At 36.0% G+C, this 51,188-nt stretch overlaps 1 protein-coding gene across 1 annotated transcript; it reads right to left on the bottom strand.

Moving 5' to 3' along the window:
- Positions 1-2,054: 2,054 nt before the first annotated feature.
- Positions 2,055-19,683, bottom strand: pnp4b (purine nucleoside phosphorylase 4b). Its single transcript, XM_051718851.1, has 6 exons — positions 19,597-19,683; positions 18,432-18,604; positions 12,813-12,916; positions 5,990-6,165; positions 5,377-5,567; positions 2,055-3,331 (listed from the first exon to the last, which is right to left on the bottom strand). Exons 1-6 carry the CDS (start codon positions 19,617-19,619, stop codon positions 3,087-3,089), a joined length of 912 nt encoding a protein of 303 aa, XP_051574811.1. The 5' UTR covers positions 19,620-19,683; the 3' UTR covers positions 2,055-3,086.
- Between the last annotated feature and the right edge of the window lie 31,505 nt (positions 19,684-51,188).

Below are 51,188 nucleotides of genomic sequence, written 5' to 3'. Positions count from 1 at the left end.
AGCCACTCTCATGCAATTAGAATCCTCCCTGGTAGTCTGGCAGAGTGAGTAAAATGAGCTTAAATTAGACGACATGGTGCTATGGTGTATCCAGATGTTTACACAATACAAAATTGAGGTTTTGGAGAGATGTTCTGTTAGGTCCAGAACCTAAAACAGTTGTGATTCAAATGCCAGAACCAATAAGGGGTTAATACTGTATAAAAAAGAATTCCTAATCAACCTACTGTTGTGAATATTATGCAATTTCTTGTTAATTATTGAAATGTCTAAATTGGCGCTTCAGTGGCTGGCATGCATTTATTGCCCTTCACTTTTTAATATATTGATGTGTAATTATTAGCGGCATGAGTCACTAAAACAAATGCTTGTGGTGGTGGACACTGTTTGCTGCATGGACACAGGTGAGTTGGCTGAAAGTTGTATTGTGAGCTCAGGCCTTTATGAAACACCCCTGCTGAGTATTGTTGTGAGAAGCTTACATCACACCTTAACCAGAAAACAGCAGCACCTGCACATGTAAACAACTTATCTTTAGCTCAGATGCTGAAATACACACCTTACCCACAATCAGACTGTTTATTTTCATTGGAAACTTTAGAAGTCTTTGATAAACCATCCAGTATGCTTGCTGGATTCAGATAAGAGCTGAACTTTCATTCCAACCTGCTAATCTGATAGAAGAATAGTATGACTCATATTTAAAATTTAAAATTGTGTCAGGCTTTTACTTAATTTTTTATTAACAACAGGTTAACATGTTGCCACCTTCCAGACCACTGGCTATAGTTGTGTACAACATTTTCTGGTATTTCCATACTGAACTTCAAAAGTAATTTTCTTACCAATTTTTGATTATCTCTACTGTTTCCCAAACAATAAGGTTTTGCAAGGTTCCTGGTAGTTTCTAGAAGCAGCCATACAGTTTTGTGGAGCACATAACTATGCATACTTGATCTTAGTTGGGGCACATCTTGAATAATCACAAAAATATGCCTCAGTGTTTTTCATGGAACAACAATTTATCCATTAAGCAGATCACTGTTGAGCAACCAAATGGGAACCATCTTTGAGTTGTTATTTTTTGTTTATCTTGATCACTATACACTTATTTTAAATTTTATTTTCCATATGTTCATTAGTGTAAGTTTTTCATAACATAGATGTCTACACTGAAATTAAATTTGATCTGCAAAATTCTTGCATTATTATTTTCTATAATATGTACCTTACTCAGCCATTTACAGATAATTTCAGACTTGCTCCCAAATTAATTAGCTTCTATTTTTAGTAATGTCTGTTTTTTTTAAGGAAGTCTGATAGTAACCAGTCTCTGCCTGAATGTATAATTTAATGAAAGTACATTTTTACCCATCAAATCCTGAAGATCCATCAAGCACTGCATTGTCAAATCTATGACAGCCAAGTTGCATCACCAACCACAGGCATTTAGTTTAAGGTATTTTGGATCATCTCGTAACTGAGGTGGCACTTGGGAGCAAGCAGCAAGCCTGGGTTTCTCAGCTTATGCCATAATAAGCAGTTTTTTTCCCCCTTGCTAATGTATGTCTGAGCTTAAATGGTCAAAGTTCAACCTTATGTTCAGGGAAGGATTTAACAGAAAAAGAGCTTTAGATCCACCTGCTCATGAACACAACTCTGTATACACACCATACATATGATCCCCACAATCAGATTGTTTGTTTTAATTGGAAACTGATTTAAACAATGTTTGTTAACCTGCACTGTATGCTTACTGTTAAAAGGCTAATAAATTGAAAACTGAATGCATCATTTCAACATGCTAATCTGACTATACAGTAGAAGGTTATAATCATTTAGATTTAAATTCACATCTGTTACTTTACTTCTGATTAAAGTTAGGTCTCTGTTCATTCCAAAGAATCCACCAAACACAGACAGATTGATATTATGTTTTTGTTGCTGTTGTTGTTGTTTTTCCACAAAAAACTGACAGTTTCTTTCTAAAGGCTAAGTTTACCATAATGCAGTGACAGCTGAATTGCACATTTTCCAACACACCAACACAGTGGTTCTTCTGTTTGCAATTTATTTATGGAGTCCCAAAAATGACAAAAATCTACAAGCTGGCGTAAATTTGATTTGTCGGGAATTCTCTATATATCTCTATATATTTATGGCATTCTTTATATATTTATTATAGTATGTTATATAATTACCTCAGACCATGTAAAGGAAGAACAAATTATTCACAGATATATTGAGGGTCTTACAGTTCTGACAAACTGCAGGCTACATATACAGTAGCTATGTTTGGTTTTGGCACATTGGTCCATAATTACATAAAAACCTCACAGAGGGTATCACCTTTGCCAATCTTGTCACATGTGCACAGTATATCACTACTTTGAGTGCTGCATTTCACAGTGCTCTTAGATTAAGAATACTAACATGGAAAAAATCATCCATCTATTTTTTAATATCCTCTAATCATTGTTTCAAGAGTGGGAGATGTATTTTCATGCCTCTAATAGAGGTTTTTCCTCTATTAAGAAAAGTTCGGAAAATAATATATTGTAACAACCCTGCTGGAAAAAAAGTTTAAACCTGCCTAAAGTCATTAATCTGGTTTAATCTGGTCTCCCTGCTGGTTTTGCTGATTTAATCTGGTCTCCCAACTTGGTCAAGCTTGTATGCTAGCCAGTGAAGCTGGTGTTGTTTCAGCTGGTTGTCCAGCTTTTCTCCCATCCTGAGCATTTGACAAGTGCCCAAAACCCCACTAAAACCATCAAAACAGACCTTGGCCAGAGCTTGACCAGACATGGAGACCAGCTAAACTAGCTTGGCCAGACATGGAGACCAGCTAAACACCTTATGCTGGTTTAAGATGTTTTATTTTTCAGCAGGTTATATAACAATCACATTTTGGAGATAATATACATTTACTCCAGTTGCACAGTGAGATCTGCCATTGGATCTACTGGAGACTTCAACCAACCACACATGCTGCAAATAAATGCAGGCTGAACAAAATATGGAGCCTTTAAGATCTATACAATAACATGGCATCCACATTGCCCTTGATTCAGTTGGCCCGATTGACCCTACACAGCATTTGTGTAGATGCAGTTGTTGTTGATGGTCTCCACTTGGTGCGAGCGAGCGATGAAGGTTATAAGTACGTTTTGAAGCATCTCAGCTCTCATCTTACTGATCTGCAGAACTTCCTCATGATTGACCTTCTCCTCACGACTGTAGTCTAGAGAAACCTTGTTTGTGATGAGCGAGAGGCCCAGGACCCTCAATCCGCAATGCTTAGCTACCGTCACCTCAGGGACCGTACTCATACCTGCAAGAACAGCAGGAGGGAAAAAAAGAGAGAAAGAGAGAGACTCTTAATTAAATGGCAGTTATCTCTGTTGTAGCGCAGTAGGAGCTTGTGCTGCGTCATTAAAAAAAAGAGAACAGGTCTGGGTCTCACTTAATACTTAATGAGGACATTTGGGGTCCTGTTGGATACACAGGAAGAAGGACTCGCACAGGTATCAAAATGGGCCAGTCACTGACCGGGCTTGCCAGGGGAGCCCTCTTATGGCACTTTTCCACTGCACGTTACAGTTCGACTCGACTCGACTCTGCTCGCTTTACATTTCTGAGCTTGCTTTTCCACTGCAGTTTAGTGCCGCCTCAACGTGGGTGGGATTATAGGCTGATTGTCATAGTTGCACCGCCTCTACTGCCGTGACATCATCTTAAACGCGACACAAACATTACTGACCATAAACAATAACACAGCCATTAGCTGTTAGCTACTAGCTTATTGTGCTGCATAAAGCAGTTGTTGCATGGTGATTTTGCACAAGTGTAACAATTAAATTGGCCTGGTTGTTTTAGAAGCAAGCTTTCCAGTAGCTGGTCAACTAAATAAAGTGAAGCTTTCAAGCAGAATATAGAGTTAACGTAACAAAATGTACCATCCTCCATCGTGGACTCCAACAACGCCGAGTCCAGTGCACTCTCTCTCCCATTGCTCACTGGTCTATTGCCATAGATAGCGTCCATTTGGTTGAACCACTTCCACTTTCTTCTGTTTGAACCACTCCGGCTGTTGTGGTCCTTGATGGTTCTGTAGTCACTTTTAAGTTTTTTTTAACTTTTCCCTACACTGTTGTTAGGTCCGGTGGTAGCCGTGTGTGGAGTCACCTCCTGAAAGACTTTCTCGTTTCGCATCGTTTCGTTCGTCGCTAACGGGAGGAACGTCTGCACCTCGTTTGCGCACAGCCATTTCTTTTTACAAGTCGAAAGTCGCGTGAACAAATGATATTGCTGTCAATGTTGCTAACTTTAAAACTAGCGGGTTGATGTCCCGTGTTGCAAATCCAGTGATGCTGGTAGTGACGATTCTCTCTGACCAATCAGTGATCTGCAGGGTTTTGACATCACATTTAGTATCGGCTCGGCTCACTTGGAACCTCGACCGAGGTGGTACTAAAAAAGGTATCAGGTACCAGGTACTATCCACAGTGGAAAACCCCCAAAAAGCGAGCAGAGTCGAGTCGAGTTGAGCTGTACCTTGCAGTGGAAAAGCCCCATTAGTGTGTACCCCATGGTGCTGCCGTTTGGTAATCTGAGACCACTTATCTAACACATCCTTCAGCTCATCAGTGGACCAGCGGTGAGAACAGTTTATCCCAATCATATCGTCAAAATAGCTATTCAGATTATTGATTAATCAAATCACATTGATTAAAGAGGTCTATTGTGGCCCCCTTTGGGTGGGCCTAATCTCTTTTAGGTAACATAGCAGTTCTCCTGTGCCTGCTTCAATATGGAACCTCGTTTATTAATGAGCTATAATTTTCACGATGGACAAATTAAAGAAGAGGTACTACACTCAAAAGGAAAACACCAAGCTAAGCCAATCAAATTCCTGAGAAAAAAATATATCTAGTTCAGCATACAGGAAATCCTATCTGCCTAGAGTCGAGGTCTGATCATTGTGTGCATATATGTGTATGGTTTTGCCATTCTTGTGGGGAGTAAGTGTTTGAAAAACCTGGGTTTGACCTCATTGTAAAACCTGACAAACGTGCTGTACCATATGGGGACATTTCCATGAGGAAAATATCTTCATATAGGGACAAAATAATGTCTTATTTCACAAACAACAATACTATGTTATACCGCAATTACAATACCAAGTTGCATTTTAAGGTAAGATAGACAAACAGACAGACAGAGGTTAGGCATAACACTAAGTTGAGTGTAGAGTTAAGGGTTAAGGGTTAGGTTTAGGAGATAGAACTAGAGGTTAGGGTCAAATGATGTAAAAAAAAATGACAGGAATACACACAAATGTGTGTACAAAGGCTTGTGTGTAGTAGGTGTCCATACCCACGGAGTCACTCCCTAAGATTTGCAGCATGCGCGCTTCAGCGATGGTCTCAAAGTTGGGTCCACTAACCATACAGTAAACCCCCTCCCGCACAAAATTGGAGTAGCCCAGCTCAGCAGTGATGTCAAGAGTGAGCTTCCTCAGGTCTTTGCTGTAAGCATCAGACATGCAAGGAAACCGTATGCCAAACCTGAAGAAAAGATGAGAGAACATGTAATGTAGATTGTTAAGATTCACCCAAAAATAACTCACCCTATGTTATTGCAAACCAGACTTTCTTTAATGGGACAAAAAAGATGTTTCGAGGAGTGTTAACCTCAGTAACCATTCTTTCATTGTAAGGAAAAAAGATGCAACAAAAAAATGATGACTGAGGCTAACATTCTGCTTAACATCTCCATTCATGCAGTACAGAAGAAAGTCATATGGGTTTTGAACAACACAAGAGTGAGTAAATGACAGATGTTTCAATTTTTGGTGAACAATCCCTTTGCAATGGAAATGGAAAGCAGCATAGAAAACATCAAATACTGTACCTCCTTCCTCTCTTTCCCCCTACCTACATCAATCTCCCTCTTTCTCTCCCTTCTTCACTCCCCCTTATGTGCGTACCGTTCATCATTTGGTCCACACAGTGGGTGCTGTCCAGCAAACCCCGGCAAGTTAATATGGTCCTTAATGACCATGATGTCTCCCACTTTGAAATCCTGACAAAGACCTCCAGAGGCATTTGTTACGATAATGGTCTCCACACCCATCAGCTTGAAGATCCGCACAGGGAATGTGACCTGGAAAAAAAGGCCAACACACAGGAAACAAGCAGTTACTCAGCAGTTACTCAGACAAACATTTAATTTTCACTCACTATTTAAGTGTACACATAAAGAAATTAAATGTATTTCTGAAAAAGTTTGATTGCATGGGTGACAAAGATACATGTAAATAGACCATATATACAGTATATATTGTATACAGATTTAAATATAATAATAATTAATAATAATTCCTTATATTTATATAGCGCTTTTCTATGCACTCAAAGCACTTTACATAGTATAGGGAGAATCTCCTCAACCACCACCAGTGTGCAGCATCCACCTGGATGATTCAACGGCAGCCATAGTGTGGCAGTACACTCACCACACACCAGCTATTGGTGGAGAGGAGAGAATAGAGTTATAGAGCCAATAAATGGATAGAGATTATTAGGAGGCCATGATAGATAAAGGCCAATGGGGGGAATTTGGCCAGGACACTGGGGTTACACCCCTACTCTTTTTTAATGACCACAGAGAGTCAGGACCTCGGTTTAACGTCTCATCCGAAAGATGGATAAATATACAGATATACTGTATGTGTATACAGAAAATTGCTTTGATCATCCAATTCAGATTTATTTTCTATCCTTTTAAAATTAGTTAAAAATGTAAACATAGAACATGGTTATGACACCAAATGGTTATGGTATTCCAAAGTGGCCAGCCTCAATTTTGGACAGGTATTAAATAAGCTTTAGTGTTCCTAAATTAAACAAATATAGGATTGTAGAGAAGAGAGCCATTAAGGGAGGTGTCAGTGCGAGCAGGAGATGAATAATGATCTTGCAGGCTCAGTATAGCACATCTCAATAGGGATGTCACCACCTGTCAGCCTTCTCTCCAGCTGATGAACCAGGGTGGACATGTGCGGCGGCCACAAGCAGCACGCCCATTACAGCTGTACACAGACGGGTCATGGAGGTGGACTGGCATTCTAAGTAAATACGCCCCCAAATCGGTACCCTCTAAATTAAAGACGACATCTTCGCGGGGTGTAAAGTCTCCGAGATCAGACCACTTCATATCTGAGTGTCAACACTCCTGAGAGAATTGGTCTAGGTGCTGCATTTCTATATAACGTAGATGCTCCGTTGATTACATGTCAGTGGCAGTATGATTAATGTGCACTATTATGCAGTAACGAGAATATGTCTATAATATAATTTTGTATTGCTTGGCAGTACTGTACCATGAATTGGCATATATTTCAATTTAATATTGACAAGAAATTATGTTTTTAAGGTCTAATATTGTGGGGGAGACCTGGGCAATTCTAACACTTTTTACTACTCACAGGCTGATCTTCCTGGCATTTTTTGGTATAAACATGAAAATGTACCAACAGTAATAGTACCACTATTTACACTGATTATTGATTATGATATTGAATTGAATACAAGTTTAATAACTGCCACGTTAGATATGCTTTTTTACTAAAATATGTAGATCAACTGATGAGTCAAGAACAGTCTTTAACTAGATACATCAATGAAATGTTCACTATATATAAGGTTTGATCTTTCAATTCAGTGAATTATTTCATATTTGCAGCCAGCCTCACAGCCAAGATAAAACCTTGTACGGTAGCTACAACATAATCTCATGACAACTCATAAAAACTGTAGGAGGTGGCGAAAACGTAAGATATCGTATGACTTGACTCATAAGGAAAGGTACGACTTTTATTCCCATAATGACCAACCAATCACCAAACAGAATTTCATGTCGATGCAATACACTCATCAAATTTTAAGCTTGCCTCCATTGGTAACACTTTACAATAAGGTTCCATTCGTTAACATTAGTTAATGCATTCTGTATCATGAACTAACAATGAACAATATATTTTTTTACAACATTTATTAATCTTTGTTTATGTTAGTTAGCCTAGTCAAGTCATTTTTATTTGTATATCGCCTTTCACAACACACATCGTTTCAAAGCAGCTTTACAGAAAATCATACATTAACAGAAAATGAAACTGTAATATCTATAAATACAATTATGAAGTGTGTATAAAAATAAGTAATTAAATTATAATTGTATTTGAAATTAATACAAATACAATACAGTTAATACAAATACAATTGTTCATTGTTAGTTCATGTTAGATCAAAGTGCATTAACTAATGTTAACATATACAGTATAACTTTAGATTTTTAAAATGTATTAGTATATGTTGAAATTAATGCTATAAAAGTATTGTTCATTGTTAGTTCATGTTAACTAATGTAGGTAACTAATGTTAACAAATGGAACTTTATTGTAAAGTGTTACTCCTCCATTCTAACACTTTATTTTAAGAAAGCAAACATCATTGAACAAAATGACAGCTCATAACATATTTATTAATGCAATACAAATGGCTGTTGTATGTCAATAACCTGTAATACGCTTCCCTCATCTCGTTACAAAACCGAATGTTTTGCTTTTAAAAACATGGTTAGGTTTAAGGTTTGGGTAAGTGGTAATGGGTTAGACTTTAAGATTATTTTTCTCGATGGGAGTACGTTTTTGTTCAAACCAACTACCTAAATTTTTTATGATTTCACTATCTTGTACTAATTATTACAACTTGTCATGATGGGTCAAGCAACAGTATTAGCAAGTCATTCATGTTAACTTTTAACCAATAATCTAGAGGAAAGAAATACTTATTTTTTAGAATTTGTAGGCATCGAAGCTTCAGAAGGAAAATGCAGAAAATGTATCAATATTTTTTTTATATACATTTTTGCAGAAAATTTCTCACCAATTGATGGTCCCACTATATTTTTTTAGAACTCTACTGAGAATTTGCATTAAATCTAGCTTGTTTGTGAAATTTAGAATAATTTAGTGTGTAACACGCTAAAATAAAACTTCACGTGTTACAATTGTATCCTGTTACATTTGCCCCCAGTTCACCCTCCAAAAAAAAAAAAAAAAAAAAAAAAAAAAAGTGAAAATATCTAAGAAGATTTTAATAGGTGTGTGTGAACAGTAGGGAAACTTCCATATAAAATGCATTTCATTTTGGAATAAACAACTCGTTGACACCCATATTATAAGATCACATAATACTGACCCACTGAGATTGTTTTTTGGCTTTATTACTACCACTCTGTCTCTCTCTGAAAGACTTGGAATTAAGAGAAATCCTCACAGACTCTAAATGAATCTGAACACTATTAAGATGTTCTGCTTGATGAGATGGGATAACCAAGCACAAGCTATCCAGTTATACTTCACAGCACATCTATTCACAACAAAGAGATCACATAAAGAACCCCAAATACTCTGTATGTGTGTTTTACCAAGAGCAAACACGAAAGCTTTATATCCTAAACTATAAATGAAATGAGTTGGTTATTAGTGCTTTTACTTAGGATACAGTAGGTTAGCACAGATTTGCACATATATGAGTCATCCAAAGGGTATTGAACAGTAGGCTGGTCATTCATTCACAAAAGCAGAGCTGAATTGAACTCAGCTTGACAAAAGATGTAGTAACCTGATTGGTTTAACATCTAATTATGTGTGTAGCTTACAATCAACTTGAAACGGCACCCAGAATCCATTTTACTTCAGTAATGTGACATGTTTCCGAATACAAAAGGACACTCAATGAGTAAAAAAAAAATAGTAGGAAATTGATTTTATACATCAGAAAATTACTGGATCTTGAAAAGTGGTCTATAGGTTGGGGAGGGGTTGAAAAATAAGAGGGCTTGTTGACGTCAGATAAAAAGGAAAGTCGATTCAGTGGCAGAGAACGTTGATGAAAGTTCATCTTGATACCACAGACGAGTCGATAACACTTTACAATAAGGCTGTGTTCATTAACATTAGTCAATGCAATAGAGTTATCATGGACTAACAATGAGCAATACTTTTAAACGGAGGCGTAGCCAGAAACGTTAACGTTAACTATTCGTTACCGTTTCGTTAATTATTTTTCAGCTCTGTGTTGCGTTATAATGACGTGACGTAGGCCTATTTTAAATTCTTTTAAAAATGAAAACCGCTTTTGTCAATGGAGTAGGTAGGCCTGTTAATATCCTGATATTAGGCTTATATTTTGTCATAAAAGTTGAAATCTGTGACAAATCGATTAGACTATTTTGAATTTATAATTATTTTTCATAAATGACACAAAATGTACATGGAGAGTCAATTTGTACATTTTGGATGAGAAATTAATGTGTGCTGCATTGTGGAGAACAGAAGAACTGCAGTTAGAAGATTTAACGATGTACAATGTACATTTACATTAATACATGAAAAGTATACTGTGCATTAGGATTAGTTAATGCAATATAATGTTTGTAAAACTGAAAACACTGAAAGAGAACTTTGTAAACTACTCTTCTCCTGTTGGAGTTTTGGGCAACATTAGCAGAGAAAGCATGCACAAATGCCCTACTTGAAAATCCACCAGAAATATTATACTGTCTTCTACCTTTGACATACTATTTTCAACATACGATGATTTAGGATGTACTCATTTTAATCTCATGTATCCTATTTAGGAGCTCAGTGTGTTTCCATGGCACAGGGAAAAGAGCCATTAAAACATTATAGGAATTTTTTATTTTTTTTATTTTAGTTCGATAATACAGGGGAGGGGACTGATGGATTTAATGCCCTGGCAGCACATAAAGTGTGAAAGGCTCTTGCCTGGCTGTATAGGGCATGGTGGCCATGACAACTGATTGTAATGCATTGTGTCATGTTGTCAGGGCTGCAATTACTCTGACAGTCCCACCCCAGGGCAAGGGGTTGTAGATTCCTCTGTAAATTCGTAAAAAGTGGCTCTCTGGCCCTGTGTGCAACAGATAAATTAGTCCCCTGGACAGACATGTGTAAATTTGACTTATCCCCCCTCTGACTGAGATGGAGAGGTAGCCAAGAGCTCAGACAATTCATGCTGTCTTTAGTTAAACTCAGTCAATAGGGGTAAATTAACTTGAGAAACTTGTAAATTAACTTTATCTAGATGAGATTAACCAAAATCGTTTTCGCTACTGAGAATAAAGCTCATAGGCACAATATTATCTGACCCTTTTTCTTCTTTAATTAATTAAGGCTGACTGTGAATAGTACATTCTACAATACATTGGCAGCAGTAACCGAATACTATTGCTTTTCCATGATGCTGCGTCCATGTAAAAAATTATAATGCACCTTTTATCATTTTACATGTAGCATGCTTACAGCAGATTACAACTGCAAGTTGGATATTCACAGTTAACTGATTTGATATGAGATTGACAGGAACAGTGAACTGTTTGTTTCTTTTGTGCACCTGCATACTCAGCATTCAGCCTGTATATTCATGCAGTGTGGTTCCTGATTGTGACAGATAAAGTAAATGGCCCATATAGGAGGTAACAGCTCCTCTCTGTTTCTGGAAAATAGGAGCTGCTGTTTTCAAAAAGTTTACTTGTCCTTGAGGTTATGGTAAGTGGAACCAAGGCCATTGCACAATTCTTTATGAGACATTGATGGTATAAAGTTAATAAAAATGTAGGTTTGTGATATTGGCCTTACTTCAAGCCACTATGTAAGTAAGTATTATAAATGGATGCATCTAAGAACAATCTATCAAAAGTCAGTATAACAGTAGAAGCATGCAATATAGGGGGTGAAAAGAACAGGGTAGGGTTGTACCAGCTGTGCGTAAGGTCTCACTTAAGTTGGGATGTAAAGTTCACTCTAAGGGCTTAGTAACTACTAGTTAGTTTGTCAGTGCTTAATTTGGTTGCACCACCTGTTCTTAAGGCAAGACTTAACTAGTAGGTCGTAAGCTCTCCGTAAAGTAATGTGTAGTCGCATAACATGACGTTTACCTGTATTGATCCAATAAACAGCCTTCAAATTTGTACACAGAAGTGTTAAACAGCTGTGAACTTCAATTTGATCTTGTTACGGTTGATGTTCAAACCTTGTCTGCACATGTAACTGTCCGCTGTAATAAATTATATCCCCATTAAAATACGATACATCATAAAAGTAGATTTGATAAATAGTATATTTGCCCTGTGTAAATAATATATAGGAACTGTATCTAAAATAAATAAGGGGTGATAAATAAATACTAATACAACAGACTGTACAAATAGACATTTATTCATTTTAATATCCTATATATATTTTGAATGTGTTGAAACTGAAAACGGCACCGTTTGAACGGTTTCATGCTGAAGAGCCATTTTCTCTCTCGTAAATGTAAATGAGTGTAAATGTCAACATCATACTGTATGTCGAAATGCAAAACATGAGCTCATTGATGTCATTAAATGAGTCTGCTTTTATATTCCATCATTCCATTACTCCTGGTTGGAGGCTTCCGTAAATATTTAGTTTATATGTAGGGTTACATTCTACCTAAGTTAAATGGTGCAACGCTCAAATATTTAGTAGTGCGTAAATTGTGAAATAGTGCCCATTTACGCCACAACTAGGCTAAGTTTTAACTAACGTATAGCTGGTGCAGCCGGCCCCAGGAGGGGAAAAGGAAAATTATAAACATAAATATATGTTAAAACTGTTAGGGGGAAGAAAAATGAGCAGGCCAGTATGGTGTAGTACCTGCAATAGATCAGCTCAAACCGTTGGAGCATTTTGAACTCACCTTACACAGTGAGTAACCCTCATAAAGGTGGAATCTTCCTTGCATGAAGACACAGGACTTGCCTTTCATTTGACCAAACACCAGGCACCCTTCATGACCAGGAACTAAGCAAAAGAAAAACACACAAGTAAAAACTTCTAAAGCTAAATCCAGATGCATCAGTAGTAGGAGAGACAATTGTAACAGAGCAGTTGTAACACAGATTTGCAAATTTCTTGAAATTTCTATATGCAAAGTCCCTTTCAAAGCAAGTCAGTCAACCCTACGGCCATCTTGGGAATGCTTCCAAGCAGCTATTTTCTATGGATACAAGTGGCATAAAAGTACAGCTCCTATCTACCTAAATTAGGAAAGACCGAAATTTCCAAGAAGGCTGGTCAAGATTACGATCAAAGAACATATTTCAAATCAGCAATAAAATGGTCTCTTAATTTTGCGTCTTTAACTCAGATCACGTTAAAAACCTCTAATTTTCAGGGTAGTCCAGCAAATGCTCATGCACATCCCTGCGTTGACTGACAGGTGATGTCTGTCTCTAAAAGTTTATTGGCTCTTTTCCTGTAAGGCGGGACTTTCTTTTCAATATCCGCCATTTTGGGTGTTCCTGTACCCCCATTCATTTCATTACAAGTGCTCCATCTCGGGCTAAATAGTCTCTGATATAAGCTAAAGTGACAATACTAGTTCAGTACATACTGAGAGTTCTCTCTCTAAACTGGAAACTTTGTGAAAATTTTTCAGCAACTTTTTTTTTTTTTTTTTTATATATATACTCTGACACACTGGTGTCAGGAGCACAACCTCTCCCTCAACATCAGTAAGACAAAGGCGCTTGTGGTGGACTTCAGAAGAAAAGACAGAGAACACAGACCCATCACCATCAATGGAGCACCAGTGGAGAGAGTCAGCAGCTTCAAGTTCCTCAGTGTCCACATCACTGAGGAACTCACATGGCCCATCCACACTGAAGTCGTTGTGAAGAAGGCTCATCAGTGCCTCTTCTTCCTGAGATGGCTGAGGAAGTTTGGAATGAACCACCACATCCTCACACGGTTCTACACCTGCACTGTGGAGAGCATCCTGACTGGCTGCATCTCCGCCTGGTATGGCAATAGCACCGCCCACAACTGCAAAGCACTGCAAAGGGTGGTGCGAACTGCCAGACACATCATCGGAGGTGAGCTTCCCTCCCTCCAGGAAATATATACAAGGCGGTGTGTGAAAAAAGCTCGGAGGATCATCAGAGACTCCAGCCACCCGAGCCATGGGCTGTTCTCACTGCTTCCATCAGGTAGGCGGTATCGCAGCATCAGGACCCGCACCAGCTTACTCCATGACAGCTTCTTCCCCCAAGCAATCAGACTTCTGAACTCTTGATCTCCCACGATCAAATACATCAGCACTGTACTTTATTACCCTTACTCTTATATCTCACACCGGACTGTCATAAATTATATTACTATTATATTATATTCTCTCTTAACAACTGACTATCAACCGACAGCCTGAATGTCAATACAGTACAATACTGTACATTCTATATATATATTTTTTTTTATATATTTGTTTTTTTCTATTTTTATTGATTAATGTGTATCTATATAGTGCATATTGTATACTGTACAGTGTATGTTATTATTTGTATATTGTTGAGTGTAATTATGTGTATATCAGATGTTTAAATTGTGTTGTGTTAAATTGATGTTATTGTAAATTGGTATATGTCTCATCACCGTCACGACTGCTATGTTGATCGGAACTGCACCCAAGAATTTCACATACCATTGCACTTGTGTATATGGCTGTGTGACAATAAAGTGATTTGATTTGATTTGATTTGATATATATATATATATATATATATATATATATATATATATATATATATATATATATATATATATATATATATATTATTTTTGGGATGTCTTATCAAACTAATATCTATTTTTTCTCTATGTTGTTGATTAAAAGTTTACTGAAGTGGCAATTACGTAAACATGCACCTTAGTTTTTTAAAAATAGAGAGTATAACTGCACAACTCAAAAATAAAGGGAAATTTATTTATCTTACCAACGTTTCAGCAATCAGCCTTTTTGAAGGTATAATATAATGATGATTAAAAGTTAACATAATTGACAGATGCTTACACTTTTGCTTGTAGCTGCCATTCAAAACTTTATCATGGTGGTAATGTAGGGGTCAATTGTACCACGGGTTATGAAATGAGGTTCCAAATCAAAACCAGAAACGGCCCTGATTGTAACACTCTGACTTCTTGTATTAAATTCAATATTAGAATTTTGTCTTTCTCATCTATTGAGTCTATTAAAGGTATAGTTACTTTTGGCAGTCAAATAAATGTTTCTTGTATCAAAAAATGGCAAGAAGAATTTTGAGAGTTATTAAGAAAAACAAATTACAATTACCTGAAGCCGGTCTACACATGAACAGCACTTTCAACATTCATATTGCACCATTTCAGGTAACAATAAACCCTGCAATACCATTTAGCCTGTATTTCTAATACTTCACTTTGAACTTTGGGGATAAAAACTTCACAACTTGATTTTGTTGTGTTGTACTCACAAACACTGGTATGATGTATGAAGCAACGTGATGATAAAGTACAGTGTACTGTGCTCTATGGCTGTCTTTATCTGATAAAGAACCTCCTGCTGTAAAACTTTTACTCTTTGCTCTCTCCTGAATATGTTGTTTCTACCTAAGTAAAGGAGATTTCCATCTAATGATACATTACATTATTTTTCTATAATATAATGTTAAAGGTATAGTTCACCCATCATTCAGTCCCCCTTATGTTGTTTCAATTCTGCATGACTTTCTTTCTCTCATGGATCACAAAAGAAGAAATAGGTAAATGGTAGGCTATAGTAGAATGTCCCGGGTGGAAGATTCCAAGTGAATAGCTTAAATTTAAGGTTATTCCTCACACAGAGCAATTGTATGGCTTCAGAAGACTTGGAATAACTGCAGCCTGATCTCATGAAAATAACGTTACCATAACCTAACTGATAGTTTTCTAAAAGAAAATGCGATATGAAAAGTATATTTTCTGAAGCAGCCACATCATTACGTGTCGCTTCTATGACTCCCTTGTCTGACGTATCAGCTTATGTGCCTGGCTGGGCTTGAACTGCAGTCTACTGAGCCCAAAGTCTAGATGAGCTAACAACCTAACCACAGTGGAATAAGTGAATAAAAGTTGGTGGGTCTGTAATACATGCGTTAAAATGCATCATTTTCCAAATGATGCATTAGAGTAAAAGTGTTCCGATATCATAACATAGCAGTATGTGAGTAATAGAGCAAAAAATAAATGTTTATAAAGTCATAATCAGCCATTGTACTCGTGATTTGTGTGAAAGTGAATAAAACGCACTGTTGTTGTAGTGTCTCAAATGTTAATTTCACCAGGAAACTGCTGCAAAATGTAGAAGAAAAAATTCGGTTAAAGTAACGTTCATTCTATGAGACTATGAAGTTGAATATATCTGGCAAAAGTCATATGGACTACTTTTACTTTTTGGAGCTTAAAAGCTGTGGCCAACCTCCTCTTTCATTTTACGGAATATATCAGCTTGTACATTGTGCTAAACACCTCTCTTTGTGTTCCACTGAAGAAAGGAATTCATATGGGTTTGGAATGACTTTAGAGTGTGTAAATGACAGAATTTTCGTTTTTGGGTGAATTATCCCTTTAACTGACTAAGTGGTGACTATTATCCAGAATTAAAGATTCTGCAGCTTCAGCTGAAGTTCATTGATTTGCTTTTGCAAATTTAACATCCTGATAAGCTCCAACAGCCTTTCGGGTGAGCTGATTTCTCCATTTTTGTCATCAGTTGTCATCAATTCAAGGGTGGTAGACTGATTGTGTATCATTAGTGTAGATACAGGTGAAACAAACTTTATTTTCGAAATTATAAGCCAGTAGGTGGCTGCAGTTTGTTTGTGGCATGGGGAACTTGTTTTGACATGGGAACAGGTTGACTGAGCCAAGTCAATGGGAGCTTATGTAAATGTAACTTTGAATTCTGGCTGATGAGATTTGTTTGGCTCTAAAACCTGCAGCGTAATGAGGTACTGGTGGAATAATAGCTGTGATTTTCCAGGGGCTGATTCCTCTTTTCTTACATGAGCATTGACGAATGGCTCTGAGAAAAACTGACTCAGAGAGAAAAGGTTATTACACTCACCGTGAAATTTATTTTCTGTAACAGTCTAAAAATGAATGAGCAAATTCTGTCTGATTTGTATTTTAATAACATTGCCATGCAAAACAAACTGTGTAATGGGAAAACTTATAATATAATGGTCAAAAATTCTGAATGACCAGAATTTGATGTTTTTATCAAACATAAATAATGAGCATATTTTGAAACTGAACCCTGTGCTTAAAGTCATCAGAAGCTGCAAAAGTAAATCTATCCATCCAACCATCCATCATACAAAAATGAATACAGAGTACACTGAGCAACTAATCAACATTATGCATCTAGTCCTCATGATTAAACTAATGGCTGTCCTCTGTTGGTCTCCATTAACCAACAATGACAAACCTAATCACACACAGGCCTTCTCCAGGTAGTACAAATATCATTTGATGCATTCAAACACTTCTCCAAATTATTCACCTCACCATATAAATATTTAAATCTGTCCAAGATATTATAGTATGAACTCCCTGTGGCAGATATTACAGGCTATTTTTACTTCAGTCATGATATTTTATTCATGGGCTGTAGTTATTCATTTTGTGGCTCATATTGCAGGAGCTGGGCATAATTTGTTAACAATACAATACAATCAGGGAGAGAGTGAAAACCTCTGTGCTTTCAGATTCACTCCCTGCATTAGCAACAACTCCTTTGTGCATCTAGGTGACATTTTATAGACTTATCATGCTGACTAAAATGAACATGCTGTATCAACTGAAGCTGAAGTGTGCAATTTCTGTGCCATTAACACCACCCAACGGAACTGCGAAAATTCATTTCGAACAAGATTTCCGAATACGCCCCTTATCTGCTGTTGATTGAACAAACATATAGTCCCGCCACCAAACTCATGCGTGCCATTGGTTGAGTCAATGTTGTTGTGTTGAGCTGGACGGGCCACCCAAAACAAACAGAGGAATTTTTATAGTGTTACAGAGACATCGTGTTTACAGTTTTTGAGAAAACTAACCTACGAATGGCTTACTTTTAGTTGTCTGTGCATTTTAAGCTGGGATAGGAGAAAGTATTTTAACATAAAAAAGTTACACTCTTCAGCTTTAACTACATAAAACATCTACCAAATCTGTCCAGTGCTGTAATACTGCAAACCCTAACTACTGTAAAAAGCTGTACATTAACATAGCATTGATATTTTGCTTGTTTCTCATTTACTTATCCCATTTAAGAAAGAAAGACAAATATTACCTACCACACTAACAAAATTGAGACACCCATTTTACCTTATTTTAGTCACTGCATCAGGCTGAAAAAGGTGTATATCGTTAAACAGTATATGTACACTGCACTAGTAGTTCTCAACTGGTTTTGTGTTAGGACCCAGATTTTAGCTCTGAAATGTTTCCATGATTCTGATACCTGTGCTCACTGGGAAATTGGGAATGTCTTCATAGCGGAAGGTCTGTTTGTTGGAGACGTTGTCTGCGAGGAGGCCCAGTCCAGATCCGCACACAATAGCAATCTTTGGCCGGTGTCTCGTCCTGCTCAGCAGCCATTCTGTCGTCAGTTTGCAGTCATCAAAGGAACAGCAGCTGAGTCGGGAGAAAGAAAAGATGGCCAGATAGGTTATCATCATAGGTCACACTGATAACTGCTCACATTGTATCAGATAAGATAACTAAGTGACAATGTACTGTCTGCTAATTACCAGCCCATGCTTACCATGAGAATCATAAACAATCTTTTAAACTCTTCATTTTATGCAAATGTAACATCATCATAAATTAAAATCATCACAAGAAATTCAGCATTTATATTTTGCACAGATGATGTTTAAATGTTAAAACGATTTACATTTAAACAATACATTACATTTTTAAAAACAACAAAATGTAATTCTTTCCTCATAAAATTCCAAAAAATAGACAAAATAACTGTTGATATTTTAAACCTACTCTAATTTGAAAACACAACAAATATTTTGTACAATTCCATATAATTTTTTATATGGAGTCAGAGTCAGTTATTAAAATGTTATGACTAATAAAGCACACATGATCTTAACTGATAAAAATGAAACCACTCAGACCCTTCTGAGAGATTAAATTAAACTGGTAGGAAACAGCTTAAAAAATAAGGTTGGCGTAAAGTGGTTAAAGCTGAACTGAAAAAAAAGCTGCTTAGATTAAAATAAAATGAAAATGCAATCACCAGACATATCTGTTCCAAAGAGTCTAAATTCACAGACAAAAGCAAACAGTGTACAGTCATTGAGGCTCTATTTAATTTGCATCTCATTTGGGACTAATTTTGCTCCATATTGTGACTCAGCTGTGCTGAGCCTGGCTGATATATTTTTATTGGCCTTACTGATTTGATTAAATGGATAAAAGGCTCTTACTCTAAGATAACAGCTGTGAATCCAAATTACATTATAAATTTTTAGTTCAACATAGTAAATACATTTATGTCAATAGTTAGTGATCCTTTATAAATTCTTTGATGTATATTTTATATCATATATTAGCCTATATATATACAGTATATATATATATACAATATATTACATAAAACTAAGATTTACCATGAGTTTTCCTTGGTGTGCATGATGTCAATCTTTGGTCAAACAGCCAGACAGTGAAAAAAAAGTATGCACTTGTATCCTTTCAGAACAGATAAGAGAGAGAGAGAGAGAGAGAGAGAATAGCCTCTCAAAAGCACTATTAGGTCTCATCTCATTGGCTGTGTAAATAGTGGGAGCGAGAACTCTCCATATCCTTTCCAAGAAATTGATTCTGTCCCCTGAGAAACTTGACTTTTTAGCCACTAAAATGAACAGAATTTGAATGTTTTTTTACCACTCAAAAGGTATTTACCAGCAACAGACAACCGGATAAAATTTTGTATGCTTTTGTTTATGTTGTAGATCTTCTTGTAACTTTTATCACAAATGTTGAAAAGCTTTATTGTCCACATTGGCTTTTGGCCTTTATTAAACAGTATATAGTTGAGAATTGACAGGAAAGCATGGAAGAGAGAAAGGTAACAAGATCGGGACTTGACCCAGGGCATATTCGAACCCCAGTACCAATGAGAACAAGCTCATAATATATCACAAGCAAGGTACTACCCCCGTGCCACAGCTGAGACATTGAGTGGTCATGTTTAAGCATCCTGGGATGTCTTAAAGAAACTTCCAATTTTAGATAAGTAAAGATTTGACGAGTTCAGTGTTCTGAATTAGATCCTAACTGAAATTGCCATGGTTAATAACAAGTAAAGATAGGATTCTAGAGTTAGTGACTGTTCACATCAAACCTGTCTGTCTGCTCTGCTTTTCAACTGTATTCATATGTAAACATGCACTAGATGAACGTCTTTGATAGTTGTGCCGTGTATCGCTTTTTTAACAGTGTCTTGTGCAAGAGTGTCTCGTATTTTTAGATGCTGCATCAAGTTAATAACAACTTAAACTTTTAAAAAAAGCATCTCGAGACATCTGCATTCTGTCTTTTGTTGCATCTAGCTTTATCTAACATGACAATGCATTCGGTTTGAACGGCCCCTTAGGACGTCTGGACAGTGGACACAAATGAAGCTAGTGAATTGGACAAACCACCACCACTACTGTCAGCCAAAGAGGAGACATAACAAACAAAAGTGGAAAGAATGACCATGCTTGATAACTGTCACCTAGATTATGGGTGGAAGGAAGGAATTTCATGACCCTTAAAGGAGGCAAAAAATAACTAATACATTTCTGCTAAATCAATGGAACTGCAGTTTTTTGAGTTGGCAAAAATTACCTGTGACTTACAAGAATTTAATGGAAAAAGCTGGGACAGGACACTTTGTCAAATCAAGCAAACAAGAAGCTGCCTTTTGACATTGACCTTATCTTGAAATAATAATGGTGTTGTATCATTACAAAAAAAAATTTCTACCACTTAAAACCTGACACTACCAGAAAAAGTGACTTTTTGTGCACAGTGCTGAGCAGTGCGATTGCAGAGTATACATAATACCTAAAAGCTTCAGGGTCCATTATTGTTCTCAAAAGCCTTTACTTTGGCTTGGAAATGGATTGGCAGACTCAAAAATCGAGAGGTCTGACTCTGTATTCTGAACAAGCCAGTGCATGTACAGTTGTGTTTGTGCACTACTCAGAGAATATCTTTTCTATGCAGTGACGGTGAGCTGATTCCAGAGATAGATGACACACTGTAATACAGAAAATAACCAACTGTTCACAAAACTAAACATTATTAGAGACCATAATTAAGAAATGCATGCAATGTCCTTGACTCCTTGTTGTTTCTTTTTAACCATACAATTTGTTTCTCAGAAAATGAACCTACAATGCTTTTGTGAGATACTTGAATAGTCCTCTTTGTTTACATGACTTACTTGCTTTTTTGAATGAAATGGGCTCGGTATCAAGGCCTCTTCACTGAGTCTAGGGTCCAAGGCAATGTTTGTTAATGAGTAACATTTCCAGATGTTAAATTATGCAACAGTTATATGATGTTCACTGCAATCAGAGACTGACCAACAATGGCATAAATGTGAATGGATTACTCATTTATTCTACTTCAACTGAGTTCAGATGGTGCAAATATTACTTTGCCCTGTCAAACATATTTCCATCTGAAAACTATAGGGAATCCATGGCTCATGATTAACCAAATGGAAACTGAACAGATGTGTTTTGAACGTATTGGATGCATATATTGTATGTGTTAAAGCACTTGCGGTTAACCCAACTTTTAAGCGAGGACAACTCAGTGTCAACAGTTTAAGAATTATTTAATTATCTCAGTTTACAACCTCTTTCCTTTGCCATTTCACTAGTAAATAAACAATCATAGCAAACATATCAATGATTTTAACTGGATTATTGAAATCAATTGCTACTAAAAATGATGCAAACTAGTTCATTTGCACATCTGCGGGCAGTCTGGGCACCATTTCAATCCTGGTTGTAGATTAAGCACCAAACAAATATTTACTTCACTGACTTTAACAATGAGTCAAGTCAAGTCAAATTCAAGTCAAGTCGCTGCTAGCGCTTTACATCGAGTCTGTGTTTGTAGCCTGCTAGCCTGCTTAGCATTGCTTATCTTTCTATTTTCAGTGTTTAATCTTTAATCTCTCCCATTTTTTCGTGCGCATTGTTTTTTCCACTTTTATACTTTTTAATTCGATACAACTACTTGCACACTAGACTTTCTACTTTTAGCACAATTAAACTGTGTGCATTACCACACGCATTTTGTACATGGATCATTGCATCAGTCTCAAACCACTGATGATCAGGAACCACCACCACAACAACAACAATTACGTGAGGGATTCACATCGATCTCAAACCCCCGCTGATCAAAAACCACCACCACAACAACAACAAACAATTGTGATAAGTCATGGCATCATCTCACGTTATCGCTACTTGCACCTCATGTTTAAACTATAGCTTCTTCTGTCAGCAGTGAGGGATTTACATGTGATAAATGTAAAGAATTAGTCAAGCTGACAGAGAAGATAAATGAGTTAGATACTGTCATCTGAACACTAGTGGAGGTCAGTGAGAAAGAGAAGCCAGTAGATACTGTTTGGGATGCAGGTTGTACAGCAAGCAGCACACACACTTTGGTTCCGGCTGTAGAGCCCCCACAGCAGGATGTTTGGGTGACGTCTTGGCAGCTTACTCGTAGGGCAAAGCGACACCACTCTCCCGTTCCTCTTAGGATTTCCAATCGATTCTCCCCACTCAGTGATGCACCCGCTGAGAATAATGTTGAAAGTGTTCTTGTTATTGGTGACTCTGTTGTAAGGAACGTGGAAATAGAGACTCCAGCCACTACTGTTAAATGCATTTTGGGTGCCAGAACATCTGACATCAGATCAAATTTGTGCAAAAAAGTGCTGGCTAATGCTAAACGTAGATATTCTAAGATTGTCATTTATGTCAGCACTAACAATGTCAGGCTTCGCCAGTCAGAGATCACTAAAGATAATGTTAAAGAGTCAAGTCTTTTTTATTTGTATAGCGTTTTTCACAACACACATCATTTCAAAGCAGCTTTACAGAAAATCATGCATTAACAAAAAAATTAAACTGCAATATCTATAAAGTCTTAAAGTGATCATTGTGTAGTTTGATTAAATATGATTGTAAATTGTGTATTAAAATCATATAATTAAATAATAACTGTATTTAGGACCCCTGTGAGCAAGCTGAAGGTGACTGTGGCAAGGAACACAAAACTCCATAATAGTGTAGTCCCGGTACCAAAATTTCAGTAGTCGGTACCGATACCAATAGCAAAAATATGCTAATATGATAATGTGCTATTGAACACATGTTTAGTTATGTTTAATAATTATTTTAATAATTATAGTTTAATAATTATTATTATTTTCCAGAACATGTTTTAAAGTTTAATTTAATCATCAAAATGGTGTCTAATCAATTTATTCCTAAAACTTTTAATAAGTGAAAATATAACTTTTTAATGTCATTGCATGTTTTTTGCCAAACTTTTATTCAGCAGCTGTCTTGCTTGTGATAAATTGCTTAATTATTGTTGTTATTATTATTATTATTATTATTATTATTACAGAGAATATTACATTTTACTATACAGTTGTATTTTTGTTACATTTTTATTTAATTTCTTCAATTTCAAGCATCTAGCTTTTATTTTGAATCGTGCTTTTATTATGACATGTGTTTTTTCTTCACTTTTCTGGATAAACAGTTCACTACACAGCCCAGTGTGATCATTGAAGACTTTTATGTCACGTATAAAAACTCATCTGTTTATACTGGCCTTTGAGTCTGACAAATGAAATGTAGGACGTAGTTTTGGAGTCTTTGTATTTTGGACTACTGGTGTTTGTGTATGTGATAATTTTGAAATGTTATGTTTTAAATGTTATTACTGTGAAGCACTTTGGTCAACTCTGTTGTTTTAAATGCTATGTAAATAATGTTGAGTTGAGATTAAAGCGCAAATTCTGTGATTTAATTATATAAATATATAGATTACACGTGCTGAGTGGTTCACAGTAAGTTAGTGCTCTGCTCTGTCATCTCAAACAACATGAATGATTCTCAGTGTCTGTGGAGTTTCCAGAGTATGAGCGGTCGGATTTATACATTCATTTAAAGTATGCAGCTCATCTACACTAAGATTGCTGCCTTCAGCGGTTTAATAAATCACACTAGGACATGTCACTTGGATTAATTGTCCATTTCAGTGTAAAAGGAGTAACAGAGCACACGTTCAAAATAAGCATGTGAGCATTTTAAAGCTGTCCTGTGTCAGTCATATTGCGCGCTGGTACCGGACAGAGTTTGTGCTCTGTACTACCGGTACAGCAGAAGCACTGGTATCTTTACATCTTTTTTATTTTAGTACCGACTTGGTACCGAAGTACCGGTACTTTTGACAACACTACTCCATAAGATGTTGGTTAATGGAGAAAAATAACCATGGGAGAAACCAGGCTCACTGTGGGGACAGTTCCCCTCTGGCTAAACAACATGAATATATTGCCAATATTAGTTATTTGTGTGCAGTGCAAGTCATGGTTTAGAAATTTGTAAACTAAGTAAGTGTTAAGGGCCTGTGTTTAAACTAAGATTTTGTATGAACTGTAAGATAAATGACTAATGTCTTTGAAGTCCATTCTGTATTAACTGCAGAAGTTCAAATAGATGCATGTTTTCATATTAACGTAAATGCCATTCAATTCTATGCAGATTTATAGATCATGATAGATGTTTTTGGCTCCGGCAGACCTCACTATAGCAGCCTAATTGTGAGTTGATGGATAAATTAGGTGTATGCCTGGCTAAATAGATGAGCCTTTAGTCTAGACTTAAACTTAATGTTGTGTGAGTGTGTCTGTGTCCCGAACAATGTTAGGGAGACTATTCCATAGTTTAGGAGCTAAATAGGAAAAAGATCTACCTCCTTTTGTGGATTCTGTGGAGCTAGACCATTCAAAGCTTTTGTATGTAGTTAACAGAGTTTTGAAATTAATACGAAATTTAACAGGTATCCAATGTAATGACGATAAATTTGGGACTAATATGATTCTAGTCAGCACTCTGGCAGCTACATTTTGAACCAACTGAAGTTTATTTATTGAACTTGCTGGACATCCTCCCAGTAATGCATTACAATAATCTAGTCTTGAGGTCATGAACGCATGAATTATTTTTTGGCATTAGCAACAGAGAGCATGTGTCGTAACTTAGCAATATTTCTGAGGTGGAAGAATGGTGTTCTACAAACATTGGAAATTTGATTTTCAAAGGACAGATTGGTATCAAATATAACACCTAAGTTCTTCGCTGTAGAAGACGATGTAACAGTACATCCATTGAGAGTCAAATTATATTTTAGCGGCTTATTTTTGAGGTTTTTGGTCCAATAATTAGTACCTCTGTTTTGTCAGAACTGAGTAGAAGGACATTTCTGGCCATCCAATCTTTGATTTCATTGATAATCTCTGCTAATTTGGAGAATTGTGAATTTTTGTTGGGTTTAGAAGAAATATAAAGTTGGGTATCGTCGGCATAACAGTGGAAACTTACTCCATGTTTCCTGATAATATCTCCCAGGGGAAGCTTATATGAGGAGAAAAGCAGAGGTCCTAAAACTGATCCCTGTGGCACTCCATATTTAACTTTTGTTTGATTTGACAATTCCTCATTTACACATACAAAGTGGTAGTGGTCTGATAAATAGGACCTAAACCATGCTAATGCAAGTTCACTAATGCCAACATAATTCTCAAGCCTATTCAAGAGAATGTTGTGATCTATCAAGTCGAAGGCAGCAATAAGATCTAAAAGCACTAGAAGAGAAATGCAGCAGCGATCATATGATAAGAACAAGTCATTTGTAACTCTGATAAGTGCAGTCTCTACGGTGATGGGGCCTAAATCCTGACTGAAATTGTCCATATATACCATTTCTCTGTAGAAATTAACATAGTTGTGAGGACACTACCTTTTCTAGTATTTTCGACATAAATGGTAGATTTGAAATTGGTCTGTAATTAGCCAATTCTCCAGGATTAAGCTTTGGCTTCTTAATAAGCGGTTTGATAACTGCCATTTTAAAATTTCTTGGGATATGTGCTAACTATAGCGAGGAGTTAATATTAAGAAGAGGTTCTGAGATTACAGGAAATACCTCTTAAGAGCTTAGTTGGTATTGGATCTAGCATACATGTTGTGGCTTTTGATATTTTGATAAGTTTTGTTAGCTCTACATGACCTATGACAGTGAAGGATTGAAGTTGCTCATGAGGAAAATTATGAGACACTGTTTTCTGAGGTGCTGTGACAGTTGAATAATTTCAATTTTATCAGTAAAGAAATTAATGAAGTCATTACGATTGTGCTGCGACGGAATATCTGGTTCAGTGGAATAGTCTTCCTAGCAGTGTTCTTGACTCAGACACACTCATTGAGTTTAAGTATAGAAAAGACTTATCTATTCAGCCAGGCATACACCTAATTTATCTCTCAATTCATAGTTATGCAGCTTTATTTAGGTGTGCCAGAACCGGAAACGCTTCTCTTATTCTTTATCCCTGCTTTAAAGTGAATGGCATCTACACTAATTTTATTCCATTTCTTTCCCTGTTCCCCACTGTGTCGCTGAGTGATGATGACCAACTGCAGCATGTGCCAGCCAGACTTCACTTCGGTCTACTAAGATTGACTTCACAGAGGATGAATTGATGCAAACTCAAAGACATGGGATTCTTCATGAGTCACTGTCTGAAGCATGGGCTCAGAATGGAGTTCACCAAAATTACCTGCCATAAGCTTCCAGATGGTCTGTGATGCTCCTCACTGAATGATACCTATATCAACTTCTTCAAAGGAGGGACAACACTCTTAAAAAAAAAACTACATAGAAAATGAATTAACCATTAACAAAAGCCTTCATCGGCCAAAAAAAAAATTCGAAGGACAATGCATCTACGTGTATTTCATTTAATTTGGGATGACAGCAAGGACTTTAACACTAAAACTTAGTTCATACAAAATCATTGTTTATTCACCCACAACACTTAGTTTACTAATTTTAACCACTAATAGTTCTAAACATAAATAACACTGGCATTATATTCATTCATTTTCTGTTAGAGCATAATTTCATGTACAGCTGCTTTGAAACAACACCTGTTGTGAAAAGCACGATACAAATAAATTTGACAACTTCAACATTGAAAACTTGAAGTAAATATAAATGGCACATTAGTTAATAGGAACAAGATAATCAGAACAGGAGTAAAATCACATCAAAAATTAGATTTAAATAATGAATTAATAATAACACAAATGTATGAAACTGTTACAGTGTTTCCACCACGTCACCAGTGACTATCCATAACATCTTCCGTTATGGTTCCAGTTATTCCTAATTACTGGATAACGATATCTATATATTTTGTAGAGATTGTACTCACAAAGAGCAATTTCTAGCTGATAAAACACTTTAGAGCTGATCATTACCAGAAAAATTTATATTCACAATACATGTTTCAATGACTTTTCCAAGACTTCATAAATTCCTGTTGGGCTATTCATATCAGGGACTAAAAAAAAAGGTTCAAGGAACAAAACAAAAATTAGAATGTTTCTGTTTTCAGTTACATTCTGCAAACAATGTCGTTTTCAATTGTGAAATAATAATTTTTTTTTTTTTAAATGTTGGTAACCGGTTAATTTGTTCAGATCACCTTTAAGAGTAAATTGTGTTCCAAGTTATACGCTTTAACTAAAATGCATATTTAACTAAAATATGTGAAGAAACTAAAGAGTCAGAATAATATGCAAAACTGTATATTTATTAATACTTGCAAATATATGTAAAACATTGCAGATAAACTTGACCAATAAGAGTTTGGATCAGCACTGCAAATGATTTATCCAATCAGCCAATCTTGCTGTAGCCGCTGACTCCACCCTAGAGTTAACGCAGACAGACACAGAACAGAAGCAGAAAGCAACGAGATGCCGATCATCTGCGCTGTTTGGAATTTATAGCAGCAAAAGTCTGAAAAATAGAAGATTAGTTTAATCTTAAACGAAAGCTCTAGAAAGAGAAAAACACTTACCTGAAAGTGAATCTTGATGTCTAATCGAGATAAAGATGAGTGAAGTGATTTATAGATGAGTGAAGTAATTTATTTCACTGTTCATCCAGATAAAACCTGGAAGAAAAGAACGTTTAGTTAAGAGGAAATCAGCCAGTTTTGTATATATGGGTTTTGTTTGAGCTTGACCACATTTTCAACAAGGATAGTGAACATTTCATCGTGGATGTTTCTGCACAAACTTTCTGGAAAGTTTGATGGCAAGCCAAAAACCCAAGAGTTTCTGAACTGTGAATATCTCCTGTTCGTGGATTTCTGAATAATCTTCAATTCATCTCTGCTTTGAGTTAATTCGACAGCGAAAAGGTCCAGGTATTTGTGAATCTGGACATTTATTGAATGTTATATAGTACATTTGGTAATTCAGTTGATTGATTGTTTAATTGTATAGGTAACCAATTTTATTTGTTTCAATTACATTTTGAGTTCACTTGGGGTAAAGAGTTACAAAAGAGTTAAATTTGATAGATTAGGAATTAAAATCACTAAATATTTTATTAGCTTCAAATAAACTAAATAGGTGTAATTAAATTAACAATTTGAAGGAAAGAACATGGAATTGAAATGTCTAATTGTGGTTATTTTATTTCAGATTTATTTGTTGTATTGTTTGTTTTCTGTAAAGTTCGTTAAGTTATTCAATACAAAGCAGTTATTTCACTAAAGTCAGTTGTAGTGCATGTGTACATTTTGCCTCCTTCACGTACCTGGTTATCTTCTGATTGGCCCAAACTCTTTGCCGCCCCAGGTGCCATCACACGCGTTACCCATACTACGTGCATGCCACCCGCTACACACCACTTCGTGTTGTCCAAAAAAAACAACTTTCATCCTGAAGGAAATCGCTGCATCACACATTTGTTTGCCTAATCGCCTGTTGTGGATCTCTCATTCTGTGAATGAAGACCTTTTTAACAACTGTGTATAATTTCTACACATTTTGTACATGCACGGCTAATCCAAATACAATGAAAGCATTCCTGTATTCAGTCTTCACTGAATTGTTAGATATGCATCAATACAGATTTGATGCTGCCGGGTTTTGGCTGAGAAGCAGATCTGTAATTAAAATTATATTTAATTAACTGTATGCTTGTTACAATTTCTATGCTGAAAAATCCACCACACGAAAAAAAAAAAAAAAAAAACATTGCTTATGTTCTATTATTTTGGTGAGGCAAGTGACTGTTTTTCCAGACCAGGTTGCTTGATTCTCTTGCGAGATCTGACAATGCAACTGGTATTTCACCCACACTTAGCTCAGAGTACTCATTTTATTACGTTAGAACGGGTTACCATTTGGAAAGGAAGCTGCGGAATGCCCAAACCGGAGTGAGAAAAATATAGTTTCTGCTCTAAACAAACGGAAATTAAAAAAAATAATAATTTTAGTCCCAGACTAATGATGCCTTCAGATGCTGTTTCACGGAAATTGATAGAGTACATTAGAGTGGTTTTTATTCGTAATGAGAGTGCATGTTATTAGGTCTTTGTGACCAAATTGTAGTTTTAACTTTAATTTAAAATCTGACACATTATGATGTGATCACCCTCTTTGCTGCTATTTGGCTAGTGTGACTTTTGATCAGTTTCCATTTGTTGTATTGCAGGAGGGACATGTGAGACTGACCATGACTGCTTGTCCAGACAAACAGTCTGCCAGCTGTCTCACCCACACATACTTGCTGTCAGAACCACAGGCTCCCATAAGTTAGCAAAACAAGCTTTCACAGACCCAACAGGAGGAGTGTGAGGGAGAGAGAGAAAAAAAAAAAAAAAAAGGGTCAAGGTAAATGTACTGTTGTCTGTCGCATGTGTGTGGATGCCAGACATGCCATCTCTTCACTTATCACCGTGTAGCTGGTTAGTGTGCCGGTGTAAGAGTGTCAAATTAATCTAAATTAATACTTTGTATTGCATATGTAGCTGATAGCAACAATAGACAGTGCCAATGAGAATCAACAATATAAAGATAATCTAAACCCCTACAGACAGTTAGAGGGGGGTATGCCACCTAAAACCCACACAAACACTCAAAAAGCAATAACTGATTAAATATGAAACTCAACAATGCATTTTCTATATAAATAGATATACTGTATCTGTTAGGAATACACAGACTCGATGATGGTGTTGAACCCAAGCAGGTGTTTGAGACACGAAACACAAACAAAAACAAGCAGGTGAGTGTGATATTTCAGTTATGGGCAGACGTGAAGATCATTAACGTGAAGACCAGTGCTGAATCAGGAGGGGACTTTCTTAAGGTGGCGAATACACAACAATGGCACTCACATTGAGGAGATGGATATAGGGATCGCAGTAGAGCGAAATCGGGGCACAGGCACATGGAGACACAGGTATATGAGTCTGTATTCCAAGTTGAGACCAGACACTGAATGAATGGAGAGCAAGGTTTAAATAGATGAGCTGATTGACATGGTGATTGGAGGCAGGTGTGGGTGATCAGTATTCAGGAGAGTGAGAGGGCTGAGTGAAAGTGGCAGGTGGGTCAGATGGATCCGTTACAGTATCCATATAGAATGTATATATTTATAATAATACATAGCCTTTACCTGACAATTTACTTTGACAAACAAAAAATAAAAAAATAAAAAATGTTTTTATTAAAGAGCCCATATTATGCTAATTTACAGGTTCATAATTATATTTTGGGGGTCTACTAGAATAGGTTTACATGCTTTAATGTTCAAAAAACACATCATTTTTCTCATACTGTACATTTCTTTTCCCCTCTCTTCTTCCTCTGGCTCAAATGCTCTGATTTACCTCCTGTCTCTTTAAAGCCCCCCTTTCCGAAAAGCCTAGTCTGCTCTGATTGGTCAGCTGGCCTAGTCTGTTGTGATTGGTCAACCGCGAAGAGCATGTTGGAAATGTAACGGCCCTTACCATAACCGAGTTTAAGCTCCCAAGTCTTCGTGAGCAGTACTGTAACTATAATAACAGTGCCATCGGTTTTTGCCGTACCAGCTCTAGCCCAAGTCCGATAATTAATGAAATAATGAAAGTTTGGAGGAACAAGCTGATCTATCCGAACCACCTTCCCAAGCACGACTTGAGCAGGACATTTCACAGTGGTAAGTTTTAATTTAGTAGCTTTCTTACAAGTACACTGTTGATTATTGTGAACCTGACAAAGCTTAAAGTAAGACACGTAGTGCATCTAAGTTAGTCATCTTTTGCTGGAATGGATGTAGCCGAACTTTTTTTGCCCGAGATATGAACAGAGAACAGAGGCTTACTCTCGGTTAGTGAGCAAGTTAGCCATGGACTACTGTGGATAGCGGCTGTAACATTACAGCTTGTAATTATATAAGACACTTGAGATCAACCATTTTGTTACACAGTTTTAGGTAAAAGCCGGCCCACAGCTTAATAGTAAACCCTTACCAAAACAATAACATTACATAGCAAGTTAGCCGAGCACTGATGTGGATTGCAGACGTAAAATTACCGTTTGTAAAAATAAATCCATCTCCACACTTGATCATTATTCATGATATTAATAACAACAAACAATCTGCATAATTCTACACAATTGTAGGTAAAGTGGGCCTGCAGCTGATTAGCAAAACTATTTCAACACAATAACATTAGCTAGCAGGTTACCAGAGGCCTACAGCTGTGCACTGGGTGTACACAGTAGCTACAACACAAAACTCTGCATTTGAACTCTCGGTAGCAGATAAATCCACAAATAATCAAGCATACTTACAGGTAGTGATTCTGAAGCGCCAGGTTGTCCCAACAAAGTGGGAACTGCACCATCTTTAAGGAGTAACCGTCTTGAAAATCCAGCTTTGGTTGTGGTTGTACTGCTAAATAATTAAAATAAATTTGAACCACTGATTCTTCAATTCGTCTGCCTTTGGAAGTCAAAACAAAGAGGTTTTGCTTTCACAGTGAAGAAAACAACGTCTTCTCGACATAGCGACAACACTAACCCAACTCATCCTAGCCTCTGCTATAACTACTTTGTTTGAGGGTGGGCCAAAGTAGCCCCTGGGCGGGCATTATGCAGATGTATTACATAGTGACGTAGATACTTTACGAAAGAAATGGCTGGACTACAAACCAGCCATTTCTTGTAGTTCTTGAGCAGTGTTGTCTGTGGGAGAGAATAATTCCCTTTTGCAGACCTTTTACATGCACAAAGAGTTTACACACTAACGGAAAGGTAAAATCCCAAAAAGCATAATAGGGCCTCTTTAAGTATTTGATTTCTTTTCATAAGCATTTGTTCTATTTATTTATTTTTTTATCACTTTTCTCATGTAGTCTTCTCAGTCACAAGCAACTGTAAACAATTGGCCCTTTCTAAATATATGGTGACAGGACAAAAATTGTTCATAGTTTCCTATAAAGGATGACAATGGAAATTGTGTGTGCACATCCAAAGCAATAAGAGCAGGTGCACAGTCAAAAAAGGTAACAATTCATAATAAAAGAAGAAAACAGCCTCTAGATTAAGGGGTTGACACAGCAAACCCACTGACACATCTTACCCCATTCCCTCCTAACTTACGATATTGACGCCACTGAAACAGAGCTGGGCAAATTACAATGTTTCTTGACAGACAGCAGCATAATAGACTTAGAGCAACCTATAATTAATCATCTGACCTTTTGTTTTCAATGAGGGGAAAGGTTAATGATCCATCAAGTGCTCATCCGTGAAGCCTGTCCTTGCTGCTTTTTCCAATAAGAAAACAAAATGTATGTAACTTAAAATGACTAAAGACATTATTTTACAAGATATCAGTACTGTCTTACCTTTCAGTCAATATGCAATCATTGAGGAATTCTTATTCAGTCCCTCCTCTGTCAGAATGCAGTACTTGTCGGCAACAAAAAGCAAAAAATTTACTTGTCTCTCAGGGGGTGTTTTAAATCGATACTATTTCTGCATATCACTCACTTGTTCTTGCTTCTCCAGCAAAAAAAAAAAAAAAAAAAAGACATCCTGACATCAAGGTCAGCATGCAAAATAAGATATTGTGTTTGCAGGCCCAATAAGGCCCAAGACAATAATATGAAACTCCAAATCAAAGTCAATAGATTGTCAATATGTGTAAATAGTTGCCGATCAAGAAGTTTCTGTTGCAACAAACTTAACTAATTAAATTCAATTAGTTTGTATGGAAACAATCTGCTGATGCAATAAGTGAAGCATCTAGACCAGGGTAGGTTTGCACCAGCTGTGCGTTAGGTCTCACTTAAGTTGAGATATAAAGTCCACATAAGGGCTTAGTAACTACTAGTTAGTTTCTAACTAAGTCAGTGCTTAATTTGGTTGCATCAACAGTTCTTAAGTCAAGACTTAAATAGTAGTTCGTAAGCTTTCCGTAAAGTAATGTGTAGTTGCATAATATAATGTTTACTTGTATTGATCCAATTAGCAGCCTTCAGATTTTTGCGCAGAAGCGTTAAAAAGCTGTGAATTTCAGTTTAATCTTGTTATGGTTGATGTTCAAACCTTGTTTGCTCATGTAACTGTCAGCTGTAATAAATTATATCCTCACTGAAATAGGAAACTTAATAAAACAAGATTTCATTATTGGTATATTTAGCCAATGTAAATAACAATATTCAGTAACTGTATCTAAAATGAATAAGGGGCAATAAATAAATAAATACTAATAGACATTTATTCAGTTTAATATCGTATATATTTTGTATATGTTGAAACTTGACACCTGGCGGAGTACACAGGAAAGTGCACCTTTAGATCGGTTTCATGCTGAAGAAGTACGTTTTTTACATAATACTTTCTCCCGTGAATGTAAATGAGTGTAAATGCCAACATTATCATATATGTCAAAAGGACTGAAGCCTGTCAACCAAAACATGAGCTCATCGATGTCTTAAAATGAGTCTGCTTCTTTATTCTATCCATTACTCCTGGTAGAAGGCTTCCATAAATATTTAGTTTATACATAAGTTTACGTTCTAACTAAGATTAATGGTGCAACGCTCAAATATTTAGTAGTGCGTAAATTGCGACTTAGTGCCCATTTACGCCACAACTAGGCTAAGTTGTAACTTAAGTATAGCTGGTGCAACTGGCCCCAGGAGGTTAAAGTTTGGCTGGTTAGCATAGGCAGATAGCCCCTGTTGGTCGATGCCGTGACCAGAGGTGGAAAGTAATGAATTACAACTACTCTCGTTACAGTTCTTGAGCACATTTTTCACATTTTTCTAATTTTTAAGTATAATTAAAAGTAGTACTTTTACTTCAGTTGATTAAAAATTAAGTATTCAACTTCGCTACAGTTATTTTTTTCACCACAGTTACAAAGTACAAAAAAATACATAACATTTCATAATTTTTGGGAAGAAGAAAGTTATAAGTGCTAAATCTGTTTATAAACTAAAATGTGCTGTTCGCGGCACGACGGAAGCCTGCAGGGCTTTTCTAGCTTCTCCAAGACTTTCTGCCCTGTCACTATACAAGAACATTAATACTGTGATTTTCTGCATATTTCATTTTATTCTGGAAAGGAGCCGTTCATTCAGGTATGAGGGAACTGTCTGAACATGTTTAATCACTGATCAAACTTCACTTGTTTTTAAGGTAGGCAGTGTTTTAACTGTGTCAAACATTAACACAATGTATCTTGACATATATGTGGGGATATTTTGTTTACTTGTTACTATATGTCTAAAACAAACTTTTAATTACCTTAGAAAGAGACAATGCCAATAGTGTCTGAAATTAATGGGGACTCGAGGCAAAAATGCCACCGAAAATGACAAAAATATACCAGAAATTCAAAATATGGGGGCAAAAAATGTCCTCGCAATGAGTTCCCCTGTTTTATTAATAATAACTTATATAGTTACAATAACACATATTGCAATCTTCTTTTGACTTTTCACTGAACATTATTTTTTCCCCGCCGTCCAATTCCTCGCACCATCACGTGCACAGACGGGCTGTCCTCTAATATCATTTGCATCAGTTCGGTATTTTATTCCCGCGTTAAATTCCGTAACCGTTCACCTATGGGATCAAAATCCCATCAATTGTATTGTAGCACAAAAAACAATAATATAACCAAGGAAAACATGATTTTGTTTGCAATTCTGATGATTTGCTTAAATTTTGTTGTTGTTTTTTTTGCAGCATATTTTAAATGTGTTTATATATTTTTGATTCATGTTTGTTATTTTTTGATCTGCGCTTCTTATTTTTATCTGCGCTTTTTATTTATTTTTGCACGTATTATTTTTTTATCTTCACTTATTAGTTTTTGATTCACGCTTATTATTTTGATTCACACGTATTATTTTTGGATCCGTGACCGCAATACATTTGACGGGATTTTGATCCCATATTCGCCCCTCTTGTTCAAAATAAAATGTCCTAGTGGGTAACACTCTCACTCACGGTGCTGTACTAGGGATGGGCGGATTGATCCTAAAGAATTGATAATTCCGAAAATGATTGTATCAAAAATATCAATCCTCACACAAAAATATCGATACAAATTTTTTTTTTAAACTAGGGATATTATTATTTGGTTACCATGACCATTGAACAATAATCATAAGCTTCAAAGTGAAATAAAAAGGATTAGGCTATATTAGCAAATACTTGTGCAAGATGGGAACTATTTCTTCTTCCACTCATCTTAACATGCATACTGAAAGACACAAGCAGACAAGTGCTTGCGCCATCACAAGGCTCGTACAGAGGGATCAATGCCTTGTAGAGGTAATGATAGAAAATCAGAGAAACAGCTTCTGGAGTAAATTCACATTAAAATAACAAAATATCTAAAGGTGAAATTTCTTCTTTCTTATAATTGTGGGTACTTGTTGTTAATACATAATGAAAAAAAAAACAGTTAACCATGGTTTTACTAAAGTAATATTGTAGTAACCATGTTTTTTGTGGTTATTGATTTATTGATTTATTGATTTTTTTATGGTAGTAGTTACCATGGTTAATTGTGTGGTAAATATGGTTTAACTAAATACCATAGTTAAACTATAGTTACTGTAGTGAAACCATGGTTAATTTTTGTAAGGGTAAACAAAACACAAGTCTAATAATTGTCTGTTTAGGCTCACAAATGTAAAATAATAATAATGACTTGAATTATGACTAAAAAATAACATTTTGAATTACCAATTTTATCCCAAGAAATAGCAAAAAAATTAATTTAATAGAAGTATCGGTATTGATATCGGTATCGACAATATTGGACTTGAAATTATTGGTATCGGATTGAAAAGAAAATCAGTTGTCTCGCCTATCACTTTGCAGTACTGTACTTCCCTGCCCATGCTGCTTTTTATCTGTCTGAAAAGCCTCACCCACTAGAGGCCAAAAGTGCACAAGGGATAGATGTTATATAAAGAAGTTATAGAAATCACAAAACTTAATGTAACCAAATGCTCCAATTTACTAAATAATAATATCTCAATATGTTAAATAACCATAATGTTAATTAAGACTTTATTATTACAACTGTAATACAATAATACATGTACAGAACAACGACTTTTAGTGTTTGAATCAATCATACCTTTCACTAAACACTGTGTTAAATGTTTATTTTTGCCTTATTTTATTCAGGAGTTGATAACAGTTTGCTTAATAATCTCATTCCATATCTGGATAATTGCTGCAATATCATAGAGGATAATTTTCTTCTCTATGATATTGCATTACATTAGTTTTGCACAGTATGTTAACTTAATAGCCAAAATACTTGGACATACTGAACGTGAATGAGAATAAACCTGAAATAGGAATGTGTTTCAGTCACAATGCACATTATGTAGTTTAGAGAGTTTGTTTTTTCTTTTTTATAAACGGCCACATCAACCACTGTTTTTTCTCTTTTTTCAACAGCCGTCAGAATAAAACCCCAAAAAGATATTTTTGTATCCTGTGTTGTTTCTTTACAACCCACCGGCTACATAAGAATCCAGTTGTGAGATATTTAAAGTCAGCACTCAAATCTTTGCTGAGTAGTAATTTTACATAGTGAAAATTTACATGAGAGGACAGAGTGGAAGATTGAAAATATGTCATTTCATTTTTTGCTTTCAATGGTTATGCACATACACACAAACATACACAAATACACACACCCCACAAACATGTTTTGGAACAGCAACTCCAACCTTCAATCAAGAGTGGGAAGGAATTTTATACCAGTCTGACACTGGATGCTCATTTCTCCTGATAAAATGTCCCGTGTTATGTCACAGAACAGGTATTACATTATTTTAAAAATGCTTAATGGTACTTTAATGGAATTTTCTTCTGGTAAATCAGCTTTGAATTACAATGAGTGGTTCACCGCACCAAACTGAGGAAATGAATTTTTTACAAGTAACATGAAATACCAGCTATTTAATGGATTTCGATATCAACCATCTCTAACCATGTCTAACACAATAAACACTGCAATTCAGTAAGGCTGCTGCTGACTCCCAAATTGCATTTTCCTGTAAAGAGTTGAGATCACATAGGATACAAAGTGTTCAACAAATCAAATAAATTGATGCAAATTTCCAAAATTATGTTCATAAAAAAAACATCCAGGCTCACCATATCAATGTTTGCAGGACTTTCCTTGTTCCATAGAACACAAAAGATGTTAGGCAGACTGTTAGACTTAGTCACAATTCACTTTTATTGTATAGAAAATATGAAATCAAAGTGAAAGGTGACTGATGTTATCATTCTGCCTAACATCTCCTTTTGCATTTCACTGAAGAAGGAAAGTCGGGCAGGTTTGGAAAAACATAAGGGAACCATCCCTTTAATGAGATAGCGCCGCAGTGTTTGGGCATCCCATACTGAGCACTCTTGCTAGAAACAGTGAGGGCTGGCATTCGTTCATGTTTTCATTTTCACAGGAAATGAAGAGAGGGAATATGCACACTTTGTTTTGAACTTTGGTGTGTCATCTGACACAAATTATCTCCTTGGGGTTTCAGGGATGCTAAAATGAGAGTCGTTATGGTCACTCACTTCAGATCTCTTCTCGAGGACTTGCCATCAAAAGACACAAGTCTTGCACCAAACTATTATAATCAGGCCCACCAATGAGGAGTGCAGTCAGACTAGTACTTCAGGGGGTTAATTAGATTGATTACTCACTATGGAGAGTTATGAGGGTTTTGCATGGCAAAAGGTTAAGGAAAGGCAAAGAGTGTACCATTTAGTCTGCTTGGCTAGTTGGAGATTTTTGGCCTAGTATTTGAAAAGTGATAACATCATGATACGTTTATATCCAAGTATACTCCAGACAAACATGATGCTATGTAACGATTAGGCAAATTCTCAGATATTATTAAGCCCATGTGCTTGTAATTAGAGTAAGTAGCTAACCTATAAAACTGAGACTTCTTGACTGAAAGTAAAGAAATGACTGGACCCAGTGACTTCAATAGATGACTTTAAATAAAGAGTCTTTCACATGCAAAACCACATGCTTCACTCAAGATTAAACCTTTTGTAGGATAATACCAAATCAAGACTGTCTGATCTAAGAAATAATTATTTTGAAATTGTTTAGTATCTAGAATGCACAAAACATTCTTGTTGTCGCTCCAGACTACATTGGTTCTCAGTCCCCTCCAACGAATGTATCCACTCCACTCCTTTCAAGCCAGTTTCGTTGTCAACAAATCTTGGTTCCCACTGCTGAAATTCCTTTCTGGGTGTGAAAAATTATGTAAAAAGAAAGTAGAATGGTGGAGTCTTTCATGGATCATTGGAGACAAAACCACTTCCACTTCCACTCTCACATCAGAAACATCAGCAGTGAATGGCAGCTGGAGCCATGATGGGAATCCTTGGTCAAAAACATGGTGCTGTGTATACATATCTCAAGGTATAATTGTCTAGTGTATGTACCACTAAGTTGAATGGAAAGAATGTTACTATGATACCGGGAGTTAAAAATTGTGTAGTGAGCACTTGGCATTAGAGTTATGTAATAATTGTTCCACCCTTCATAGACTGAACCCAGGGTTTTTAAGGAGAGATTAATAACTTCAAGTCTAACAAGCTGGACTGTACATTGCAGTGAATCAGCACACACGGTGACTTCACATGGAGTCATTTACATATAGTAAATGATTATTTTTATTTATGGATGAACCATTTAATGCAGCACACAGGTGAAAGCAATCGTTCAGCTGGCAGATCAATTACAAAAAGTCTCAATATCGCCAGTATCTCAAAAGCAAAAGTCTCAATATTCCAATGTACTGTGTCTGAAAATGCAGTTGGGGCTTTTACCTATTAGAGAACATACAAAATGTTGCATTTAGGCAGTCACTGTATTTCTTATCCTATGCATCTGAATCTGAGATCATTTTAAGGAGGGGAAAATGGAGGAAATGTGTTTATACTGTAACAAGGATGAGGACCAGGTCAAACTGGAGTGATGACCTTTTTTAACAGAGCAATAGGTCTCCATGTAATCAGATTGGAGTAAATGGTAACTGACACAAGCAGTCCACTCAAATTTTCCAATCACACTCTGGGTGGCAGGTGATTATAACACCAAGATGCCTCAGGCATTTTTTGTCACAGGTTGGCATCATCTTCAATACAAATTAAGCTCTATCAACAGCATTTGTTAAATATATATATATATATATATATATATATATATATATATATATATATATATATATATATATATATATGTATATATATATAACTAAAAAAGCAAAACATTGTGTGTACTTTACAGCACTTTCAATGGAAGTAAACAGGGCCAATAAAAAAAACTTTTAAATTCACAGTTTCAAAAGTATATAGTAGTATACTTAGTATAGTTGAACATAATATGGATTAACATGTCTCTAGTGTGATAAAAATCACTTCCTTACCTTGTCTGTGTAAAGTTATATCTGAAATTTTAACTTCATTGTCATGACGACATAATGGCAATAAACCCTGAAAGTCTTGACATTGAACTTCTTTGTTTATATAGAGCATATGTATTTTTGACAGAGAACATATGTAAGTATTTTTGCTGGACTGTTGTCTTAAATCAGCAGAAGAACATAAACTTGTCTCCTTCCTGTTGTCTGCATGTGTTCATGATGTTGATGACAAAAAAACATCCAGAAAGTGTCTAAATACTAGGGATGGGCAGATCGATCCTAAGTATCGATACTTCCAATACTGATGTTGTATCAAAAATATCGATCCTCACACAAAAATAAACTAGGGATATTATCATTTGGTTACCATGAACATGAACAATGATCAAAAGCTTCAAAGTGAAATAAAAAGGATTAGGCTATATTAGCAAATACTTGTGCAGGATGGGAACTATTTCTTCTTCTGCTCATCTTAACATGCATGCTGAAAGACACAAGCAGACAAGCCCTTGCGCACAAGGCTTTTTCAAACAACAGGGATTAGTGCTTTGGAGAGGTTATGATAGAAAATCAGAGAAACAGCTTCTGGAGTAAATTCACACTAAAATAACAACATATCTAAACGTGAAATTTCTTATTATGATTTTGTGGGTAATTGTTGTTAATAAATAATTAAATAAAATTGTTAACCATGGTTTTACTAAAGTAATATTGTAGTAACCATGTTTTTTTCTTTCTTTTTTTTAATTTTTATTTTGTTTTTTTTTTTGGGCCTAAACCATGGTTTTTTCAGTCATGTCATCTTGGACTTACACTGACCCCTAGGGGCATGGATGCAGCATTATTCAAACACAGTTATTTTCATTTACCAGTGCCATTGTAAAAAATCACAATTCACACTTAGCCATGATTAATTTAATCCAATAGTTAAAGTGTCAAGTAACAGGGCGATTACTGAGATTAAGTGAGAATTTGGCTGGTCATGTGATCCTAACATGGCAGCCCCCATGAGGGGGCCCTCTCCATGTAGAATAAAACAGCTTTTATAAGGTTACTGATATGACTAAAGTCTTCATCTCATGTGAGTGCTCATGATTTTATACATGTACTATGTTATATTTTATATGTTTCAAAAATACTAATAATTTCTTTTGTAGTAATTTTTTAATGAGGAAAAATTACTGAGTGCACCTTTAACTTTATTTGTTAACATGAACTTACAATAAAAAAGTGAACAATACATTTTCAGCACTTAATCTTGGTTAATGTTCATTTCAATGTTTTTTGTTTTTTTTTAATTGGAAGTTATATAGGTTAACCCTTGTTTTAATGCATTGTAAAGTGTTAACAGTACCTTAATTCTATCCTGATTTTTGCTTTTTTTTTAAAGAAGGGATGAATTATTATTCTTTTTATTTATTTTTTGGTGGTAAACAATCGCATCTTCAGATGATGTTTACCTTTTGAAAGGATGTTCGATGTGGAGATGACAGGTTAGATTAAAAGTGATAGCATGCTGTTTGAGTATGCCATTGATGGAAATGGCAGTTCAGTGATGGAAGTACAAATTAAGCCCATGCCATCTCGCTCTGCCATCGCCATCGCCATGTCATGAGATTTAGTTCCATAATCTCCCCTCAGGGATTCCTCACTCTGATTTACCTCCCTCTAGATCTGTACAGAGATATATATTTTCTCCTCTCATCTTCCATATGGTTGTTAACCTGAAAACTTCCCTCAGGCAACATAACGACAATGATGTTCTCATGAAATGACCATCATGAGATCTGGCTGGGGAGATGTCCAGGGAGAATCACACAACAGATGAATGTGTGGGAGAGGTAACAAATTGTGATAAAATGTCTAGTTTTCTGTAATTGGTCTGGTGGTGGAAAGGTAGTATAAATAGATAACCAAAAATCATTGCCTCAGAGTCCCATATTTCACAAAATTATAGTTTTAGGTCATTTTGTGAAAGGGAGGAACAACATCGATTTTTATGTACCTAACTATTTTTTAACATTTTACTATACAGTATAAACAGCTGATTTAAAGTGAAGTTTGTGATTCCTATGCCACTAGAGTCACCAAATGGAATTGCAATTTTTTTTTCAAACGATAGTTTTTTCCAAACCTCAAACTCAAACCATTGGTTAGGCCAATTGTGCTCTGTCAGGCTAGCTGGGATGCTTAAACAAACAGAGCAACCCATAGGAGAGAGTATTTTAAATTACAAACTTCACCTTTAAAGAAATAGTTCACAAAAAAAAAAAAAAAAAACATTTACCCGCACGCCATCCCAGATATGTATGAATTTCTTTCTCCTGCAGAACACAAATTAAGATTTTTAGAAGAATATCTCAGCCCTGTAGGTCCATACAATTCAAGTTAATGGTTATCAAAACTTTGAAGCTCCAAAATGCACATTAAGGCAACATAAAATTAATCCATTTGACTCAAGAGGTTTAATCCATGTCTTCTGTAGCGATCTAATCGGTTTTGGATGAAAACAGACCAAAATGTATCACATTTTTCACTGTACATCTTGCCATTGCAGTCACTAGGCAAGAAAATTATTTCAAGCTTGTTTACGCTTCCTAGTGCTTGATGCATGCACAGAGAAATCATGATCACCAAGGACACTGCTGATGACAAGATTTATAGTGAAAAGGAGTTATTTTGGTCTGTTCTCACCCAAAATTGCTTTTGGATTGATTGGATTGCTTCAGAATACATGGATTAAACCACTCAAATTTTATGGATTACTTTTTATCCTGCCTTTGTGTGCTTTTTTGAGCTTCACAATTTTGGTCACCATTTACTTGAATTGTGTGGACCTTCTAGAGGCAAATATTTTTCTAAAAATCTTCATTTGTGTTCTGCAAAAGAACGAAAGTCATACACACTAAATGATTCGAGAATTTTCATTTTTGGATGAACTATCCCTTTAAGTCTGTCTCTAGAAAACTTTGCCCACAACAGAGAAGAGTATTTCACTGTCAGGTGAAAGCAAAAGCAGTCGTTTTTGCACCAGCCTTGTATTTAAGAAGTCCCTAGTGGCAGCAAAGCACATGTTGATCTTTTGTGCGTTTGACCCGAGAGAAAGCGAGAAGTGTCAGTCCTCTCATGCCTGACAAGTGAAGAAAGGTTAATGGTTGCGTATTTCGGGAATGTGATTCATTCCGTTACACCTTATCTCAATGGGAGGCTCACGTGGTTTGCATACTGAATCTTTGAATTCATTAGGGCCCATTAGCGACAGGGTTTGTTTTAGGCTGATCCATGGCTACATTCAGGACGTGGAGGCCTTTTGTTCCTCAAATGCCAAACATTTAACACATGAGCACTGCAGCATCGCTTCCTCAGGCGGATCAGGTAAATCAGGTTTCAAACGAAAATAAAATGAGACAGAGGTCAGATGAGATCAGAAAGAGAAGAGGACACTCGGGTGGCTGACAGAATTACTAAATAACCAGAGAACATCATGTGGTTAATAGGCAAGTTAATTTAACCTCTGTAATGCCTTTTGTTGCTAGCATATTCCATTGATATGAAGATAATTTATGCCAGCTCCATCAAAATAAAACAAACCATTTGAGCACTCATATGCTAATTAATAACTGTCAAATTCACAATCATTTGCCAATAGCAATTTGTTTTTGTTTGTTTGTTTTTGTTTTTTTTAAAGAGATTTGACTTAGAGATTTAAAGCTAAGTCAGAATATCAAACAATTCCATCTCCTCTTTAACCTGTTTTTTCACTGAACATGAAAGTATGTTTGTGTTTAGACCACTGATATATACTGTATATAGAACTGGATCGCTAATGCAACGGTAAACTGCCTGCAGGAGGTGAAGCCACCTGAAGTGTTCGAGCGGCCATTTTAGTATGCCCAAACTGCCATAGAGCATCAATGACTAACAGGCGGAAACACCCCCTTTTTACCGTCTCCGACCTGTGGATAAAGGGACATAAAAAAAGGTCAGACTGGGATTTCTAAATCACCTTAAATGCCCGGGAATAGCTTGTTTTCATATCGAAGTGCTCTCTGTAGTCATACATGGATACATGTCATAAATACGTATTCATTTGCCATTTAAATCTAGCGTATCAGTTTAATTTTAACCAACTTTGCTTTGCATGTCACCCTCTCTGCGCGTCCGCTGCACGTGTGATAGAGGGAGAGAGAGCGCACGCTCTTATTCAAGTGACCGCGAGAAAAAGGCACTTTTTGATACAAACATAAAACAAGTAACTCTGAACAAACACTTCAATGTTCACAATAAATAAGTCTGAAAATGTCCGTTTGTATCTTACCTCAGTTTCAGTGAACTTGTTTACATTCAGCTGATCTGTTCGCTGATTAAGTTTGTTAGAGGTGGATACTGTTTGATACAGATACACCCAGGGTTGGGAGGGTTACTTTAGAGATTTTCCACTACAGATTACAGAATACATACTGTAAAATTTAATTTTTAATGTATTCCATTAAATTACTTGAGGTCAGTAATGTATTCTAAATACTTTGGATTACTTCTTCAGCACTGGTAGATTTTTCACTTGTTTTGACTATAAAAACTCTGCCAGTACGGTAAGACAAAATACACATGTTAAAAATACATTCTCTGAAAAACCTAAATATCTTATGCAGTGTTGTTTCTAAAACAAGATAAATCTAATTGATCTTGTTTTAAGGATTTTTAGATATTTTTACAGGAAAACAATACAAAAATTATTATCAAGAATATGATTGTTGCCCTAATATCAAAGATCTTACTAGAAAAAAGAAATTATGATCCAACGTGAATTTTCTTGATAAAAAAATATGATCGTGCCTGGTAACATGTGCATGTAAAATGGCTAGAAATAGCATTTTAGCTTAGCGTAAAGCTGACAATTTACACAAGGTTTATTTCTATTTCTTCTGCTCCAAACTTACTTCTCCGTCTGCTCGTATGAATGTAACACTTCATAAGAAAGTGTTTCACCGCTGTTCAAATGCACTTTGGATCGCATCATTTATATGTATAAATGTTTTCCATCTGAAAGGACTAAATATTAAATGAAACAAATGACAATAAAATGCAAAGTAATCTCTTCAGTAATCAAAATACTTTTTGAATGTAACTGTATTCTAATTACCAATGATTTAAATTGTAACTGTAGTGGAATACAGTTACTTATATTTTGTATTTTAAATACGTAATCCCATTACATGTATTCCGTTACTCCCCAACCCTGCACACAAGTCACATGGTCTACTTTTATGACACTTTTGGGTGCCTTATTAATCTTTAAAGTAAGTCTCTATGTACTTGCATTATATGTAATTCAGCCAACGTTCATTAAATTATTTTCTTAGGTGTTAAGCAGAAAAAAGAAACGCGTATGGGTTTGGAACTGCATGAGGGTGAGTAAATGTAATTTAAAATTTTCGGTGAACTTTCCCTTTAAGTATTTTCATGAGTGTTGGTTCCTCTCACTCTTGCAGAGTTTGTGATATGTTGAGCTGCGCAGTTGGGAGTGCATTATTATTCTCATCTCGATGGTGTTTACACCCTGGTGTTATAATTTCATGCATGATGAAACTCACACACACACAAACATGCTCTAATGCTTGGCCAAGTAGCCCTGCCTCTTTACAAGCAGCTGCTTGTGCTGCCACATCTGCTAAGGAAAAAAAAAATAGCTAGTTGGACAAAAAAGTTCCCATTCTGTTCTTTTTTTAATCCCACAAATCTTCAATTTGGGAAAAAAATAAAAAATAAAAAAATAATATATATATATATATATATATATATATATATATATATATATATATATATATATATATCTCTTTTTCACCTTTTCAAATGCATAAATGCATAATGTAAATGTCATTGACATTATATCAAAGGATTTAAACCATGAAGCATGAAAATGATCAGGTTTTACTTTCTGATACAGAAAGCGGAGCGGAGGTACAGGAAACTAAGCGGAGGTCAGCTGGTCACATGTACAGTGGCTTTCAAAATGTCAATTCACATTATATTTTTCACCTTTTGATCCACTACCTTTAAAGCAATGGTTTGATTCATTGCAGATGGAAAATTCACAGATATTAAACCTGGAGATTGATTTAAACCAATGAAGGCAACTGTTTCCAGGACAGCACATACACCTAACAACATTTGAACATTATGACACTTATAAATCTCATGCACATTTTGCCATCTGCCTTCCCAGGCTTGTGTTTCAATTACTCATTTCAAAGGGGAAGAGACCTTTACATTGGTATCACTGTGTCCCCTCATGCCAACTGCTTTTTATAGGCCATTTCACAATAATGCAGGTTGTAAATCTTGTGAGATTGTAACATTTATTTATCTGCAACTATCTCTGTTGATTTATTATTTTTAGGCCCTAAGAACTGAACAAAAACCTAGATCACAAAGACGGGGGCGATGGAGGGTAAACATGAGTCTGTAACAATCTGTCTTCCTGCAGGATTCTCACCCAGGATCTCATCCATCAATGACGTTACATTTAATTTACACTTAGAGATTTATTTTTTGTACTTAGATAATAATCAGCAAATAACAGAATTAGTCTTATTCCTTTGTACTCTCTATAAAGTCAGGGAATGTGTGCTTATAGAGAGTGTACTGTAACTCAAATGTAACTAGTGCTTCTTTTGTAAGGTTAGAGGGTTTAGCAAAATATATTTCACAAAAAAAATACATAAATAAATAAATATATATATATATATATATATTTACATGCCAAGGCTATTAATCTTTTTGGCTAAGATTGATACTGTATGTGGAAGCAATTGCATACATTTACGAACAAAAAGCATAACAGAAAGACCTCAAAATATTTAACAAGTGGTGCTTTATGTTTTTGTCAGGCTGTTACCTTGTCAGCTCTTATACTAACACTGACATGAATTCACAATCAAAGATACATTTATGATTAATTTAGTTCTACATTTTATATGTATGTGGCCCCAAAACATACAAATGTATAAATGTAATTAAATTACATAACAAAATATCAAATCAAGTGTCATTTATTTTAAAGAAAATTAGCATAAGCACACTTTTCAGGCAAAACATTTCACAAAAACATTTGTTGTAAATGATAAAATAATATATATACTGTTCGAAATTGAGTAAAAAAAAAAAAAAAAAAAAAAGTATTTGGACAATTTTTGGTTGTCAGACTGAATGGAACATGTCCATATTACTCTAAAGGGTGCCTGCGTTAACTTGAGGGAAACTGACTTGATACATCCACTAAGAAGGACCTGATACTAGTTGGTTAAACACAGTTGCAAAACTTGCAAAGAAAATGGAAGAGGTCAAGCATTATTTATGTTGTCAATCAACATCCCTGAAATTCTTTAGTTTTCCTTTCCTGTTCCATATGTCAGCATGCTTGTTGTTCAGCATCACCCTGTAAACACCCAATCCCAAAGGTCTGGTGTGCTATATGAATACAAATGTGGCTACTGCTATCGTCCACAGGTAGGCGATAATGAGAGCTTGGCTCCTGGCGGCACTTCGGTCACTCCAAATCTGGCAGTACTCTTGCTTTTTATTTGCTCTCCATTTCATCTGTAGGCCAGAAAGCTTTGTCCCTTAAAGCACAAGTGTCAGTAGAGTGAACTTGGAGAAAATCTATTCCATTTCCTTTTTGCCCTGACTTGACATGGAGCACTTTATTTTTAAAAGTGAATTGCTGCAAAGAACCAGTGTAATAGGGCAATAGGAATTCATGTTAACATTACCTATAGAGAACAGAGTCCCATTTTGAGAGAAAAAAATGGAAGCATGAGAGTAATTTAGCTGATTGAACAGTTCTCAGTATTGGAATTGGAATAGTTGGAATTGACTTAGGTCAATGTTGAGCACACAACAAATGGATCAATACCAGCTCTTCGTTCAGTGCAATACCTATATCTAGTTTTTGAAATGTGGTTAATCTGACATGGAATAACCCACCTTCTTTTGGCCAAATTCTAAGGCAACATCAGATCCAAGATGAAGGTGCAGGATAAAGCAAGAGAAATCATCTCAGTAGCAGTTGCTTGGCTGGTGCTTGACTAGGCTTGCTGCCGTCTTTGCTCATGGGTGGAAACTAACTCAGTTCAGCAAACATTTTCAAGCCATTCACCCAAGCAATACCATTTGATTTACCACCCTGGAGCTGCAGGAAAAGGATGTCTTGATGCTGATAATTTATAAAATTAATTATTTGTGATTTATATGTTGCAATCATTATTTTGTCAGAATGGAGAAAGATGCCTTTTGGCAACATAATGGTGTAGTTACAATATCAACAAGCAGTGACTAACTATCCTGTGATAACCAACCAAACCTTGACAGTCCTCACAGATGTCTTGTCACCTTAAGAGCCAGAGAAGTGGCAGCTGTGTTCAGGGGTTATAGGATTATTTTAATTTAGATCGATACAGAGAGTCAAACTTAATGATTAGCTTCATTCATATTGATGAATAGAGTGTCCACATGCAAATCAATATGGTCAGACAAGCACACTCAAGATTAAAGGCATGGACACACATGCATGCATACATGCACACACTATACACAAATTTGTTGTCCTGCCCTTGTGATGATGATTCATTACTGTGGATGCTGCATATGTGGCTTAATAGCCTTTTTTTATTGCTGTGCAATCAACAGTCAGTGCAATAGCCATGGGTCATGTGTGATGTCTTGCATAGCCTCAAAACTAACCATCAAAGTGGAATTCACCCAAAAAAGAAAATTCCCTCTTTATTTAATCAGCTTCATGTTATTCCTTGACATGCCCTGGGCACTGTACGCTTTTGCTGTATGGAAAAAAAATGAACATTCTGCAAAGAAAGAAAGTCAAACGGGTTTGGAACGACATGATGATGAGTAAATTAGCATACAGAATTAAAATTTTTGGGTGAACTATTCTTTGAAAACACATTTTAAGATGTTTGGACTTGAATTCACTCAACTAAAAAAAGGAATAATCATCGACGCAATAGGCACCACAGATTAGCATATTCTGTTTAGGAGGTTAGCAGAAGTAGGCCTATTCATAATCTGTGTTTTTGTCAATCACCATCATTCTGTCGCACAGGGACGTTGTTTATTTTTTGGGGAACCATGACAATAGGAAGGCAAACAATCAAATAAGTGTTGTGTTTCCCTGAGGTTCTAATAATCTTCCCCTCTGGTGAATCATAATTGGTAAGAAATAATTTTCAGAGTCTGTCTTTGGGTAATCAAAATCAAGGAGCTATTTGGAATAATATGTGCAAATCTGAGATAAAAGGCAGTTTTGCTTTACCAATCAAATGTATTGTCTTCATGGCCACAAATTAATTGAAGAGTGCATTTACTAATTTTGTTTGGAGCAACATTCAGAAAATTCAACAAAAACAACAAAAAAAAAAAAAAGAAAGAAAGAAAGAAAGAAAGAAAAAATTGGGTGTAATCTGATTACAAAGCAATGGATTACATTCTAACTAGTATTTAGATCACAGTTACTGTCTTTCAATTAAGTTACTTTAAGTACATTGTTTGGGGTACACATATGTTTTTTCTAAAATAATATTTTATTAATAGAATTTAAAGAATTAATTACACTCATACATATGTCTATTTTTGTTCATGTGAAAGCTGAAACGCATGCAGTGCTGGTATGGAGGAGGACAAATGAGAGACACAATTTTGAATTAATTTAGTGGAAAAACAAAAACCATTTCTGTGAAAAGTGTTTTAAAATGTCACTTAAAATTCAAGTAATTTGTAATGCGATTTCTTTTTGATGAAGGAGTCAGTAAATTACTTTGATAACAATTACTGAGAAGTACTTAGATGTTTGTAGTGGATTACTTTTCTAAATAACTGCTAAGTTACTAAGGTGCTCTGATTTGTTAAGGTGTACTGGTTGCTATGGTGTTGCTAGAGTTTTCTGTCATGATTTCCTCTCCCTCAAGTTGTTCCAAACATGCATGATGTTTTTTTCTTCCATGGAACACAAAGAAAGACATTAGCCAGAAAGTTAGGGGCTGACAGTCTCAGTCACCATTCACTTTCTTTGTATGTAAAAAAGATGCAATTAAAGTAAGCGGTGACTGTCGTTCCCTAGCATGTTACCTAACATTTCCTTTAGTGTTCCACGGAAGAAAGAAAGTCATACAGGTTTGGAAAATATGAGGGTGAGAAAATGATGACAGAATTGTATTTTGGGCAGAACTATCCCTTTAATTATAGGGGTTTGTTCAAATTCCTAACCCTAAGAAGAAACAGTAATAGTGATGCAGTTGTAAACACCAGACAGTCACAAGCTTTATTCCAAAAGCAGCAGGTGAGTGTTTTAAATGACAGCATACCAGCTGGAGAGGGCGTGTGAGGCCAGTCACCAACCTTTCTCCACGTCAGACGCCACCAACAAAAACCTAGAGACAAATGAAAGTGCTACAGTATACAGTGTATATGGATCACTTTTGGAAATATAGGAATGAGTGCCAAAGGCCAATAACTGTTTGCATCATCCTTTTCAAACCTTAGATCATTCACCCTTCATTAAGAGTAAGATCGTGTGACTGATAATAAGCTAATGAAAGACAGCATGAGGGATGGAGAGCCCTTTGGGTGTAATTGTAAAAGATCAAGCTAGATGGAAAGACAGGAGAATTAAATGAAGCCGTCCAAACTGATACATCAGGTTTCTGTTTGAGTTGCGGGCTAAGGCAAGAACATCCATGTTTACTGTGTCCAGCATGTCAAATAATTGAGCTGCCACACTTTATCAAGAGCCTCCTTAATCATGAGCCTGTTACCTGACTAATGATACAACGTATGATTGTCTCCATTACAAAGTCACACAACTAGGAAGGATTAAGGCAGAAGAGGGTCGTGAGATTATCACAGTGATTGTTTTTTGAAAATTAGCCATCAGAATTTGGCAGTTTGTGAAATATACAAGGTAGAGAACGGGAGTTTCACGTCGCTGTTGAAGTGATGGTTTACCCAAAAAAAAATTCACCCTCATATCATTCCAAACTCATATGAATTTCTTCCATGGAACACAAAAGGAGATATTAGGCAGAAGGT

Source organism: Myxocyprinus asiaticus, chromosome 15, assembly GCF_019703515.2.
Source record: "Myxocyprinus asiaticus isolate MX2 ecotype Aquarium Trade chromosome 15, UBuf_Myxa_2, whole genome shotgun sequence".
In the NCBI taxonomy this organism is placed as follows: Eukaryota; Metazoa; Chordata; class Actinopteri; order Cypriniformes; family Catostomidae; genus Myxocyprinus; species Myxocyprinus asiaticus.
Note: the sequence above shows the minus strand (reverse complement) of the source record. Positions and strands in the feature narration are given on the sequence as shown.

Coding starts and splice junctions, on each gene's coding strand:
- pnp4b (XM_051718851.1), bottom strand. CDS start 19,619: ATGCACACCAAGGAAAACTCATG. Junction 12,917..18,431: donor CAATTTCCCAGTGAGCACAG/GTATCAGAATCA, acceptor TCTTTTGCTTAG/TTCCTGGTCATGAAGGGTGC. Junction 5,568..5,989: donor TGTGGACCAAATGATGAACG/GTACGCACATAA, acceptor TCTTTTCTTCAG/GTTTGGCATACGGTTTCCTT.